Consider the following 72,089-nt stretch of genomic DNA (forward strand, 5'->3'; position numbering starts at 1 on the left):
TCGACAGTGAAGATGATGAAAACTGTATTGCACCACCGAATTCACAAGTCTATGAAGATATGGGCTTTCAGGAGGACCCTGATCCAGAGGCAGTCGTCGCACAGCCGGCAGGTGTAAACTCTGAAGCCGCTTATACACCAATGGACCTACGCGACTCGCAAGATTTCAGAGCAGCCGCTGAGTGTAGCAAAAATGCTGAGCAGTAAGCTTATCAGAGGGTCGTGTTAAGCATTTGTTGTACACACACCGGCAATTAATGAGGAACACACACTCAAAGACTTACTCCAGGCCAATAGGTTTTTATATTGGAAAAATATATTTTCTTAGTTTATTTTAAGAACCACAGGTTCAAGATTTACATTAAACACTTTAAATGCAAGGTACTTCACTTAGATACTTTAGGAACTTTGAATGAAAACAATATCATGTACAGCCTTTGTAAAAATTGCAATAAGCTATTTTCAAAGTAGACACAGTGCAAAAATCAACATTTCCTGGGGGAGGTAAGTAAACGTTAGATTAGGAGGTAAGTAAAACACTTACAAGTCTCAGTCCTGGGGCATAGGCAGCTCACCGATGGGGGTTCAAGGCAACCCCAAAGTTACCACACCAGCAGCTCAGGGCTAAAAGCTCATTTATGGTCGGCCTTTGGTGCGAATCATATGGCAAAAGGTGGTTTGTTAAGATGAGAGCACTCATATCGTGCTAGGCAAAATATACAGGGGAGGCACTCATTTTTGTGTCAGGTGTATGTAGAGATGAGACAGCGACTTTTATGCACTAATGAGCCACGCAATTGTGTTACATCTTGGGGTTCAGTCCAAGCCATATTGAGCAGACGAGAGCGGTCATGGTGGCGGGCGCCTGGCTGTCGGGCAGGGTGTAAGGCTCAATAGTGTACAGTGAGACTCTGTAGGGCTTTGTAGGAAAGTACCATCTTGCCTGGCATGTTACCCCCATTTTTCACTGTATATATGTTGTTTTAGTTGTATGTGTCACTGGGACCCTGGTAACCCAGGGCCCCAGTGCTCATAAGTGTGCCTGAATGTGTTTCCTGTGTAGTGACTAACTGTCTCACTGAGGCTCTGCTAATCAGAACCTCAGTGGTTATGCTCTCTCATTTCTTTCCAAATTGTCACTGACAGGCTAGTGACCATTTTTACCAATTTACATTGGCTTACTGGAACACCCTTATAATTCCCTAGTATATGGTACTGAAGTACCCAGGGTATTGGGGTTCCAGGAGATCCCTATGGGCTGCAGCATTTCTTTTGCCACCCATAGGGAGCTCTGACAATTCTTACACAGGCCTGCCACTGCAGCCTGAGTGAAATAACGTCCACGTAATTTCACAGCCATTTTACACTGCACTTAAGTAACTTATAAGTCACCTATATGTCTAACCTTTACCTGGTAAAGGTTAGGTGCAAAGTTACTTAGTGTGAGGGCACCCTGGCACTAGCCAAGGTGCCCCCACATTGTTCAGAGCCAATTCACTGAACTTTGTGAGTGCGGGGACACCATTACACGCGTGCACTACATATAGGTCACTACCTATATGTAGCTTCACCATGGTAACTCCGAATATGGCCATGTAACATGTCTATGATCATGGAATTGCCCCCTCTATGCCATCCTGGCATTGTTGGTACAATTCCATGATCCCAGTGGTCTGTAGCACAGACCCTGGTACTGCCAGACTGCCCTTCCTGGGGTTTCTCTGCAGCTGCTGCTGCTGCCAACCCCTCAGACAGGCAGCTGCCCTCCTGGGGTCCAGCCAGGCCTGGCCCAGGATGGCAGAACAAAGAACTTCCTCTGAGAGAGGGTGTGACACCCTCTCCCTTTGGAAAATGGTGTGAAGGCAGGGGAGGAGTAGCCTCCCCCAGCCTCTGGAAATGCTTTGTTGGGCACAGATGTGCCCAATTCTGCATAAGCCAGTCTACACCGGTTCAGGGACCCCTTAGCCCCTGCTCTGGCGCGAAACTGGACAAAGGAAAGGGGAGTGACCACTCCCCTGACCTGCACCTCCCCTGGGAGGTGTCCAGAGCTCCTCCAGTGTGCTCCAGACCTCTGCCATCTTGGAAACAGAGGTGCTGCTGGCACACTGGACTGCTCTGAGTGGCCAGTGCCACCAGGTGACGTCAGAGACTCCTGCTGATAGGCTCCTTCAGGTGTTAGTAGCCTTTCCTCTCTCCTAGGTAGCCAAACCCTCTTTTCTGGCTATTTAGGGTCTCTGTCTCTGGGGAAACTTTAGATAACGAATGCATGAGCTCAGCCGAGTTCCTCTGCATCTCTCTCTTCACCTTCTGATAAGGAAACGACCGCTGACTGCGCTGGAAGCCTGCAAACCTGCAACATAGTAGCAAAGACGACTACTGCAACTCTGTAACGCTGATCCTGCCGCCTTCTCGACTGTTTTCCTGCTTGTGCATGCTGTGGGGGTAGCCTGCCTCCTCTCTGCACCAGAAGCTCCGAAGAAATCTCCCGTGGGTCGACGGAATCTTCCCCCTGCAACCGCAGGCACCAAAAAGCTGCATTACCGGTCCCTTGGGTCTCCTCTCAGCACGACGAGCGAGGTCCCTCGAATCCAGCGACGCTGTCCAAGTGACCCCCACAGTCAAGTGACTCTTCAGCCCAAGTTTGGTGGAGGTAAGTCCTTGCCTCACCTCGCTGGGCTGCATTGCTGGGAACCGGGACTTTGCAGCTATTCCGGCCCCTGTGCACTTCCGGCGGAAATCCTTTGTGCACAGCCAAGCCTGGGTCCACGGCACTCTAACCTGCATTGCACGACTTTCTAAGTTGGTCTCCGGCGACGTGGGACTCCTTTGTGCAACTTCGGTGAGCATTGTTTCACGCATCCTCGTAGTGCCTCTTTCTGGCACTTCTCCGGGTGCTACCTGCTTCAGTGAGGGCTCTTTGTCTTGCTCGACGTCCCCTGTCTCTGCAGGTCCAATTTGCGACCTCCTGGTCCCTCCTGGGCCCCAGCAGCGTCCAAAAACGCCAAACGCACGATTTGCGTGTAGCAAGGCTTGTTGGCGTCCTTCCGGCGGGAAAACACTTCTGCACGACTCTACAAGGCAAGACGGGTTCCGTCCAGCAAAGGGGAAGTCTCTAGCCCTTTTCGTTCCTGCAGAAACCTCAGCTTCTTCTGTCCAGTCGAAGCTTCTTTGCACCCGCAGCTGGCATTTCCTGGGCATCTGCCCATCTCCGACTTGCTTGTGACTTTTGGACTTGGTCCCCTTGTTCCACAGGTACCCTAGATTGGAAATCCACAGTTGTTGCATTGCTGGTTTGTGTCTTTCCTGCATTATTCCTCTAACACGACTCTTTTGTCCTTAGGGGAACTTTAGTGCACTTTGCACTCACTTTTCAGGGTCTTGGGGAGGGTTATTTTTCTAACTCTCACTATTTTCTAATAGTCCCAGCGACCCTCTACAAGGTCACATAGGTTTGGGGTCCATTCGTGGTTCGCATTCCACTTTTGGAGTATATGGTTTGTGTTGCCCCTATCCCTATGTTTCCCCATTGCATCCTATTGTAACTATACATTGTTTGCACTGTTTTCTAAGACTATACTGCATATTTTTGCTATTGTGTATATATATCTTGTGTATATTTCCTATCCTCTCACTGAGGGTACACTCTAAGATACTTTGGCATATTGTCATAAAAATAAAGTACCTTTATTTTTAGTATAACTGTGTATTGTGTTTTCTTATGATATTGTGCATATGACACTAAGTGGTACTGTAGTAGCTTCACACGTCTCCTAGTTCAGCCTAAGCTGCTCTGCTAAGCTACCATTATCTATCAGCCTAAGCTGCTAGACACCCTATACACTAATAAGGGATAACTGGGCCTGGTGCAAGGTGCAAGTACCCCTTGGTACTCACTACAAGCCAGTCCAGCCTCCTACATTGGTTGTGCAGTGGTGGGATAAGTGCTTGAGACTACTTACCACTCTTGTCATTGTCCTTTTCATAAGAGAAAAATATACAAAACAAGGTCAGTGTATATACACATAGCCAAAAAGTTTTGCATTTCCTCTTTTCACTCTTTTCTAAGTGCTGAAAAGTACTTCTAAACTTTCAAAAAGTTCTTAAAAGTTTTAAAAGTTTTTTTCTGTCTTTCCAAAAAGTTCTGAAAACTTTTTACTCTTTTTCTATCACTTTAACTCTCTCTAAAAAATGTCTGGCACAGGAAAAAATGTTGAACTGTCCAAACTTGCATATGATCACCTTAGCTGGAAAGGAGCAAGGAGTCTCTGCATAGAGAGAGGTTTGAGTGTAGGGAAGAATCCTTCCTTAGAACTGTTAATTAATATGCTTAGAGTACAGGATAAGGCCATAAGTGCCCAATCTGTAGAAAAAGTAGCTAATGGTTCTCAATCTGATCCAGGGACTCCCCCAGGAAAAGGTTCAGGAAAGAAACTTCTCAGCCTGCCCATTACTAGACAGTCTAGCATAGTTGGTACAGAGGTTGAATCACACCATACTAATGGTGTGCTCTCACATTATACTGGTAGCCAAGCTGTTAGGGTGCCCTCTGTAAGGGACAGGTCTCCTTCTGTTCATTCCCATCATACCTCTGTATCTAGAAATGTCCCTCCCACCCACCCTGATGACAGATTGTTAGAAAGGGAGCTCAATAGATTGAGAGTGGAACAAACCAGACTGAAGCTCAAGAAGCAACAGCTGGATTTGGATAGACAGTCTTTAGAAGTAGAGAGGGAAAGACAGAAGTTGGGTTTAGAAACCCATGGTGGCAGCAGCAGTATTCCCCATAGTCATCCTGCAAAAGAGCATGATTCCAGGAATCTGCACAACATAGTTCCCCCTTATAAGGAGGGGGATGACATTAACAAGTGGTTTGCTGCACGAGAGGGCCTGTGCTGTACAGGATGTCCCTCAAAAGCAGTGGGCTGCTATCCTATGGCTATCATTTAGTGGAAAAGGTAGGGATAGGCTCCTTACAGTGAAAGAAAATGATGCCAATAATTTCCAAGTTCTTAAGAATGCACTCCTGGATGGTTATGGCTTAACCACTGAACAGTACAGGATAAAGTTCAGAGAGACCAAAAAGGAGTCTTCACAAGACTGGGTTGATTTCATTGACCAGGCAGTGAAGGCCTTGGAGGGGTGGTTACATGGCAGTAAAGTTACTGATTATGACAGCCTGTATAACTTAATCCTGAGAGAGCATATTCTTAATAATTGTGTGTCTGATTTGTTGCACCAGTACTTGGTGGACTCTGATCTGACCTCTCCCCAAGAATTGGGAAAGAAGGCAGACAAATGGGTCAGAACAAGAGTGAACAGAAAAGTTCATACAGGGGGTGACAAAGATGGCAACAAAAAGAAGGATGGTAAGTCTTCTGACAAGGGTGGGGACAAATCTAAAAATGAATCTTCATCAGGCCCACAAAAACACTCTGGTGGGGGTGGTGGGTCCAAATCCTCCTTTAATCAGAACAAGGAAAAGAAACCATGGTGCTATTTATGTAAAATAAAAGGCCATTGGACAACAGATCCCAGTTGTCCAAAGAAAGGCACCACAGCTCCTACCACTACAACCCCTACTGCTACACCTAGTGTCCCTACTAATAGCAGTGGTGGTGGGAGCAAACCTACTAATAGCCAATCCAAGGGAGTAGCTGGGCTCACTTTTGGTAATTTAGTTGGGGTTGGTCTGATTAGGGAGACCACAGAGGCTACTTTAGTCTCTGAAGGGGCTATTGATTTAGCCACTTTGGTTGCTTGCCCCCATAACTTGGAGAAGTACAAGCAACTAACCCTAATAAATGGTGTTGAGGTCCAGGCCTACAGGGACACAGGTGCCAGTGTCACAATGGTGATTGAGAAACTGGTGCACCCTGAACAACACATACTTGGACACCAGTACCAAGTAACCGATGCTCACAACATAACACAAAGCCACCCCATGGCTGTTGTAAATCTCAACTGGGGGGGGGGTAACTGGTCCAAAGAAAGTTGTGGTAGCTTCAGATTTACCTGTAGACTGTCTATTAGGGAATGATTTGGAGACATCAGCTTGGTCAGATGTGGAGTTGGAGGCCCATGCAGCAATGCTGGGCATCCCAGGGCATATTTTTGCTTTGACAAGGGCTCAGGCCAAAAAGCAAAAAGGACAGGGAAGCTTGGATCCTGGAACAATGGACCAAGTGCTCCCTAAAGCTAGGTCTAGTAGAAGCAAACCACTTCCTACTATCCCTCCCTCTACAGTGGATTCAACTTCTGAGGAAGAAGAATTCCCTCCCTGTGCAGAACCTACACCAGAGGAGCTGGAAGCAGACACTGCTGAGCTTTTGGGTGAAGGGGGGCCTGCCAGGGAGGAGCTGAGTGTGGCACAGCAAACCTGTCCCACATTAGAGGGTCTCAGACAGCAAGCTGTCAATCAAGCTAATGGGGATGTCAGTGACTCTCACAGAGTTTACTGGGAGGACAACCTCTTGTACACTGAGCATAGAGATCCTAAACCTGGAGCTGCCAGGAGATTAGTGATTCCTCAGGAGTACAGAAAGTTCCTCCTAACACTGGCACATGACATTCCCTTAGCTGGGCACCTGGGTCAAATGAAAACTTGGGACAGATTGGTACCATTGTTTCATTGGCCTAGGATGTCTGAGGACACAAAGGAATTTTGCATGTCCTGTGAAACCTGTCAAGCCAGTGGCAAGACAGGTGGCACCCCAAAGGCACCCCTTATCCCACTGCCTGTGGTTGGGGTTCCCTTTGAAAGGGTAGGGGTTGACATAGTTGGCCCCCTTGTCCCTCCTACTGCTTCAGGCAATAGGTTTATCTTGGTGGTAGTGGACCATGCCACAAGATATCCTGAAGCAATTCCTTTAAGGACCACTACAGCTCCTGCAGTGGCAAAGGCCCTCCTGGGAATATTTTCCAGGGTGGGCTTCCCAAAGGAAGTAGTATCAGACAGAGGAAGCAATTTCATGTCTGCATACTTAAAGGCCATGTGGAAGGAGTGTGGTGTAACTTACAAGTTCACAACACCCTATCATCCACAAACAAATGGACTGGTGGAGAGATTTAATAAAACTCTCAAAGGCATGATTATGGGACTCCCTGAAAAACTCCGCAGGAGATGGGATATCCTTCTACCATGCCTCCTTTTTGCCTACAGGGAGGTACCCCAGAAAGGAGTGGGCTTCAGCCCCTTTGAACTTCTTTTTGGACACCCTGTTAGGGGTCCACTCACACTTGTAAAGGAGGGTTGGGAACAACCTTTAAAAGCTCCTAAGCAGGATATTGTGGATTATGTACTTGGTCTCAGATCAAGGATGGCTGAGTACATGAAAAAGGCCAGTAAAAACCTTCAGGCCAGCCAAGAGCTCCAGAAGCAATGGCATGATCAGAAGGCTGTTTTGGTTCAGTACCAACCAGGGCAGAAAGTGTGGGTCTTGGAGCCTGTGGCCCCAAGAGCACTCCAAGATAAATGGAGTGGACCCTACACAATTGTTGAAAAGAAGGGTGAAGTCACCTACTTGGTTGACTTAGGCACTGCCAGGAGTCCCCTTAGGGTGCTCCATGTCAACCGCCTGAAACCCTACTATGACAGGGCTGATCTCACCCTGCTCATGGCAACAGATGAGGGACAGGAAGAAGACAGTGATCCTCTACCTGATCTCTTCTCTTCCACAGAACAAGATGCTCTTGTGGAAGGTGTAGTTTTGGCGGATTGTCTTACTGCTGAGCAGAAAGATAATTGCATAAATCTCCTAGGACAATTTTCAAAACTCTTCTCCATTGTGCCAGGCACCACTTCTTGGTGTGAGCACACTATAGATACTGGAGACAGTTTACCTGTCAAAAGTAAGATCTATAGGCAGCCTGACCATGTCAGGGACTGCATAAAGCAAGAAGTTCAGAAAATGTTGGAACTAGGAGTGGTTGAGCACTCTGACAGTCCATGGGCTTCTCCTGTGGTACTGGTACCAAAACCCAATTCTAAAGATGGAAAGAAGGAAATGAGGTTTTGTGTAGACTATAGAGGTCTCAACTTGGTAACCAAAACTGATGCTCACCCTATACCCAGGGCAGATGAGCTCATAGATACACTGGCATCTGCCAAGTATCTAAGCACTTTTGATTTGACTGCAGGGTATTGGCAGATCAAATTGTCAGAAGATGTTAAACCTAAGACTACATTTTCTACCATTGGAGGACATTACCAGTTTACTGTAATGCCTTTTGGTTTGAAAAATGCACCTGCCACTTTTCAGAGGTTGGTGAACACAGTCCTGCAAGGGCTGGAAGCTTTCAGTGCAGCATATTTGGATGATATAGCTGTCTTTAGCTCCAGCTGGGATGATCACCTGGTCCACCTTTGGAAAGTTTTGGAGGCTCTGCAAAAGGCAGGCCTCACTATCAAGGCTTCAAAGTGCCAGATAGGGCAGGGTAAGGTGGTTTATCTGGGACACCTTGTTGGTGGGGAACAGATTGCACCACTTCAGGGGAAAATCCAAACTATTATTGATTGGGTTCCCCCTACCACTCAGACTCAGGTGAGAGCCTTCCTAGGCCTCACTGGGTATTACAGGAGGTTCATTAAGAACTATGGCTCCATTGCAGCCCCTCTTAATGACCTCACATCCAAGAAAATGCCTAAAAAGGTATTATGGACAGCAAACTGTCAGAAAGCTTTTGAGGAGCTGAAGCAGGCCATGTGCTCTGCACCTGTCCTGAAAAGCCCTTGTTACTCTAAAAAATTCTATGTCCAAACTGATGCATCTGAATTAGGAGTAGGGGCAGTCCTATCACAACTTAATTCTGAGGGCCAGGATCAACCTGTTGCTTTTATTAGTAGAAGGTTGACCCCTAGAGAAAAGTGTTGGTCTGCCATTGAGAGGGAGGCCTTTGCTGTGGTCTGGGCTCTGAAGAAGTTGAGGCCATACCTGTTTGGCACTCACTTCATTGTTCAGACAGACCACAAACCTCTACTTTGGCTAAAACAAATGAAAGGTGAAAATCCTAAATTGTTGAGGTGGTCCATATCCCTACAGGGAATGGACTATACAGTGGAACATAGACCTGGGAGTAGCCACTCCAATGCATATGGACTCTCCAGATATTTCCACTTAGACAATGAAGACTCATCAGGTAATGGCTAGTCTTATTGTCCTTCGTTTGGGGGGGGGGGTTGTGTAGGAAAGTACCATCTTGCCTGGCATGTTACCCCCATTTTTCACTGTATATATGTTGTTTTAGTTGTATGTGTCACTGGGACCCTGGTAACCCAGGGCCCCAGTGCTCATAAGTGTGCCTGAATGTGGTACCTGTGTAGTGACTAACTGTCTCACTGAGGCTCTGCTAATCAGAACCTCAGTGGTTATGCTCTCTCATTTCTTTCCAAATTGTCACTGACAGGCTAGTGACCATTTTTACCAATTTACATTGGCTTACTGGAACACCCTTATAATTCCCTAGTATATGGTACTGAAGTACCCAGGGTATTGGGGTTCCAGGAGATCCCTATGGGCTGCAGCATTTCTTTTGCCACCCATAGGGAGCTCTGACAATTCTTACACAGGCCTGCCACTGCAGCCTGAGTGAAATAACGTCCACGTAATTTCACAGCCATTTTACACTGCACTTAAGTAACTTATAAGTCACCTATATGTCTAACCTTTACCTGGTAAAGGTTAGGTGCAAAGTTACTTAGTGTGAGGGCACCCTGGCACTAGCCAAGGTGCCCCCACATTGTTCAGAGCCAATTCACTGAACTTTGTGAGTGCGGGGACACCATTACACGCGTGCACTACATATAGGTCACTACCTATATGTAGCTTCACCATGGTAACTCCGAATATGGCCATGTAACATGTCTATGATCATGGAATTGCCCCCTCTATGCCATCCTGGCATTGTTGGTACAATTCCATGATCCCAGTGGTCTGTAGCACAGACCCTGGTACTGCCAGACTGCCCTTCCTGGGGTTTCTCTGCAGCTGCTGCTGCTGCCAACCCCTCAGACAGGCAGCTGCCCTCCTGGGGTCCAGCCAGGCCTGGCCCAGGATGGCAGAACAAAGAACTTCCTCTGAGAGAGGGTGTGACACCCTCTCCCTTTGGAAAATGGTGTGAAGGCAGGGGAGGAGTAGCCTCCCCCAGCCTCTGGAAATGCTTTGTTGGGCACAGATGTGCCCAATTCTGCATAAGCCAGTCTACACCGGTTCAGGGACCCCTTAGCCCCTGCTCTGGCGCGAAACTGGACAAAGGAAAGGGGAGTGACCACTCCCCTGACCTGCACCTCCCCTGGGAGGTGTCCAGAGCTCCTCCAGTGTGCTCCAGACCTCTGCCATCTTGGAAACAGAGGTGCTGCTGGCACACTGGACTGCTCTGAGTGGCCAGTGCCACCAGGTGACGTCAGAGACTCCTGCTGATAGGCTCCTTCAGGTGTTAGTAGCCTTTCCTCTCTCCTAGGTAGCCAAACCCTCTTTTCTGGCTATTTAGGGTCTCTGTCTCTGGGGAAACTTTAGATAACGAATGCATGAGCTCAGCCGAGTTCCTCTGCATCTCTCTCTTCACCTTCTGATAAGGAAACGACCGCTGACTGCGCTGGAAGCCTGCAAACCTGCAACATAGTAGCAAAGACGACTACTGCAACTCTGTAACGCTGATCCTGCCGCCTTCTCGACTGTTTTCCTGCTTGTGCATGCTGTGGGGGTAGCCTGCCTCCTCTCTGCACCAGAAGCTCCGAAGAAATCTCCCGTGGGTCGACGGAATCTTCCCCCTGCAACCGCAGGCACCAAAAAGCTGCATTACCAGTCCCTTGGGTCTCCTCTCAGCACGACGAGCGAGGTCCCTCGAATCCAGCGACGCTGTCCAAGTGACCCCCACAGTCCAGTGACTCTTCAGCCCAAGTTTGGTGGAGGTAAGTCCTTGCCTCACCTCGCTGGGCTGCATTGCTGGGAACCGGGACTTTGCAGCTATTCCGGCCCCTGTGCACTTCCGGCGGAAATCCTTTGTGCACAGCCAAGCCTGGGTCCACGGCACTCTAACCTGCATTGCACGACTTTCTAAGTTGGTCTCCGGCGACGTGGGACTCCTTTGTGCAACTTCGGTGAGCACTGTTTCACGCATCCTCGTAGTGCCTGTTTCTGGCACTTCTCCGGGTGCTACCTGCATCAGTGAGGGCTCTTTGTCTTGCTCGACGTCCCCTGTCTCTGCAGGTCTAATTTGCGACCTCCTGGTCCCTCCTGGGCCCCAGCAGCGTCCAAAAACGCCAAACGCACGATTTGCGTGTAGCAAGGCTTGTTGGCGTCCTTCCGGTGGGAAAACACTTCTGCACGACTCTACAAGGCAAGACGGGTTCCGTCCACCAAAGGGGAAGTCTCTAGCCCTTTTCGTTCCTGCAGAAACCTCAGCTTCTTCTGTCCAGTCGAAGCTTCTTTGCACCCGCAGCTGGCATTTCCTGGGCATCTGCCCATCTCCGACTTGCTTGTGACTTTTGGACTTGGTCCCCTTGTTCCACAGGTACCCTAGATTGGAAATCCACAGTTGTTGCATTGCTGGTTTGTGTCTTTCCTGCATTATTCCTCTAACACGACTCTTTTGTCCTTAGGGGAACTTTAGTGCACTTTGCACTCACTTTTCAGGGTCTTGGGGAGGGGTATTTTTCTAACTCTCACTATTTTCTAATAGTCCCAGCGACCCTCTACAAGGTCACATAGGTTTGGGGTCCATTCGTGGTTCGCATTCCACTTTTGGAGTATATGGTTTGTGTTGCCCCTATCCCTATGTTTCCCCATTGCATCCTATTGTAACTATACATTGTTTGCACTGTTTTCTAAGACTATACTGCATATTTTTGCTATTGTGTATATATATCTTGTGTATATTTCCTATCCTCTCACTGAGGGTACACTCTAAGATACTTTGGCATATTGTCATAAAAATAAAGTACCTTTATTTTTAGTATAACTGTGTATTGTGTTTTCTTATGATATTGTGCATATGACACTAAGTGGTACTGTAGTAGCTTCACACGTCTCCTAGTTCAGCCTAAGCTGCTCTGCTAAGCTACCATTATCTATCAGCCTAAGCTGCTAGACACCCTATACACTAATAAGGGATAACTGGGCCTGGTGCAAGGTGCAAGTACCCCTTGGTACTCACTACAAGCCAGTCCAGCCTCCTACAGGCTTCAGTTTTTGCTTCTACACGATCTGAAGGCTTATCCTCATGCTTTGGGCCTCAGTGGGGAATCTCAGCTCTGAAGAACTGAAGGGTTTATGGCATCAGGGAGACGGCACACCAGGACCAGGCTTAGCTGCCACATTCTTCTGCGTCAGGCCACCCCCCTTTTTTTGCCATTTTTGTGCCATTTTTTGGTCGAGCGTAAGCCATCGGCCTCGTGTCCACTTTTAGAATACTTCTTATGGCTTAAAGCAATTTCATTTGTTGGTTGCAGTGTCCTTTAAAAATCGCTAGTGGTCAGTTCTGCCTTTTTCTCACTCCTTGTACTGTTTCAGAGCAGTGACCAACTACTGTACTGATCCACTTTGGTTTCTTTATCTGTTGCTGGGACTGACTATTTTTGTTATTTCTTTGGTACTCCCTTTTCACTGTGGGCGTTTTAGGCTGGTAGCGACCTGCGTTTTGTTGCAGCATTTCATTCCTCCCACCTCCTCCCATTTCGCTGACATTTGTTTTGGCTTTATTCCAGTGCTGTCCTCGTTTACCTCCGGGTCCTAAAATACGCTTATTTTAAAAAAGAAACACACCATTGTTTAGCTCACTGTTCACGAAAGCCACAATATGCCCTTTCTGGTACAATGTAGCTAAACCTAGAAGCAATAATGTGAATCTTGCTTAGCCTCACATGCATCTTGAGTCTCTTTCTCAAGGACCCCTCCCTGCCAGCTCTCACGACATAGCACATAGGGCATTTCTTACCTCCTTTATTGGGGGAAAAAAAATCTTCTCAGGCTGCTCTGCTATTGTTAACTTCATTCGAGCTTTGTTGAAATGGAAGGCAATTAGGCTTTCAGGATGTTTCATTCTGTTAAAACAAAAAGAAAATACTTTTCCAGCCTGATTTCCCAATTTCTGTTCAGACGTTTAGGCAAGGAAAGTCCAGTTATGAATTTACAATGCCAATAGCTCAAACTCAAGAAAATGCAAGACCTATAGAATTGCAAATGCTTGTTCTGATTAATAGTTTGCAGTTGGTGGTTCATGGTGTTTCGTGGTGGTTCACAGTGGGGGTTTGAAAGAGCACAAAATGTGCAATAGCTCCAAAATTCCACTAAATCCAACAAGTGGAATACAGTCGTGAAAAGTGGCAAGTTCAATCTGCCAGTGATTTTTTTTCTATAGATTTCTGTTTCACATTTTTCTCCCACTAGTCATAGTCATCTAACTTATTTTTATTAATTGTGATATCATCTATCAAAATCTAGGTCATGTGCACTCCTTCCTTGCCTGACTTAAACATTAGTACAAACCTTTGCAATGGATATCTTGGCCAGTGGTGCAGTGAGGGTACATGGTGCCCTCATGCAAGCAAGGGAAATGCATCCATGTCCTCTGGTTAAGTAGCAAAAAGCCTAATTGGGATGTAGTGGTCCGCTCAAATTCAACAACCTCAGTGCCACTGCACCTGCTGCACTGTTGATAGATACCATTGTGATGTTCCTGGGGCCACACCCTTCAAAGGATAGAAAATACTTGAAATTAACTGAAAAGTTAAGGAGGAGAATTTCCTAGCGCGAGTAGCAACTTCAACAAGGTATCCCTGTGCAAGGATATTTCGGGGCGGGCAGCATTTTCTGTCGCTATTTGAGTATTCTCCGTGACACACTTGAGTGATGTCCACTGGCACAGTTCACTCCAAAATCATCTCTCCACTTGGACTCATGCGTGACTCTCCCATTCACCCAGTAACAGTGCGCCCACCAAAGCAAAGCTACTAACAATTGTGGCCAAGGAGGCAGAGTTCTGACTCTGTGCCCTCGAGGAGAGTGGCATATTAACAAAAAACTCTGTTTGCTGAGTTTATGGGATCTCGGCTGACTTGTGTTACAAATGTCTGATCTTTCGCTGCTGATGATACAAGAAATGTGTTTTTCATAGTCTATGTCACACTTGACAGGACTATAAATTAGCAGCGCCAGCAACAAAGCAAGTACAAGGGTGTCATGAAAATGTAGTAATACATATCGCATGGATGGTCTGTGTTATTGAATGGACTGTAAATGTTTACTTTAGAGTGACCTAGTGCCAGGCCTGTAGAATAGCTTCATGTACTTTAATCTCGTTAATTACTCTGGAAAGTTTGACGAGCAAGAAATCATTTTGCTTACTTTTCAGTCATCCTGTTGAACAGAACAGTAGACCTCGTGGCGCAACGGTAGCGCGTCTGACTCCAGATCAGAAGGTTGCGTGTTCAAATCACGTCGGGGTCAAAAAGTTGTTCTTTTAAACTCCAAAATTGACTCCCATGAATTTACCCTAATTTCTCAATTAAAAAAATAATTGCATTTAAAAACTCTTGTTTTATATAAACATAAATGTGGACCAAGCTCTCATAGATTACCTGGAAACCTGCTTCTAATGTGTACTTAGAAGCTTCGCATCATTTATAATGTACCCTTTGGGAAAAATGCAAGTGTTTTAGCTGCATTGAGCAACAAAAATAATGCTATGCCACAATTCTGTATTACATTAACAGGAAGTAGCAGCCTTACCTCACCCCACATTGCTAGTTATTATCTAAACAATGCGTTGGATACTTCAATTGATAGACAGTAGATGGCGCTGTCGTATAAGTCTATAGCCGCATATGATGCATCATTCTTTCCACTTGTGGAGTGGAAAATAAAATATTACGTTTTCCTTCAGCGGAAGATAATACAGAACTAATCATGAACTGTTAAATGAAAATATGGTGCTGGAAGTCAAAATGACTAGCAGAGGACGACTTCGAACCTTGGACCACAGAGTTACAGGCCTACTACTTTTCCACTGGGATCTCTACTGTTTCACACGGAAAAGAGTCCTTAATCCTTTTTATTTAGTGAAATTCTACAGCCCTGTCATTATTGATAAAATATGTGATTCAGCAGAAATATTTCTGCGGTAATGCACACATTATGCGATGCATTTATGTGAGACCAGAGAACCTATTTTTACCAAGAAGGGTTCAAACCAAACATTATGGATCTCTGTACATAAACACAGTGCGTGGTACTTCATGAGATGTATATATGTATTTTGCATTTTGGCCTTTTCCTTTCTGCAGATTTCTTAGAATGTCCCTCAGATTTATTTTCGCATATAATACTGGTGCGTTGAGTTAGTTCACGTGACTGACCACAAACACTCAAGCGACTAAACAATGACTGACCACAAACACGTATACAACGCTCTTCACCCTTAAGACTGGAGGAGTGAGACCATCTGGAGAGGACCCTTTGGGTGCAATAACATTTTCATTTGAGGCTCTGTTTCTCCCTGTCTTTTTACATTGCATGCCTCGCTCTGCATTACTCTCCTTCCTGACACATTCTGCTCAGCCCCCTCCAGGATCTTCGCATATACAGAGCAGATGGTTTTAACTTGTCACCTCTGAACATTTAAGACAAAAAATAAAGCGTTGGGATCAAGACCCAGAGGTACTCAGATACCCAGGGGGGTGGAAGTGAACAATTGTATATTGTATATTCAAAGGCACTTTTAACATGCTTATGATCTAAACCTACTTAAGCATTTAAGTGAACCAACATATCTGTTATCATATGTTGTTATGTTACCTTCTGTTGCTTTGTGTTGTGTGTGCTGTGTATGTGTGGTGTGGTGTTACAATATTATAACACACATCTGTCACCTAACAGATCTAGAATATCAAGGTACGTTCAGCTCATGGGGCATCGTCCTGCAAAAATTAGAACCGCCCGGACATACTAATCTTTTAATACCGCAACAAAAGAAGGGCAGATCAATTTTAAAAGGGGCCGTGGAAGTAGAAACCTCCCCAAGTAATCGGGAACATTTGACAATATTAGAACATTGGAATGCTGGGGGCTCCATTGAAAACAATGGAGTGCTGCAGGCTTTTACTGGCCGGTAAAAGCCCGCAGCGCCAACATTCCAATGTTTGCTTTGTTCACAGCAACAGCTGTGAACAAAGCCTCATGGAGCCAGAGGGGATATTAATCCCCTCTGGCTCCGTGAACATTTTTTTTTTTTTTAATGGAACATTCTGCCCTGTGTGGCAGAATGTTCTAATAGCCTTAGAACCCGCCGTAGCGGGCTCTACCGGCTATTAAAGTCCCTCTCCCTTGTTAAATGCCCGAGCCGAGCGGGCCTTTAATAGCCGGTAGAGCCCGCTACGGCGGGATCTAAGGCTATAGTAAAGCATCATAGCATGCTTCATAACGGCACGCACCAACAGTTCTTCATCGGTATGCCCTCGACAGTCAAACAGGCTGGAAGGCAAATTTTAAACGACAACAATCATAACTGGTCCTGATGAAAACTCAGAAAAAATCTGTAAGGAAATGCCTCCTTGGCATGGTTACCCCCTGACTTTTTGCCTTTGCTGATGCCAAGTTATGATTTGAAAGTGTGCTGAGGCCTGCTAACCAGGCCCCAGCACCACTGTTCTTTCCCTAACCTGTACCTTTGTTTCCACAATTGGCACACCCTGGCATCCAGGTAAGTCCCTTGTAACTGGTACCCCTGGTACCAAGGGCCCTGATGCCAGGGAAGGTCTCTAAGGGCTGCAGCATGTCTTATGCCACCCTGGAGGCCCCTCACTCAGCACAGACACACTGCTTGCCAGCTTGTGTGTGCTGGTGGGGAGAAAATGACTCAGGGTGCCATGCCAACCTCACACTATCTATGGCATAGGTAAGTCACCCCTCTGGCAAGCCTTACAGCCCTAAGGCAGGGTGCACTATACCATAGGTGAGGGCATAGGTGCATGAGCACTATGCCCCTACAGTGTCTAAGCAAAACCTTGGACATTGTAAGTGCAGGGTAGCCATAAGAGTATATGGTCTGGGAGTCTGTCATACACGAACACCCCAGCACCATAATGGCTACACTGGAAACTGGGAAGTTTGGTATCAAACTTCTCAGCATAATAAATGCACACTGATGCCAGTGTACATTTTATTGTGAAATACACCCCAGAGGGCATCTTAGAGATGCCCCCTGAAAACATACCCGACTTCCAGTGTGGGCTGACTAGTTTTACCAGCCTGCCACACACCAGACATGTTGCTGGCCACATGGGGAGAGTGCCTTTGTCACTCTGTGGCTAGTAACAAAGCCTGTACTGGGTGGAGGTGCTTCTCACCTCCCCCTGCAGGAACTGTAACACCTGGCGGTGAGCCTCAAAGGCTCACCCCCTTTGTTACAGCACCCCAGGGCACTCCAGCTAGTGGAGTTGCCAGCCCCCTCCGGCCACGGCCCCACTTTTGGCAGCAAGGCCGGAGGAGATAATGAGAAAAACAAGGAGTCGTCACTGGCCAGTCAGGGCAGCCCCTAAGGTGTCCTGAGCTGAGGTGACTCTGACTTTTAGAAATCCTCCATCTTGCAGATGGAGGATTCCCCCAATAGGATTAGGGATGTGCCCCCCTCCCCTCAGGGAGGAGGCACAAAGAGGGTGTAGCCACCCTCAGGGCTAGTAGCCATTGGCTACTAACCCCCCAGACCTAAACACACCCCTAAATTGAGTATTTAGGGGCTCCCAGAACCTAGCAAGATAGATTCCTGCAACCTGAAGACGAAGAAGGACTGCTGGCCTGAAAGCCCTGCAGAGAAGACGGAGACACCAACTGCTTTGGCCCCAGCCCTACCGGCCTGTCTCCCCGCTTCAAGAAAAACTGCAACAGCGACGCGTTCCACAGGGTCCAGCGACCTCTGGACCCTCAGAGGACTACCCTGCATCTAAAAGGACCAAGAACTCCCTAGGACAGCGGCTCTGCTCCAAAGAAGAAACATCTTTGCAATAAAGACAACACTTTTCTCGCCGGAAGCATGAGACTTTGCAGTCTGCACCCGAGACCCCCGGCTCGACCTGCGGAGAAACAACACTACAGGGAGGACTCCCCGGCGACTACGACCCTGTGAGTAGCCAGAGTTGACCCCCCTCAGCCCCCCCAGCGACGCCTGCAGAGGGAATCCAGAGGCTCCCCCTGACCGCAACTGCCTGCTTCTAAGAACCCGACGCCTGGTAAAGACCCTGCACCCGCAGCCCCCAGGACCTGAAGGATCCGACCTCCAGTGCAGAAGCGTTCCCCAGGTGGCCCTCTCCCTTGCCCAGGTGGCGGCTACCCCGAGGAGCCCCCCCCTTGCCTGCCTGCATCGCTGAAGAGACCCCTTGGTCTCCCATTGAACTCCATTACAAACCGACGCCTGTTTGCACTCTGCACCCGGCCGCCCCCGTGCCGCTGAGGGTGCACTTTCTGTGCTGACTTGTGTGTCCCCCAGTGCCCTACAAAACCCCCTGGACTGCCCTCCGAAGTCGCGGGTACTTACCTGCTGGCAGACTGGAACCGGGGCTTCCCCTTCTCCATTGAAGCCTATGCGTTTTGGGCACCACTTTGACCTCTGCACCTGACCGGCCCTGAGCTGCTGGTGTAGTAACTTTGGGGTTGCTCTGAACCCCCAACGGTGGGCTACCTTGGACCCAACTTTGAACCCTGCAGGTGGTTTACTAACCTGCAAAACTAACAAATACTTACCTCCCCCAGGAACTGTTGAAAATTGCAGTGTCTAGTTTAAAAAAAGCTTATTGCCATTTTTGTGAAAACTGTACATGCTATTTTTCTGATTCAAAGTTCTTAAGTTACCTAAGTGAAATACTTTAAATGAAAGGTATTACTTGTAAATCTTGAACCTGTGGTTCTTAAAATAAACTAAGAAAATATATTTTTCTATACAAAAACCTGTTGGCCTGGAATTGTCTTTGAGTGTGTGTTCCTCTTATATTGCCTGTGTGTGCACAACAAATGCTTAACACTACCCTCTGATAAGCCTACTTCTCGACCACACTACCACAAAATAGAGCATTAGAATTATCTCTTTTGCCACTATCTTACCTCTAAGGGGAACCCTTGGACTCTGTGCATGCTATTTCTTACTTTGAAATAGTACATACAGAGCCAACTTCCTACAATATCCCCATATGCTCCTGGAACACTTGTGCTCTAAAAAACCTGGTTACCAATAAGCTGGCACTGGGTTTCCTAAAGCAGTTTGAAATCTTCATGTTGCAGGAAACATGGTGCATGGAGCCAATACACATTTCTGGACATTCAGGGATAGACGTCTCTGCAAAACAACCTCAAAGTCACAGACACCCCAAGGGGGGCCTTACAACATACTGCTCCACGAAAATCAACTGGGTGATCAAACAGATCGACCTGGGCATTGACTGGCTGCTACCAACTATGTTGGAACACTGGGCTCCATTAGGCAACAACAGAACCCTACTACTGATCAATGTATATAATCATCCTAATAAAATGCAAAACAGAGAAAATATGGAAACGTTGATCAGCATTGTAAAAATGCTGCAGAAGCAAAATAAGGACGCAATCCTCATTCTGTCTGGCGATTTCAACCTTGATTTGAGAAAGTGCAGCACAAAACCTCTAAATGGAACATACACTAACTCAAAGCTTGAAACCCTGTGTTTGCGTTGCCTGATTCCTCTTCCTGAGGATGCTTCATCCGCACAAGTAACCTTCTTAAGTGGCACAAAAAAATCTAACATCGACTTTACATTTATCAATGAAACTGCACTGCCATTGGTTTTAGCATATAGGATCCAAGAACGCACTGAGAGCGATCACTTCCCACAACTCATTAAGATCCAGAATGAATGGAACCGGCTACCCTCTGCCAATATCATAATTTCAGCCCCAGTGACTTATGACACAAAAAAATTTAAATGGAAGGGGCCAGGCCTCGGTATAGTAATGGAAGAAGTGTACCGCAGTGCTGGCACAATTAATGAGCTTAAAGAAACACTAAGAATGCAGGAACAAGAAAATCATCCTCTAGGAGAACGAGTGACCGATAGGACGCACTTGTGTGATTCCTTAATGAATACATTTTCCATCAAAAAAAGTCTCCCAATTTAGGTCATAGAAACAAAAAACAAAGTTAAGAGCGGCAGAGCAGAAAAGCCATGGTTTAACAAAACACTGCATAATCAGAAAAATCAAGTCTCTAGAGAATTAAAAGAAGTCCTAAAGGACACACGCTGGGGAAGGAAATCTGACAACACAAGGCTCTCTGAGCTAAGAGCCAAATACAAGAAAAATTGCTGGATGGCAAAACGGAGCTATCATGAGGATTTGTGGACCAAGCTGCTCATGTCCAACAAACAGAAAAATAATGAAAAGTTCTGGGAACTGATAAATGTACTAAATCAGGGGAAAAAAATCGACATATGAACACCGGAATTGATGCGGCCACATGGGAAGCCCACATACAAACAATGTTCTCACGCCCAGTACACCATATGAAGGAGGAGGCCACTCAGTCAGCCAATGACCCAAGTAAGATAACTTTGGTTTCAGAGAGACAACGCAAACAGATTTACTTATAAACCAAAATGAACAAAAGTACACACTAAAGAGCATCGACATCGAAAAGGTGATAAGCCTTATAAAGAAATTAAAACTGGAAGGCTCAGCTGGCCGGAACGGAATGCCAAATGCCCTATTTAGAGGAGACCCTTCATTCTGGGCACAATATATGATGCTGCTTTTTGATGACCCCCAGGGCACCACGGGTCTACCAGACGCATGGAAAGGCAGTATCATCCATCCAATATATAAAGCATGCAACCCCGCTAGCCCTTCAAACTACAGGCTAATAGCATTGATAGATGTGGAAATAAAACTCTACTCAGCATGTTTACTGCAACTACTAGCAGAATGGATTCATGACAGACATCTAATTCCACAATGCCAGACACGTTTCAGAACTGGTATGGGAGCCTCCACTAACCTGGCAACCCTGGCTCTGTTGGGAAACAAAGCCAGGCTTAAGAAGAAAAGGCTATTCACATGTTTTATTGATCTAAAGGCAGGGTTTGATTTCGTACCAAGAACCCACCTATGGGACAAACTGAAAGGTTGGGGCTTACCCTGTAGCCTTCTCAATGCAATGATGGACTTGTACATAGGCACTTGGGCGCAAGTAAAAATCGAAGAAGGTGGCTACCTCACCAACAGAATATTGATGGCAAAAGGACTAAAACAAGAATGTATTAGCTCCTACGCTGTTCAACTTATATCTTGCCGACCTAGCTGAGGCTCTAGCATCGGTAAACAGCCATCCGCCAATATTGCCCAAGAAAGGAATAGCATGGCTACAGTATGCAGACGACAGTCATACTCAGCCAAACACAAGTCGGCCTACAGCATAGCATCAACGCATTTCATACATACATAACAATGCAAGGTCTGGAATTGAATTTGAGTAAAACTAAGGTTGGCCGCCTAGTAGACATAAAGTACAAATCTTCTTCATGGTTCATAAAGGGAACCCGGGTGGAGGCTGCCCCCACATACAAATATTTGGGATTCACCATGGACCGCCTCTTGACCTTCAAGCCACAGCTTGCTGTTGCTCAAGCTAAAGCCCTTTCATTGACCTATGGCTTCAAAATACTAAAACAAAAACTGAGCTGCCCGTCATATTCACACCTCCTTTCAGTCACGGCAGCACGACTAATGCCGACTGTCACTTATGGCGCCGAAATCATGCTGGGGAAGGAGGCAGTTTTTTTCAATCAAGTCCAGACAAAGGCCTACAAAATGGTTTTTCGGATACCCCGACCAGCATCTCCAGTCCAGGTCTGCCTAGAATTGGGTCTGAAAAACTACGAATTTCAGAGTAAATGTGCTTTCACCAAATTATGCTGGAGGATGCGTACAGCAGAGATTGGTACCTTAAATAACCTATGTTGGATGGAAATCGAGGAGCAACAGGGTCACAACAATAAAGGCACCTGTGGTCAGCATTTAAACAACTGTTTTAAAGTGCTAGGTCTGCCAGAAGCCTGGGAGCAGAACCTGGGCAAAAAGGAGATTTACCGGAAGGCAAATGCTGTCACTAAGATAAAATCTTTAAATTCTGACAAACAAAAATTGGGAAGAAGAAGACAGCACACCAGGATTGTAACAACATCTTACAAAACCTTACGGGTACAGGAATATTTAGCAGCATCCTTCAACCAGTTGCTGGAACACTAGTTCATGCTCTTTCGATTTGGGTTGATGGAAATGAAAGATATGGGGACATATGTACAAACACTTTTTCCCATAGACACAGAATGGGTAAAAACCTTTGATACATCTGGCCCATGGTCCCTTCATGGAGACAACAAGATCCAACGCATTCCTGTTGACTGTGTGGATACAGACAGGAGTCATTAGAACACATTTTCTGTGTGTGCCCGGTGTTGCTAGGTTACAGGATATTGTATCTGAAAAATATTTTTAGGATATTGAACATGCAGTCCAGCCGTCATCAGTTGGCTCAGCGGACTCTCAATACTCTTTTCTTGTCGGGGGACCAAATTTATGGTACAGGCCCAGAAAGAACTAGAGAATAAAGTCTAAGCCGAGTGCGCACGGGTTATCATTTTATGTTAGTAAAGCACCCAACAGGTTAGCTGCAGCCAGAAAACAGTCTCAGGTATAACTTAGTGTTCGTCATTTTTAGTATTCCCTGAGCCCTACTCATCTACAATCACAGTTTTGCACGGGAGTAAGAAAGTCCTAAATTTAAGACCAAGAGTAAGGTTGGAATCAGTAGAGAACATTTTAGTCATGCACAAATTGATCATTATGATAAGTTTTAGTTTAAACAAGCATTTTATGTTTTTATGAGTCTCTATTTAATACAGTGAGTATGCTAAGTATTTCTACAAATATGTATGTTTGAATTGCAATGGTTTTAACTAACTGTGCCAATAAATTTAAACTTGAAACTATAACACACATCTGTCACCTTCTTGGCCTCTCATTCTTCTTGACAAAGAGCAGAGTGTTGCTGCAAGTTTTTTGGAAGCGACAAACACATTCAGTGTGCGCCCGGCTGAGGCTGTCGATCGTTTCACTGGTTCTTCTAATTGTGAGGTTGTGTGCTGGTGTTTAGGGATTGGACCGGTGTAGTCCGGTATTGAAATTGTGAACACTTTAGAATATGCGCCACCGGGTCAGTGAGTCCACCTCTGAATGCAGGGTTACCACATGGTGCTCTGTTAGTCAGTAGGACAGGGGGGGAGGTGTGTGGTGCAGTGTAGGTGCAGGTCCTCAGTCTGAGACTCTTCACAGGTTTGATGCCTTTGTGGACACCCACAATCCGGCTGATGTGCTTAAGACGAGTCCTGCTGTACTATGTGGGGCTTGTTTGTCTCAGGAAGTGTAAGCCACTGTGAGGAAGAGTAGATCACTGATTCATGGGAGGCAGGAGGGGGTTGTAGAAGGTCTAAACACAGTTGTGTGCCTCTGCAGCTGTGCATGTGTTTTCACTAGGTTTTAAGGGGCAGCGACCATTGGAGGGTGTTGTCAGTTACTACAGATATCAGTGCACCCACAGGGGTGGGCTGGTCAGGGCTTGCTTCAGGTGAGGTTGTGTCAATGAGCTGGGGTTGCTTCGCATGAGGTTGTGTTAGTGAGTTGGGGTTGCTTTGCATGAGGTTGTGTTAGTGAGTTGGGGTTGCTTCGCATGAGGTTGTGTTAGTGAGTTGGGGTTGCTTTGCGTGAAGTTGTGTTAGTGAGTTGGGCTTGCTTCTCGTGAGGTTGTGTCAGTGAGTTTGGCTTCCTTCAGGTGAGGTTGTGTCAGAGAGTTGAGCTTCGGGTGAGGTTGTGTCAGTGAGTTGGGCTTCGGTGAGGTTGTGTTAGTGAGTTGGGGTTGCTTCGCTTGAAGTTGTGTCAGTGAGTTGGGCTTGCTTCAGGTGAGGTTGTGTCAGTAAGTTGGGCTTCGGGTGAGGTGTGTTAGTGAGTTGGGGTTGCTTTGCGTGAGGTTGTGTCAGTGAGTTGGGCTTCAGGTGAGGTTTTGTCAGTGGGTTAACCTTGCTTCAGATGAAGTTGTGTCAGTGAGCTGGGCGCTGTGGGCGGGGGGGGGTTCGGTTGGATACCATGGTGAATCATGGCATGCGGAGCTTGCAGGGTTCAGCAATTGTCGTTTGACTACCTTGCTTCGATGCATTGATGCGGCGTTTCGTTTTTGTTGCTGTGATTGGTCCCCTTATTGATTTCTTTTTAAGAATAACATTTACACGTTTCCAGACATGAAGAGAAACACTCTGTCTCTCCCGTTCCCCACTTTAATGTGTTTTCTCAAAAACTGACCCGTTCGTGATGGTGAAACCGGAAGGACTGAAGCTCAGCAGCGCCTTTCCCTGTAGTCCATCTCTCCTTCCTGCCCCAGGCTGCAGTAGTACCACTCGTGTGCTCTTGGGCATGTAAGGCCCGTGTGGTCTTTTGTAAACTAACGTCAGGAGCAGGGCCCCCACCAGTGGGATACGGCATCCGGACCCGTATCAGAATGTGTGAGGTTTTCCACCCCTAGAACATGCCACACTCTGTGGTACCAACCCTCCAGGGTGGCACCAGCATAGCTGCCAAGTTTCCCAGGTCCATTCTTTATGTGTTGCTCCAATCCGAGTTTTTTTTACTTTGAATTCTGGACTTGTAGTCCTGTTTTATAATGGAATAAATAAAACTAAAACTCCCAGAATTCAAACTAAAAACTTGGACTGGAGCAGCACATCACGCACTGACCCGGGAAAACCTGGAATGGATGCCCCGGTCAGCAGCCAGCTAGTAGGGTCTGACCGGCCAGTGATAAGAGCGCATTTTCCCGCAAGTTTCCCCGCGTGTTTATTCAGCATTCAGACAAGATATGGGGGGGTCTCTGGGATGATGTTCCATCACCCCAGGAACCCCTGGCCAGACGGGGTGTATTAAAGGATGCCCCATAGAATGAGGTGGTTCTCCCCCGCCTGTAGCCCCCCAGCACAGGTCCCATCTTGTTCTTTCCAGCGCGTGAAGTCGATGTGCGGACCCCAGGGACCTCGGGTGGATTCTTGGTACATTCTACCTCCGAGAGGCCCGTGAGGTCCCTTTAATGCAGCGGTGAGTCTGGTGGACTATTCGGCTTCTGTAAACTGAAGGTTCAACCCTCTCCCGGCAGCTCTGAAAGCTTCTCTTCTGTGCCGGGCTTCTTTCTAGTGACAATGTAGAGATTCTTGAAATAATGGTGAGGTTGGGTGGCGTGTGTGGGTGGGGAAATGGGGAGGGGGCACCATCGCTTTCCTTAAAACAGATTGTCTGGAGCTGGATAACCCTTGATTGACACCACGGATCTCCCCCTGCAGGTTGGTTTACCGCCCCTCGACAGGTCGAATTCACTGTTCTAGGCCACAGGGCGTGCAGCAGGTAGAGTGGCACCGAGGACCAGTGGTTTCTGGGGCTCATGTCCATTCTGACCCTGGCGCCCATAATACTAAGGCTAACCTACTGCTAGGACCGGAGGGAAGTCAGCATACGATTAAATTGCGGAGTTTGGGTGATGCTGCTGGTTTCTGTCTGAGTAGAATTGATGGCTTCAGTTATTGGTGCTCAGTCCCGCGGAGGGGCTGTTAAAACTGGACTATCTGGGGGCTCTTAGACGGGTGAGTGGAGTGAAAAGTCTGTGCGGGAATGCTCGCCTTAGCTGCAGAATAACTCTTCTGTGAAGATATCGGCGGGCTTGTGTTATTTCTCAGAGGGAAAGCAGCTCCTACAATAGTAGCAAGCGTTGGTGGTATAGTGGTGAGCATAGCTGCCTTCCAAGCAGTTGACCCGGGTTCGATTCCCGGCCAACGCAGTATATATTTTTGTGCAATAATATAATTTCATTATTACTGTGTGAGTTTCACTTTGATAGTAAATCATTTAGTCTGTCTCACGACTGACATTGACTCACAAGGATACAGAACTAAGGAAACCACGAGGAATGATATCACGGAGAGGCCGGAGCGACTCGGACGCATTTCCACCCACAGGTTTATGTTCTGGATCTCCTCCTGCAGGGCTGCACCGGCAGCTGACACACCGGGTGAACGTATGTGCAGCCACTTCTGAAAAGAATCGTGAATTACTCCAGTACTTCGAGATCTGGCTCCATAGCAAGAACTAGTACGTGTTTGCAGCTGCACATCCTGTACATGATGACGTGGGAACTGTAAGTCAGTGCCTCAGTTCTGTTTTGCTGTTCGGTAGGACAGTGAATCCCTCAGTCCTTTCAGCGCTAGTAGCATCTCCAGACCCTCAACCCACTGGGGATTTTCCGGGGTCTGCAGCGGCCAATCCTGCACTTTCTACTTGTTAAGAAATCATTCACAAAACGGGAGATTAACCCTTTCTGAAAGAGGCCCTGGTTTATTGCCCCGAATGTTAGACCAAGGTCGGTTCTTTGCAGTAGTCCGGACAGTTGGCTCAGCTGGTAAAAACTACAACTGTGTGAAACAGAAAAACATTGTTTCACAGAAATGTGTTATAATGCTGTGAGGTATAGTGGATTTATTGTGCTTAAACGACTGTGAGATTAGCGAGGGGAGTAGTTTGCTGTCTCTCATTTGTAAAAAAAAAAAAAAAAATGTGAGAAATTAATTTCTCACTGATGAAATTCATGAAGTTCTGTGAGTATTGCATGGTGTGAAATTCGCAGATCTTGCTGGTGTAATAAAACTTCGCTCAGGCTTGGTGAGAAAATGCTGTTAACAAAAATATAAATTTAATTGTTCGACTTACCTTGAAAGCTTATGTCAGGTGACCCTCAATGACTAAAGACTTTAGGGGTGACAGTGCAAACCTTGTGGCTGGTATCACCGGTGCCATTGAAACATAACAGTGCTGCAAAGATACTGATAGCTAAAACCCTGTCCTTTCAGTCTTCGTTGTCAGAGGGCAGCAAAGCTGAACGGATTAATCTTCTTATTTAAGGTGAAATTGCTTTAGAAACTCAGAGAATCTGACACATGAATAACACAAAAGACCGGTTGTCAAATCAGAGCTCTGGCCGCTTTCTTTAGTAGAGGTGGTTGGATTATTAAATATGAAACTTCTATAGTTCACTACATTTCTACCGAATGCGAGGACAATCTGACTGTCTCAGGAAGTTGCCCCTCAGTTGTATAAGGGGATACCTTCCATCAAACTTTTTGACAGGTGCCCGCCCCGTGATCACGTAGGCAATGACGTGGGTACCCTGCCCCGTGATGACGTAAGTAATGACGTAGGTGAGTCACGTGGGTTGTGACATGATGTGATGCTGTGTTAGTCACGTGCCCTGATGCTGTCCCTTGTGTGTAGGTCTATGGACTGTGTGAAATGGCGGCTGTGCAGGTGTGCGGCATGCTTCATGGCCTAAGAGGACAAGTGTGGACATGTCAGACATTCAGGACCGAGTGGCTGCCTGGGGGGCCACCTCGCAGGGCAGAGCATTGGGGTTGTAATGACAAACCTCCACCCTACCAACTAATCCAAAAAGAGGGGCTGGGCAAATGCTGCAAAGGTCATGACATATGGTTACTGTTACGTGTAACCCCTCAACGTATCAGAGCCGTCAAGGTGAGCATGTGACCGCTATGTTGTAGAGGCGTACGCCCTTTTTGAACCATTGAATACATATAAGGAGCCGGCCAGAGCAGCACGCCAAACCGAGAACCATTTCTGAAATAGGTTGTCAAGGCATTATGAAGAGATACAGTCCGCTCACCAGAAAAGCCGCCTCCTCAGGTGCCCAGAACACTATCAATAGATATTATCGGTCCCTAACACCTCTGGTGTGGATGAGAATGCACAGCTGGCTGCCCCTACAGATGGGGGTTCCAACGTTACCGATTTTCAAAAGGAAGTTTGCGAGCGGCTTGAAAAGCTCAGCCTCTAGGATTTGCCGCAACTGAAATCCCCTATTAAGGTTGAAGGCGACGGCCGCGAAGCCTCGAAAGACTAATTAAATGATTCAATCAACTTCATCGACAGTGAAGATGATGAAAACTGTATTGCACCACCGAATTCACAAGTCTATGAAGATATGGGCTTTCAGGAGGACCCTGATCCAGAGGCAGTCGTCGCACAGCCGGCAGGTGTAAACTCTGAAGCCGCTTATACACCAATGGACCTACGCGACTCGCAAGATTTCAGAGCAGCCGCTGAGTGTAGCAAAAATGCTGAGCAGTAAGCTTATCAGAGGGTCGTGTTAAGCATTTGTTGTACACACACCGGCAATTAATGAGGAACACACACTCAAAGACTTACTCCAGGCCAATAGGTTTTTATATTGGAAAAATATATTTTCTTAGTTTATTTTAAGAACCACAGGTTCAAGATTTACATTAAACACTTTAAATGCAAGGTACTTCACTTAGATACTTTAGGAACTTTGAATGAAAACAATATCATGTACAGCCTTTGTAAAAATTGCAATAAGCTATTTTCAAAGTAGACACAGTGCAAAAATCAACATTTCCTGGGGGAGGTAAGTAAACGTTAGATTAGGAGGTAAGTAAAACACTTACAAGTCTCAGTCCTGGGGCATAGGCAGCTCACCGATGGGGGTTCAAGGCAACCCCAAAGTTACCACACCAGCAGCTCAGGGCTAAAAGCTCATTTATGGTCGGCCTTTGGTGCGAATCATATGGCAAAAGGTGGTTTGTTAAGATGAGAGCACTCATATCGTGCTAGGCAAAATATACAGTGGAGGCACTCATTTTTGTGTCAGGTGTATGTAGAGATGAGACAGCGACTTTTATGCACTAATGAGCCACGCAATTGTGTTACATCTTGGGGTTCAGTCCAAGCCATATTGAGCAGACGAGAGCGGTCATGGTGGCGGGCGCCTGGCTGTCGGGCAGGGTGTAAGGCTCAATAGTGTACAGTGAGACTCTGTAGGGCTTTGTAGGAAAGTACCATCTTGCCTGGCATGTTACCCCCATTTTTCACTGTATATATGTTGTTTTAGTTGTATGTGTCACTGGGACCCTGGTAACCCAGGGCCCCAGTGCTCATAAGTGTGCCTGAATGTGTTTCCTGTGTAGTGACTAACTGTCTCACTGAGGCTCTGCTAATCAGAACCTCAGTGGTTATGCACTCTCATTTCTTTCCAAATTGTCACTGACAGGCTAGTGACCATTTTTACCAATTTACATTGGCTTACTGGAACACCCTTATAATTCCCTAGTATATGGTACTGAAGTACCCAGGGTATTGGGGTTCCAGGAGATCCCTATGGGCTGCAGCATTTCTTTTGCCACCCATAGGGAGCTCTGACAATTCTTACACAGGCCTGGCACTGCAGCCTGAGTGAAATAACGTCCACGTAATTTCACAGCCATTTTACACTGCACTTAAGTAACTTATAAGTCACCTATATGTCTAACCTTTACCTGGTAAAGGTTAGGTGCAAAGTTACTTAGTGTGAGGGCACCCTGGCACTAGCCAAGGTGCCCCCACATTGTTCAGAGCCAATTCACTGAACTTTGTGAGTGCGGGGACACCATTACACGCGTGCACTACATATAGGTCACTACCTATATGTAGCTTCACCATGGTAACTCCGAATATGGCCATGTAACATGTCTATGATCATGGAATTGCCCCCTCTATGCCATCCTGGCATTGTTGGTACAATTCCATGATCCCAGTGGTCTGTAGCACAGACCCTGGTACTGCCAGACTGCCCTTCCTGGGGTTTCTCTGCAGCTGCTGCTGCTGCCAACCCCTCAGACAGGCAGCTGCCCTCCTGGGGTCCAGCCAGGCCTGGCCCAGGATGGCAGAACAAAGAACTTCCTCTGAGAGAGGGTGTGACACCCTCTCCCTTTGGAAAATGGTGTGAAGGCAGGGGAGGAGTAGCCTCCCCCAGCCTCTGGAAATGCTTTGTTGGGCACAGATGTGCCCAATTCTGCATAAGCCAGTCTACACCGGTTCAGGGACCCCTTAGCCCCTGCTCTGGCGCGAAACTGGACAAAGGAAAGGGGAGTGACCACTCCCCTGACCTGCACCTCCCCTGGGAGGTGTCCAGAGCTCCTCCAGTGTGCTCCAGACCTCTGCCATCTTGGAAACAGAGGTGCTGCTGGCACACTGGACTGCTCTGAGTGGCCAGTGCCACCAGGTGACGTCAGAGACTCCTGCTGATAGGCTCCTTCAGGTGTTAGTAGCCTTTCCTCTCTCCTAGGTAGCCAAACCCTCTTTTCTGGCTATTTAGGGTCTCTGTCTCTGGGGAAACTTTAGATAACGAATGCATGAGCTCAGCCGAGTTCCTCTGCATCTCTCTCTTCACCTTCTGATAAGGAAACGACCGCTGACTGCGCTGGAAGCCTGCAAACCTGCAACATAGTAGCAAAGACGACTACTGCAACTCTGTAACGCTGATCCTGCCGCCTTCTCGACTGTTTTCCTGCTTGTGCATGCTGTGGGGGTAGCCTGCCTCCTCTCTGCACCAGAAGCTCCGAAGAAATCTCCCGTGGGTCGACGGAATCTTCCCCCTGCAACCGCAGGCACCAAAAAGCTGCATTACCAGTCCCTTGGGTCTCCTCTCAGCACGACGAGCGAGGTCCCTCGAATCCAGCGACGCTGTCCAAGTGACCCCCACAGTCCAGTGACTCTTCAGCCCAAGTTTGGTGGAGGTAAGTCCTTGCCTCACCTCGCTGGGCTGCATTGCTGGGAACCGGGACTTTGCAGCTATTCCGGCCCCTGTGCACTTCCGGCGGAAATCCTTTGTGCACAGCCAAGCCTGGGTCCACGGCACTCTAACCTGCATTGCACGGCTTTCTAAGTTGGTCTCCGGCGACGTGGGACTCCTTTGTGCAACTTCGGTGAGCACTGTTTCACGCATCCTCGTAGTGCCTGTTTCTGGCACTTCTCCGGGTGCTACCTGCTTCAGTGAGGGCTCTTTGTCTTGCTCGACGTCCCCTGTCTCTGCAGGTCCAATTTGCGACCTCCTGGTCCCTCCTGGGCCCCAGCAGCGTCCAAAAACGCCAAACGCACGATTTGCGTGTAGCAAGGCTTGTTGGCGTCCTTCCGGCGGGAAAACACTTCTGCACGACTCTACAAGGCAAGACGGGTTCCGTCCACTAAAGGGGAAGTCTCTAGCCCTTTTCGTTCCTGCAGAAACCTCAGCTTCTTCTGTCCAGTCGAAGCTTCTTTGCACCCGCAGCTGGCATTTCCTGGGCATCTGCCCATCTCCGACTTGCTTGTGACTTTTGGACTTGGTCCCCTTGTTCCACAGGTACCCTAGATTGGAAATCCACAGTTGTTGCATTGCTGGTTTGTGTCTTTCCTGCATTATTCCTCTAACACGACTCTTTTGTCCTTAGGGGAACTTTAGTGCACTTTGCACTCACTTTTCAGGGTCTTGGGGAGGGTTATTTTTCTAACTCTCACTATTTTCTAATAGTCCCAGCGACCCTCTACAAGGTCACATAGGTTTGGGGTCCATTCGTGGTTCGCATTCCACTTTTGGAGTATATGGTTTGTGTTGCCCCTATCCCTATGTTTCCCCATTGCATCCTATTGTAACTATACATTGTTTGCACTGTTTTCTAAGACTATACTGCATATTTTTGCTATTGTGTATATATATCTTGTGTATATTTCCTATCCTCTCACTGAGGGTACACTCTAAGATACTTTGGCATATTGTCATAAAAATAAAGTACCTTTATTTTTAGTATAACTGTGTATTGTGTTTTCTTATGATATTGTGCATATGACACTAAGTGGTACTGTAGTAGCTTCACACGTCTCCTAGTTCAGCCTAAGCTGCTCTGCTAAGCTACCATTATCTATCAGCCTAAGCTGCTAGACACCCTATACACTAATAAGGGATAACTGGGCCTGGTGCAAGGTGCAAGTACCCCTTGGTACTCACTACAAGCCAGTCCAGCCTCCTACAGGCTTCAGTTTTTGCTTCTACACGATCTGAAGGCTTATCCTCATGCTTTGGGCCTCAGTGGGGAATCTCAGCTCTGAAGAACTGAAGGGTTTATGGCATCAGGGAGACGGCACACCAGGACCAGGCTTAGCTGCCACATTCTTCTGCGTCAGGCCACCCCCCCTTTTTTTGCCATTTTTGTGCCATTTTTTGGTCGAGCGTAAGCCATCGGCCTCGTGTCCACTTTTAGAATACTTCTTATGGCTTAAAGCAATTTCATTTGTTGGTTGCAGTGTCCTTTAAAAATCGCTAGTGGTCAGTTCTGCCTTTTTCTCACTCCTTGTACTGTTTCAGAGCAGTGACCAACTACTGTACTGATCCACTTTGGTTTCTTTATCTGTTGCTGGGACTGACTATTTTTGTTATTTCTTTGGTACTCCCTTTTCACTGTGGGCGTTTTAGGCTGGTAGCGACCTGCGTTTTGTTGCAGCATTTCATTCCTCCCACCTCCTCCCATTTCGCTGACATTTGTTTTGGCTTTATTCCAGTGCTGTCCTCGTTTACCTCCGGGTCCTAAAATACGCTTATTTTAAAAAAGAAACACACCATTGTTTAGCTCACTGTTCACGAAAGCCACAATATGCCCTTTCTGGTACAATGTAGCTAAACCTAGAAGCAATAATGTGAATCTTGCTTAGCCTCACATGCATCTTGAGTCTCTTTCTCAAGGACCCCTCCCTGCCAGCTCTCACGACATAGCACATAGGGCATTTCTTACCTCCTTTATTGGGGGAAAAAAAATCTTCTCAGGCTGCTCTGCTATTGTTAACTTCATTCGAGCTTTGTTGAAATGGAAGGCAATTAGGCTTTCAAGATGTTTCATTCTGTTAAAACAAAAAGAAAATACTTTTCCAGCCTGATTTCCCAATTTCTGTTCAGACGTTTAGGCAAGGAAAGTCCAGTTATGAATTTACAATGCCAATAGCTCAAACTCAAGAAAATGCAAGACCTATAGAATTGCAAATGCTTGTTCTGATTAATAGTTTGCAGTTGGTGGTTCATGGTGTTTCGTGGTGGTTCACAGTGGGGGTTTGAAAGAGCACAAAATGTGCAATAGCTCCAAAATTCCACTAAATCCAACAAGTGGAATACAGTCGTGAAAAGTGGCAAGTTCAATCTGCCAGTGATTTTTTTTCTATAGATTTCTGTTTCACATTTTTCTCCCACTAGTCATAGTCATCTAACTTATTTTTATTAATTGTGATATCATCTATCAAAATCTAGGTCATGTGCACTCCTTCCTTGCCTGACTTAAACATTAGTACAAACCTTTGCAATGGATATCTTGGCCAGTGGTGCAGTGAGGGTACATGGTGCCCTCATGCAAGCAAGGGAAATGCATCCATGTCCTCTGGTTAAGTAGCAAAAAGCCTAATTGGGATGTAGTGGTCCGCTCAAATTCAACAACCTCAGTGCCACTGCACCTGCTGCACTGTTGATAGATACCATTGTGATGTTCCTGGGGCCACACCCTTCAAAGGATAGAAAATACTTGAAATTAACTGAAAAGTTAAGGAGGAGAATTTCCTAGCGCGAGTAACAACTTCAACAAGGTATCCCTGTGCAAGGATATTTCGGGGCGGGCAGCATTTTCTGTCGCTATTTGAGTATTCTCCGTGACACACTTGAGTGATGTCCACTGGCACAGTTCACTCCAAAATCATCTCTCCACTTGGACTCATGCGTGACTCTCCCATTCACCCAGTAACAGTGCGCCCACCAAAGCAAAGCTACTAACAATTGTGGCCAAGGAGGCAGAGTTCTGACTCTGTGCCCTCGAGGAGAGTGGCATATTAACAAAAAACTCTGTTTGCTGAGTTTATGGGATCTCGGCTGACTTGTGTTACAAATGTCTGATCTTTCGCTCCTGATGATACAAGAAATGTGTTTTTCATAGTCTATGTCACACTTGACAGGACTATAAATTAGCAGCGCCAGCAACAAAGCAAGTACAAGGGTGTCATGAAAATGTAGTAATACATATCGCATGGATGGTCGGTGTTATTGAATGGACTGTAAATGTTTACTTTAGAGTGACCTAGTGCCAGGCCTGTAGAATAGCTTCATGTACTTTAATCTCGTTAATTACTCTGGAAAGTTTGACGAGCAAGAAATCATTTTGCTTACTTGTAAGTCATCCTGTTGAACAGAACAGTAGACCTCGTGGCGCAACGGTAGCGCGTCTGACTCCAGATCAGAAGGTTGCGTGTTCAAATCACGTCGGGGTCAAAAAGTTGTTCTTTTAAACTCCAAAATTGACTCCCATGAATTTACCCTAATTTCTCAATTAAAAAAATAATTGCATTTAAAAACTCTTGTTTTATATAAACATAAATGTGGACCAAGCTCTCATAGATTACCTGGAAACCTGCTTCTAATGTGTACTTAGAAGCTTCGCATCATTTATAATGTACCCTTTGGGAAAAATGCAAGTGTTTTAGCTGCATTGAGCAACAAAAATAATGCTATGCCACAATTCTGTATTACATTAACAGGAAGTAGCAGCCTTACCTCACCCCACATTGCTAGTTATTATCTAAACAATGCGTTGGATACTTCAATTGATAGACAGTAGATGGCGCTGTCGTATAAGTCTATAGCCGCATATGATGCATCATTCTTTCCACTTGTGGAGTGGAAAATAAAATATTACGTTTTCCTTCAGCGGAAGATAATACAGAACAAATCATGAACTGTTAAATGAAAATATGGTGCTGGAAGTCAAAATGACTAGCAGAGGACGACTTCGAACCTTGGACCACAGAGTTACAGGCCTACTACTTTTCCACTGGGATCTCTACTGTTTCACACGGAAAAGAGTCCTTAATCCTTTTTATTTAGTGAAATTCTACAGCCCTGTCATTATTGATAAAATATGTGATTCAGCAGAAATATTTCTGCGGTAATGCACACATTATGCGAAGCATTTATGTGAGACCAGAGAACCTATTTTTACCAAGAAGGGTTCAAACCAAACATTATGGATCTCTGTACATAAACACAGTGCGTGGTACTTCATGAGATGTATATATGTATTTTGCATTTTGGCCTTTTCCTTTCTGCAGATTTCTTAGAATGTCCCTCAGATTTATTTTCGCATATAATACTGGTGCGTTGAGTTAGTTCACGTGACTGACCACAAACACTCAAGCGACTAAACAATGACTGACCACAAACACGTATACAACGCTCTTCACCCTTAAGACTGGAGGAGTGAGACCATCTGGAGAGGACCCTTTGGGTGCAATAACATTTTCATTTGAGGCTCTGTTTCTCCCTGTCTTTTTACATTGCATGCCTCGCTCTGCATTACTCTCCTTCCTGACACATTCTGCTCAGCCCCCTCCAGGATCTTCGCATATACAGAGCAGATGGTTTTAACTTGTCACCTCTGAACATTTAAGACAAAAAATCAAGCGTTGGGATCAAGACCCAGAGGTACTCAGATACCCAGGGGGGTGGAAGTGAACAATTGTATATTGTATATTCAAAGGCACTTTTAACATGCTTATGATCTAAACCTACTTAAGCATTTAAGTGAACCAACATATCTGTTATCATATGTTGTTATGTTACCTTCTGTTGCTTTGTGTTGTGTGTGCTGTGTATGTGTGGTGTGGTGTTACAATATTATAACACACATCTGTCACCTAACAGATCTAGAATATCAAGGTACGTTCAGCTCATGGGGCATCGTCCTGCAAAAATTAGAACCGCCCGGACATACTAATCTTTTAATACCGCAACAAAAGAAGGGCAGATCAATTTTAAAAGGGGCCGTGGAAGTAGAAACCTCCCCAAGTAATCGGGAACATTTGACAATATTAGAACATTGGAATGCTGGGGGCTCCATTGAAAACAATGGAGTGCTGCAGGCTTTTACTGGCCGGTAAAAGCCCGCAGCGCCAACATTCCAATGTTTGCTTTGTTCACAGCAACAGCTGTGAACAAAGCCTCATGGAGCCAGAAGGGATATTAATCCCCTCTGGCTCCGTGAACATTTTTTTTTTTTTTAATGGAACATTCTGCCCTGTGTGGCAGAATGTTCTAATAGCCTTAGAACCCGCCGTAGCGGGCTCTACCGGCTATTAAAGTCCCTCTCCCTTGTTAAATGCCCGAGCCGAGCGGGCCTTTAATAGCCGGTAGAGCCCGCTACGGCGGGATCTAAGGCTATAGTAAAGCATCATAGCATGCTTCATAACGGCACGCACCAACAGTTCTTCATCGGTATGCCCTCGACAGTCAAACAGGCTGGAAGGCAAATTTTAAACGACAACAATCATAACTGGTCCTGATGAAAACTCAGAAAAAATCTGTAAGGAAATGCCTCCTTGGCATGGTTACCCCCTGACTTTTTGCCTTTGCTGATGCCAAGTTATGATTTGAAAGTGTGCTGAGGCCTGCTAACCAGGCCCCAGCACCACTGTTCTTTCCCTAACCTGTACCTTTGTTTCCACAATTGGCACACCCTGGCATCCAGGTAAGTCCCTTGTAACTGGTACCCCTGGTACCAAGGGCCCTGGTGCCAGGGAAGGTCTCTAAGGGCTGCAGCATGTCTTATGCCACCCTGGAGGCCCCTCACTCAGCACAGACACACTGCTTGCCAGCTTGTGTGTGCTGGTGGGGAGAAAATGACTCAGGGTGCCATGATAACCTCACACTATCTATGGCATAGGTAAGTCACCCCTCTGGCAAGCCTTACAGCCCTAAGGCAGGGTGCACTATACCATAGGTGAGGGCATAGGTGCATGAGCACTATGCCCCTACAGTGTCTAAGCAAAACCTTGGACATTGTAAGTGCAGGGTAGCCATAAGAGTATATGGTCTGGGAGTCTGTCATACACGAACACCCCAGCACCATAATGGCTACACTGGAAACTGGGAAGTTTGGTATCAAACTTCTCAGCATAATAAATGCACACTGATGCCAGTGTACATTTTATTGTGAAATACACCCCAGAGGGCATCTTAGAGATGCCCCCTGAAAACATACCCGACTTCCAGTGTGGGCTGACTAGTTTTACCAGCCTGCCACACACCAGACATGTTGCTGGCCACATGGGGAGAGTGCCTTTGTCACTCTGTGGCTAGTAACAAAGCCTGTACTGGGTGGAGGTGCTTCTCACCTCCCCCTGCAGGAACTGTAACACCTGGCGGTGAGCCTCAAAGGCTCACCCCCTTTGTTACAGCACCCCAGGGCACTCCAGCTAGTGGAGTTGCCAGCCCCCTCCGGCCACGGCCCCACTTTTGGCAGCAAGGCCGGAGGAGATAATGAGAAAAACAAGGAGGAGTCACTGGCCAGTCAGGGCAGCCCCTAAGGTGTCCTGAGCTGAGGTGACTCTGACTTTTAGAAATCCTCCATCTTGCAGATGGAGGATTCCCCCAATAGGATTAGGGATGTGCCCCCCTCCCCTCAGGGAGGAGGCACAAAGAGGGTGTAGCCACCCTCAGGGCTAGTAGCCATTGGCTACTAACCCCCCAGACCTAAACACACCCCTAAATTGAGTATTTAGGGGCTCCCAGAACCTAGCAAGATAGATTCCTGCAACCTGAAGACGAAGAAGGACTGCTGGCCTGAAAGCCCTGCAGAGAAGACGGAGACACCAACTGCTTTGGCCCCAGCCCTACCGGCCTGTCTCCCCACTTCAAGAAAAACTGCAACAGCGACGCGTTCCACAGGGTCCAGCGACCTCTGGACCCTCAGAGGACTACCCTGCATCTAAAAGGACCAAGAACTCCCTAGGACAGCGGCTCTGCTCCAAAGAAGAAACATCTTTGCAATAAAGACAACACTTTTCTCGCCGGAAGCATGAGACTTTGCAGTCTGCACCCGAGACCCCCGGCTCGACCTGCGGAGAAACAACACTACAGGGAGGACTCCCCGGCGACTACGACCCTGTGAGTAGCCAGAGTTGACCCCCCTCAGCCCCCCCAGCGACGCCTGCAGAGGGAATCCAGAGGCTCCCCCTGACCGCAACTGCCTGCTTCTAAGAACCCGACGCCTGGTAAAGACACTGCACCCGCAGCCCCCAGGACCTGAAGGATCCGACCTCCAGTGCAGAAGCGTTCCCCAGGTGGCCCTCTCCCTTGCCCAGGTGGCGGCTACCCCGAGGAGCCCCCCCCTTGCCTGCCTGCATCGCTGAAGAGACCCCTTGGTCTCCCATTGAACTCCATTACAAACCGACGCCTGTTTGCACTCTGCACCCGGCCGCCCCCGTGCCGCTGAGGGTGCACTTTCTGTGCTGACTTGTGTGTCCCCCAGTGCCCTACAAAACCCCCCTGGACTGCCCTCCGAAGTCGCGGGTACTTACCTGCTGGCAGACTGGAACCGGGGCTTCCCCTTCTCCATTGAAGCCTATGCGTTTTGGGCACCACTTTGACCTCTGCACCTGACCGGCCCTGAGCTGCTGGTGTAGTAACTTTGGGGTTGCTCTGAACCCCCAACGGTGGGCTACCTTGGACCCAACTTTGAACCCTGCAGGTGGTTTACTAACCTGCAAAACTAACAAATACTTACCTCCCCCAGGAACTGTTGAAAATTGCAGTGTCTAGTTTAAAAAAAGCTTATTGCCATTTTTGTGAAAACTGTACATGCTATTTTTCTGATTCAAGTTCTTAAGTTACCTAAGTGAAATACTTTAAATGAAAGGTATTACTTGTAAATCTTGAACCTGTGGTTCTTAAAATAAACTAAGAAAATATATTTTTCTATACAAAAACCTGTTGGCCTGGAATTGTCTTTGAGTGTGTGTTCCTCTTATATTGCCTGTGTGTGCACAACAAATGCTTAACACTACCCTCTGATAAGCCTACTTCTCGACCACACTACCACAAAATAGAGCATTAGAATTATCTCTTTTGCCACTATCTTACCTCTAAGGGGAACCCTTGGACTCTGTGCATGCTATTTCTTACTTTGAAATAGTACATACAGAGCCAACTTCCTACAATATCCCCATATGCTCCTGGAACACTTGTGCTCTAAAAAACCTGGTTACCAATAAGCTGGCACTGAGTTTCCTAAAGCAGTTTGAAATCTTCATGTTGCAGGAAACATGGTGCATGGAGCCAATACACATTTCTGGACATTCAGGGATAGACGTCTCTGCAAAACAACCTCAAAGTCACGGACACCCCAAGGGGGGCCTTACAACATACTGCTCCACGAAAATCAACTGGGTGATCAAACAGATCGACCTGGGCATTGACTGGCTGCTACCAACTATGTTGGAACACTGGGCTCCATTAGGCAACAACAGAACCCTACTACTGATCAATGTATATAATCATCCTAATAAAATGCAAAACAGAGAAAATATGGAAACGTTGATCAGCATTGTAAAAATGCTGCAGAAGCAAAATAAGGACGCAATCCTCATTCTGTCTGGCGATTTCAACCTTGATTTGAGAAAGTGCAGCACAAAACCTCTAAATGGAACATACACTAACTCAAAGCTTGAAACCCTGTGTTTGCGTTGCCTGATTCCTCTTCCTGAGGATGCTTCATCCGCACAAGTAACCTTCTTAAGTTGCACAAAAAAATCTAACATCGACTTTACATTTATCAATGAAACTGCACTGCCATTGGTTTTAGCATATAGGATCCAAGAACGCACTGAGAGCGATCACTTCCCACAACTCATTAAGATCCAGAATGAATGGAACCGGCTACCCTCTGCCAATATCATAATTTCAGCCCCAGTGACTTATGACACAAAAAAATTTAAATGGAAGGGGCCAGGCCTCGGTATAGTAATGGAAGAAGTGTACCGCAGTGCTGGCACAATTAATGAGCTTAAAGAAACACTAAGAATGCAGGAACAAGAAAATCATCCTCTAGGAGAACGAGTGACCGATAGGACGCACTTGTGTGATTCCTTAATGAATACATTTTCCATCAAAAAAAGTCTCCCAATTTAGGTCATAGAAACAAAAAACAAAGTTAAGAGCGGCAGAGCAGAAAAGCCATGGTTTAACAAAACACTGCATAATCAGAAAAATCAAGTCTCTAGAGAATTAAAAGAAGTCCTAAAGGACACACGCTGGGGAAGGAAATCTGACAACACAAGGCTCTCTGAGCTAAGAGCCAAATACAAGAAAAATTGCTGGATGGCAAAACGGAGGTATCATGAGGATTTGTGGACCAAGCTGCTCATGTCCAACAAACAGAAAAATAATGAAAAGTTCTGGGAACTGATAAATGTACTAAATCAGGGGAAAAAAATCGACATATGAACACCGGAATTGATGCGGCCACATGGGAAGCCCACATACAAACAATGTTCTCACGCCCAGTACACCATATGAAGGAGGAGGCCACTCAGTCAGCCAATGACCCAAGTAAGATAACTTTGGTTTCAGAGAGACAACGCAAACAGATTTACTTATAAACCAAAATGAACAAAAGTACACACTAAAGAGCATCGACATCGAAAAGGTGATAAGCCTTATAAAGAAATTAAAACTGGAAGGCTCAGCTGGCCGGAACGGAATGCCAAATGCCCTATTTAGAGGAGACCCTTCATTCTGGGCACAATATATGATGCTGCTTTTTGATGACCCCCAGGGCACCACGGGTCTACCAGACGCATGGAAAGGCAGTATCATCCATCCAATATATAAAGCAGGCAACCCCGCTAGCCCTTCAAACTACAGGCTAATAGCATTGATAGATGTGGAAATAAAACTCTACTCAGCATGTTTACTGCAACTACTAGCAGAATGGATTCATGACAGACATCTAATTCCACAATGCCAGACACGTTTCAGAACTGGTATGGGAGCCTCCACTAACCTGACAACCCTGGCTCTGTTGGGAAACAAAGCCAGGCTTAAGAAGAAAAGGCTATTCACATGTTTTATTGATCTAAAGGCAGGGTTTGATTTCGTACCAAGAACCCACCTATGGGACAAACTGAAAGGTTGGGGCTTACCCTGTAGCCTTCTCAATGCAATGATGGACTTGTACATAGGCACTTGGGCGCAAGTAAAAATCGAAGAAGGTGGCTACCTCACCAACAGAATATTGATGGCAAAAGGACTAAAACAAGAATGTATTAGCTCCTACGCTGTTCAACTTATATCTTGCCGACCTAGCTGAGGCTCTAGCATCGGTAAACAGCCATCCGCCAATATTGCCCAAGAAAGGAATAGCATGGCTACAGTATGCAGACGACAGTCATACTCAGCCAAACACAAGTCGGCCTACAGCATAGCATCAACGCATTTCATACATACATAACAATGCAAGGTCTGGAATTGAATTTGAGTAAAACTAAGGTTGGCCGCCTAGTAGACATAAAGTACAAATCTTCTTCATGGTTCATAAAGGGAACCCGGGTGGAGGCTGCCCCCACATACAAATATTTGGGATTCACCATGGACCGCCTCTTGACCTTCAAGCCACAGCTTGCTGTTGCTCAAGCTAAAGCCCTTTCATTGACCTATGGCTTCAAAATACTAAAACAAAAACTGAGCTGCCCGTCATATTCACACCTCCTTTCAGTCACGGCAGCACGACTAATGCCGACTGTCACTTATGGCGCCGAAATCATGCTGGGGAAGGAGGCAGTTTTTTTCAATCAAGTCCAGACAAAGGCCTACAAAATGGTTTTTCGGTTCCCCCGACCAGCATCTCCAGTCCAGGTCTGCCAAGAATTGGGTCTGAAAAACTACGAATTTCAGAGTAAATGTGCTTTCACCAAATTATGCTGGAGGATGCGTACAGCAGAGATTGGTACCTTAAATAACCTATGTTGGATGGAAATCGAGGAGCAACAGGGTCACAACAATAAAGGCACCTGTGGTCAGCATTTAAACAACTGTTTTAAAGTGCTAGGTCTGCCAGAAGCCTGGGAGCAGAACCTGGGCAAAAAGGAGATTTACCGGAAGGCAAATGCTGTCACTAAGATAAAATCTTTAAATTCTGACAAACAAAAATTGGGAAGAAGAAGACAGCACACCAGGATTGTAACAACATCTTACAAAACCTTACGGGTACAGGAATATTTAGCAGCATCCTTCAACCAGTTGCTGGAACACTAGTTCATGCTCTTTCGATTTGGGTTGATGGAAATGAAAGATATGGGGACATATGTACAAACACTTTTTCCCATAGACACAGAATGGGTAAAAACCTTTGATACATCTGGCCCATGGTCCCTTCATGGAGACAACAAGATCCAACGCATTCCTGTTGACTGTGTGGATACAGACAGGAGTCATTAGAACACATTTTCTGTGTGTGCCCGGTGTTGCTAGGTTACAGGATATTGTATCTGAAAAATATTTTTAGGATATTGAACATGCAGTCCAGCCGTCATCAGTTGGCTCAGCGGACTCTCAATACTCTTTTCTTGTCGGGGGACCAAATTTATGGTACAGGCCCAGAAAGAACTAGAGAATAAAATCTAAGCCGAGTGCGCACGGGTTATCATTTTATGTTAGTAAAGCACCCAACAGGTTAGCTGCAGCCAGAAAACAGTCTCAGGTATAACTTAGTGTTCGTCATTTTTAGTATTCCCTGAGCCCTACTCATCTACAATCACAGTTTTGCACGGGAGTAAGAAAGTCCTAAATTTAAGACCAAGAGTAAGGTTGGAATCAGTAGAGAACATTTTAGTCATGCACAAATTGATCATTATGATAAGTTTTAGTTTAAACAAGCATTTTATGTTTTTATGAGTCTCTATTTAATACAGTGAGTATGCTAAGTATTTCTACAAATATGTATGTTTGAATTGCAATGGTTTTAACTAACTGTGCCAATAAATTTAAACTTGAAACTATAACACACATCTGTCACCTTCTTGGCCTCTCATTCTTCTTGACAAAGAGCAGAGTGTTGCTGCAAGTTTTTTGGAAGCGACAAACACATTCAGTGTGCGCCCGGCTGAGGCTGTCGATCGTTTCACTGGTTCTTCTAATTGTGAGGTTGTGTGCTGCTGTTTAGGGATTGGACCGGTGTAGTCCGGTATTGAAATTGTGAACACTTTAGAATATGCGCCACCGGGTCAGTGAGTCCACCTCTGAATGCAGGGTTACCACATGGTGCTCTGTTAGTCAGTAGGACAGGGGGGGAGGTGTGTGGTGCAGTGTAGGTGCAGGTCCTCAGTCTGAGACTCTTCACAGGTTTGATGCCTTTGTGGACACCCACAATCCGGCTGATGTGCTTAAGACGAGTCCTGCTGTACTATGTGGGGCTTGTTTGTCTCAGGAAGTGTAAGCCACTGTGAGGAAGAGTAGATCACTGATTCATGGGAGGCAGGAGGGGGTTGTAGAAGGTCTAAACACAGTTGTGTGCCTCTGCAGCTGTGCATGTGTTTTCACTAGGTTTTAAGGGGCAGCGACCATTGGAGGGTGTTGTCAGTTACTACAGATATCAGTGCACCCACAGGGGTGGGCTGGTCAGGGCTTGCTTCAGGTGAGGTTGTGTCAATGAGCTGGGGTTGCTTCGCATGAGGTTGTGTTAGTGAGTTGGGGTTGCTTTGCATGAGGTTGTGTTAGTGAGTTGGGGTTGCTTCGCATGAGGTTGTGTTAGTGAGTTGGGGTTGCTTTGCGTGAAGTTGTGTTAGTGAGTTGGGCTTGCTTCTCGTGAGGTTGTGTCAGTGAGTTTGGCTTCCTTCAGGTGAGGTTGTGTCAGAGAGTTGAGCTTCGGGTGAGGTTGTGTCAGTGAGTTGGGCTTCGGTGAGGTTGTGTTAGTGAGTTGGGGTTGCTTCGCTTGAAGTTGTGTCAGTGAGTTGGGCTTGCTTCAGGTGAGGTTGTGTCAGTAAGTTGGGCTTCGGGTGAGGTGTGTTAGTGAGTTGGGGTTGCTTTGCGTGAGGTTGTGTCAGTGAGTTGGGCTTCGGGTGAGGTTGTGTCAGTGAGTTGGGCTTCAGGTGAGGTTTTGTCAGTGGGTTAACCTTGCTTCAGATGAGGTTGTGTCAGTGAGCTGGGCGCTGTGGGCGGGGGGGGGTTCGGTTGGATACCATGGTGAATCATGGCATGCGGAGCTTGCAGGGTTCAGCAATTGTCGTTTGACTACCTTGCTTCGATGCATTGATGCGGCGTTTCGTTTTTGTTGCTGTGATTGGTCCCCTTATTGATTTCTTTTTAAGAATAACATTTACACGTTTCCAGACATGAAGAGAAACACTCTGTCTCTCCCGTTCCCCACTTTAATGTGTTTTCTCAGAAACTGACCCGTTCGTGATGGTGAAACCGGAAGGACTGAAGCTCAGCAGCGCCTTTCCCTGTAGTCCATCTCTCCTTCCTGCCCCAGGCTGCAGTAGTACCACTCGTGTGCTCTTGGGCATGTAAGGCCCGTGTGGTCTTTTGTAAACTAACGTCAGGAGCAGGGCCCCCACCAGTGGGATACGGCATCCGGACCCGTATCAGAATGTGTGAGGTTTTCCACCCCTAGAACATGCCACACTCTGTGGTACCAACCCTCCAGGGTGGCACCAGCATAGCTGCCAAGTTTCCCAGGTCCATTCTTTATGTGTTGCTCCAATCCGAGTTTTTTTTACTTTGAATTCTGGACTTGTAGTCCTGTTTTATAATGGAATAAGTAAAACTAAAACTCCCAGAATTCAAAGTAAAAACTTGGACTGGAGCAGCACATCACGCATTGACCCGGGGAAACCTGGAATGGATGCCCCGGTCAGCAGCCAGCTAGTAGGGTCTGACCGGCCAGTGATAAGAGCGCATTTATCACCCTCCGCAAGTTTCCCCGCGTGTTTATTCAGCATTCAGACAAGATATGGGGGGGTCTCTGGGATGATGTTCCATCACCCCAGGAACCCCTGGCCAGACGGGGTGTATTAAAGGATGCCCCATAGAATGAGGTGGTTCTCCCCCGCCTGTAGCCCCCCAGCATCGGTCCCATCTTGTTCTTTCCAGTGCGTGAAGTCGATGTGCGGACCCCCTTGACCTCAGATGGATTCTTGCTACATTCTGCCTCCGAGAGGCCGTGGGATCCCTTTAATGCAGCGGTGAGTCTGGTGGACTATTCGGCTTCTGTAAACTGAAGGTTCAACCCTCTCCCGGCAGCTCTGAAAGCTTCTCTTCTGTGCCGGGCTTCTTTCTAGTGACAATGTAGAGATTCTTGAAATAAGGGTGAGGTTGGGTGGCGGGTGGGGAAATGGGGAGGGGGCACCATCGCTTTCCTTAAAACAGATTGTCTGGAGCTGGATAACCCTTGATTGACACCACGGATCTCCCCCTGCAGGTTGGTTTACCGCCCCTCGACAGGTCGAATTCACTGTTGTAGGCCACAGGGCGTGTAGCAGGTAGAGTGGCACCGAGGACCAGAGGTTTCTGGGGCTCATGTCCATTCTGACCCTGGCGCCCATAATACTAAGGCTAACCTACTGCTAGGACCGGAGGGAAGTCAGCATACGATTAAATTGCGGAGTTTGGGTGATGCTGCTGGTTTCTGTCTGAGTAGAATTGATGGCTTCAGTTATTGGTGCTCAGTCCCGCGGAGGGGCTGTTAAAACTGGACTATCTGGGGGCTCTTAGACGGGTGAGTGGAGTGAAAAGTCTGTGCGGGAATGCTCGCCTTAGCTGCAGAATAACTCTTCTGTGAAGATATCGGCGGGCTTGTGTTATTTCTCAAAGCCAATGCAGCTCCAACAATAGTAGCAGGCGTTGGTGGTATAGTGGTGAGCATAGCTGCCTTCCAAGCAGTTGACCCGGGTTCGATTCCCGGCCAACGCAGTATATATTTTTGTGCAATAATCTAATTTCATTATTACTGTGTGAGTTTCACTTTGATAGTAAATCATTTAGTCTGTCTCACGACTGACATTGACTCACAAGGATACAGAACTAAGGAAACCACGAGGAATGAATATCACGGAGAGGCCGGAGCGACTCGGACGCATTTCCACCCACAGGTTTATGTTCTGGATCTCCTCCTGCAGGGCTGCACCGGCAGCTGACACACCGGGTGAACGTATGTGCAGCCACTTCTGAACAGAATCGTGAATTACTCCAGTACTTCGAGCTCTGGCTCCATAGCAAGAACTAGTACGTGTTTGCAGCTGCACATCCTGTACATGATGACGTGGGAACTGTAAGTCAGTGCCTCAGTTCTGTTTTGCTGTTCTGTAGGACAGTGAATCCCTCAGTCCTTTCAGCGCTAGTAGCATCTCCAGACCCTCAACCCACTGGGGATTTTCCGGGGTCTGCTGCGGCCAGTCCTGCACTTTCTACTTGTTAAGAAATCATTCACAAAACGGGAGATTAACCCTTTCTGAAAGAGGCGCTGGTTTATTGCCCCGAATGTTAGACCAAGGTCGGTTCTTTGCAGTAGTCCGGACAGTTGGCTCAGCTGGTAAAAACTACAACTGTGTGAAACAGAAAAACATTGTTTCACAGAAATGTGTTATAATGCTGTGAGGTTTAGTGGATTTATTGTGCTTAAACGACTGTGAGATTAGCGAGGGGAGTAGTTTGCTGTCTCTCATTTGTAAAAAAAAAAAAAAAAAAAATGTGAGAAATTAATTTCTCACTGATGAAATTCATGAAGTTCTGTGAGTATTGCATGGTGTGAAATTCGCAGATCTTGCTGGTGTAATAAAACTTCGCTCAGGCTTGGTGAGAAAATGCTGTTAACAAAAATATACATTTAATTGTTCGACTTACCTTGAAAGCTTATGTCAGGTGACCCTCAATGACTAAAGACTTTAGGGGTGACAGTGCAAACCTTGTGGCTGGTATCACCGGTGCCATTGAAACATAACAGTGCTGCAAAGTTACTGATAGCTAAAACCCTGTCCTTTCAGTCTTCGTTGTCAGAGGGCAGCAAAGCTGAACGGATTAATCTTCTTATTTAAGGTGAAATTGCTTTAGAAACTCAGAGAATCTGACACATGAATAACACAAAAGACCGGTTGTCAAATCAGAGCTCTGGCCGCTTTCTTTAGTAGAGGTGGTTGGATTATTAAATATGAAACTTCTATAGTTCACTACATTTCTACCGAATGCGAGGACAATCTGACTGTCTCAGGAAGTTGCCCCTCAGTTGTATAAGGGGATACCTTCCATCAAACTTTTTGACAGGTGCCCGCCCCGTGATCACGTAGGCAATGACGTGGGTACCCTGCCCCGTGATGACGTAAGTAATGACGTAGGTGAGTCACGTGGGTTGTGACATGATGTGATGCTGTGTTAGTCACGTGCCCTGATGCTGTCCCTTGTGTGTAGGTCTATGGACTGTGTGAAATGGCGGCTGTGCAGGTGTGCGGCATGCTTCATGGCCTAAGAGGACAAGTGTGGACATGTCAGACATTCAGGACCGAGTGGCTGCCTGGGGGGCCACCTCGCAGGGCAGAGCATTGGGGTTGTAATGACAAACCTCCACCCTACCAACTAATCCAAAAAGAGGGGCTGGGCAAATGCTGCAAAGGTCATGACATATGGTTACTGTTACGTGTAACCCCTCAACGTATCAGAGCCGTCAAGGTGAGCATGTGACCGCTATGTTGTAGAGGCGTACGCCCTTTTTGAACCATTGAATACATATAAGGAGCCGGCCAGAGCAGCACGCCAAACCGAGAACCATTTCTGAAATAGGTTGTCAAGGCATTATGAAGAGATACAGTCCGCTCACCAGAAAAGCCGCCTCCTCAGGTGCCCAGAACACTATCAATAGATATTATCGGTCCCTAACACCTCCGGTGTGGATGAGAATGCACAGCTGGCTGCCCCTACAGAGGGGGGTTCCAACGTTACCGATTTTCAAAAGGAAGTTTGCGAGCGGCTTGAAAAGCTCAGCCTCTAGGATTTGCCGCAACTGAAATCCCCTATTAAGGTTGAAGGCGACGGCCGCAAAGCCTCGAAAGACTAATTAAATGATTCAATCAACTTCATCGACAGTGAAGATGATGAAAACTGTATTGCACCACCGAATTCACAAGTCTATGAAGATATGGGCTTTCAGGAGGACCCTGATCCAGAGGCAGTCGTCGCACAGCCGGCAGGTGTAAACTCTGAAGCCGCTTATACACCAATGGACCTACGCGACTCGCAAGATTTCAGAGCAGCCGCTGAGTGTAGCAAAAATGCTGAGCAGTAAGCTTATCAGAGGGTCGTGTTAAGCATTTGTTGTACACACACCGGCAATTAATGAGGAACACACACTCAAAGACTTACTCCAGGCCAATAGGTTTTTATATTGGAAAAATATATTTTCTTAGTTTATTTTAAGAACCACAGGTTCAAGATTTACATTAAACACTTTAAATGCAAGGTACTTCACTTAGATACTTTAGGAACTTTGAATGAAAACAATATCATGTACAGCCTTTGTAAAAATTGCAATAAGCTATTTTCAAAGTAGACACAGTGCAAAAATCAACATTTCCTGGGGGAGGTAAGTAAACGTTAGATTAGGAGGTAAGTAAAACACTTACAAGTCTCAGTCCTGGGGCATAGGCAGCTCACCGATGGGGGTTCAAGGCAACCCCAAAGTTACCACACCAGCAGCTCAGGGCTAAAAGCTCATTTATGGTCGGCCTTTGGTGCGAATCATATGGCAAAAGGTGGTTTGTTAAGATGAGAGCACTCATATCGTGCTAGGCAAAATATACAGTGGAGGCACTCATTTTTGTGTCAGGTGTATGTAGAGATGAGACAGCGACTTTTATGCACTAATGAGCCACGCAATTGTGTTACATCTTGGGGTTCAGTCCAAGCCATATTGAGCAGACGAGGGCGGTCATGGTGGCGGGCGCCTGGCTGTCGGGCAGGGTGTAAGGCTCAATAGTGTACAGTGAGACTCTGTAGGGCTTTGTAGGAAAGTACCATCTTGCCTGGCATGTTACCCCCATTTTTCACTGTATATATGTTGTTTTAGTTGTATGTGTCACTGGGACCCTGGTAACCCAGGGCCCCAGTGCTCATAAGTGTGCCTGAATGTGTTTCCTGTGTAGTGACTAACTGTCTCACTGAGGCTCTGCTAATCAGAACCTCAGTGGTTATGCTCTCTCATTTCTTTCCAAATTGTCACTGACAGGCTAGTGACCATTTTTACCAATTTACATTGGCTTACTGGAACACCCTTATAATTCCCTAGTATATGGTACTGAAGTACCCAGGGTATTGGGGTTCCAGGAGATCCCTATGGGCTGCAGCATTTCTTTTGCCACCCATAGGGAGCTCTGACAATTCTTACACAGGCCTGCCACTGCAGCCTGAGTGAAATAACGTCCACGTAATTTCACAGCCATTTTACACTGCACTTAAGTAACTTATAAGTCACCTATATGTCTAACCTTTACCTGGTAAAGGTTAGGTGCAAAGTTACTTAGTGTGAGGGCACCCTGGCACTAGCCAAGGTGCCCCCACATTGTTCAGAGCCAATTCACTGAACTTTGTGAGTGCGGGGACACCATTACACGCGTGCACTACATATAGGTCACTACCTATATGTAGCTTCACCATGGTAACTCCGAATATGGCCATGTAACATGTCTATGATCATGGAATTGCCCCCTCTATGCCATCCTGGCATTGTTGGTACAATTCCATGATCCCAGTGGTCTGTAGCACAGACCCTCGTACTGCCAGACTGCCCTTCCTGGGGTTTCTCTGCAGCTGCTGCTGCTGCCAACCCCTCAGACAGGCAGCTGCCCTCCTGGGGTCCAGCCAGGCCTGGCCCAGGATGGCAGAACAAAGAACTTCCTCTGAGAGAGGGTGTGACACCCTCTCCCTTTGGAAAATGGTGTGAAGGCAGGGGAGGAGTAGCCTCCCCCAGCCTCTGGAAATGCTTTGTTGGGCACAGATGTGCCCAATTCTGCATAAGCCAGTCTACACCGGTTCAGGGACCCCTTAGCCCCTGCTCTGGCGTGAAACTGGACAAAGGAAAGGGGAGTGACCACTCCCCTGACCTGCACCTCCCCTGGGAGGTGTCCAGAGCTCCTCCAGTGTGCTCCAGACCTCTGCCATCTTGGAAACAGAGGTGCTGCTGGCACACTGGACTGCTCTGAGTGGCCAGTGCCACCAGGTGACGTCAGAGACTCCTGCTGATAGGCTCCTTCAGGTGTTAGTAGCCTTTCCTCTCTCCTAGGTAGCCAAACCCTCTTTTCTGGCTATTTAGGGTCTCTGTCTCTGGGGAAACTTTAGATAACGAATGCATGAGCTCAGCCGAGTTCCTCTGCATCTCTCTCTTCACCTTCTGATAAGGAAACGACCGCTGACTGCGCTGGAAGCCTGCAAACCTGCAACATAGTAGCAAAGACGACTACTGCAACTCTGTAACGCTGATCCTGCCGCCTTCTCGACTGTTTTCCTGCTTGTGCATGCTGTGGGGGTAGCCTGCCTCCTCTCTGCACCAGAAGCTCCGAAGAAATCTCCCGTGGGTCGACGGAATCTTCCCCCTGCAACCGCAGGCACCAAAAAGCTGCATTACCGGTCCCTTGGGTCTCCTCTCAGCACGACGAGCGAGGTCCCTCGAATCCAGCGACACTGTCCAAGTGACCCCCACAGTCCAGTGACTCTTCAGCCCAAGTTTGGTGGAGGTAAGTCCTTGCCTCACCTCGCTGGGCTGCATTGCTGGGAACCGGGACTTTGCAGCTACTCCGGCCCCTATGCACTTCCGGCGGAAATCCTTTGTGCACAGCCAAGCCTGGGTCCACGGCACTCTAACCTGCATTGCACGACTTTCTAAGTTGGTCTCCGGCGACGTGGGACTCCTTTGTGCAACTTCGGTGAGCACCGTTTCACGCATCCTTGTAGTGCCTGTTTCTGGCACTTCTCCGGGTGCTACCTGCTTCAGTGAGGGCTCTTTGTCTTGCTCGACGTCCCCTCTCTCTGCAGCTCCAATTTGCGACCTCCTGGTCCCTCCTGGGCCCCAGCAGCGTCCAAAAACGCCAAACGCACGATTTGCGTGTAGCAAGGCTTGTTGGCATCCTTCCGGCGGAAAAACACTTCTGCACGACTCACCAAGGCGAGTGGGATCCGTCCACCAAAGGGGAAGTCTCTATCCCTTTTCGTTCCTGCAGAAACCTCAGCTTCTTCTGTCCAGTCGAAGCTTCTTTGCACCCGCAGCTGGCATTTCCTGGGCATCTGCCCATCTCCGACTTGCTTGTGACTTTTGGACTTGGTCCCCTTGTTCCACAGGTACCCTAGATTGGAAATCCACAGTTGTTGCATTGCTGGTTTGTGTCTTTCCTGCATTATTCCTCTAACACGACTCTTTTGTCCTTAGGGGAACTTTAGTGCACTTTGCACTCACTTTTCAGGGTCTTGGGGAGGGTTATTTTTCTAACTCTCACTATTTTCTAATAGTCCCAGCGACCCTCTACAAGTTCACATAGGTTTGGGGTCCATTCGTGGTTCGCATTCCACTTTTGGAGTATATGGTTTGTGTTGCCCCTATCCCTATGTTTCCCCATTGCATCCTATTGTAACTATACATTGTTTGCACTGTTTTCTAAGACTATACTGCATATTTTTGCTATTGTGTATATATATCTTGTGTATATTTCCTATCCTCTCACTGAGGGTACACTCTAAGATACTTTGGCATATTGTCATAAAAATAAAGTACCTTTATTTTTAGTATAACTGTGTATTGTGTTTTCTTATGATATTGTGCATATGACACTAAGTGGTACTGTAGTAGCTTCACACGTCTCCTAGTTGAGCCTAAGCTGCTCTGCTAAGCTACCATTATCTATCAGCCTAAGCTGCTAGACACCCTATACACTAATAAGGGATAACTGGGCCTGGTGCAAGGTGCAAGTACCCCTTGGTACTCACTACAAGCCAGTCCAGCCTCCTACATTGGTTGTGCAGTGGTGGGATAAGTGCTTGAGACTACTTACCACTCTTGTCATTGTACTTTTCATAAGAGAAAAATATACAAAACAAGGTCAGTGTATATACACATAGCCAAAAAGTTTTGCATTTCCTCTTTTCACTCTTTTCTAAGTGCTGAAAAGTACTTCTAAACTTTCAAAAAGTTCTTAAAAGTTTAAAAAGTTTTTTTCTGTCTTTCCAAAAAGTTCTGAAAACTTTTTACTCTTTTTCTATCACTTTAACTCTCTCTAAAAAATGTCTGGCACAGGAAAAAATGTTGAACTGTCCAAACTTGCATATGATCACCTTAGCTGGAAAGGAGCAAGGAGTCTCTGCATAGAGAGAGGTTTGAGTGTAGGGAAGAATCCTTCCTTAGAACTGTTAATTAATATGCTTAGAGTACAGGATAAGGCCATAAGTGCCCAATCTGTAGAAAAAGTAGCTAATGGTTCTCAATCTGATCCAGGGACTCCCCCAGGAAAAGGTTCAGGAAAGAAACTTCTCAGCCTGCCCATTACTAGACAGTCTAGCATAGTTGGTACAGAGGTTGAATCACACCATACTAATGGTGTGCTCTCACATTATACTGGTAGCCAAGCTGTTAGGGTGCCCTCTGTAAGGGACAGGTCTCCTTCTGTTCATTCCCATCATACCTCTGTATCTAGAAATGTCCCTCCCACCCACCCTGATGACAGATTGTTAGAAAGGGAGCTCAATAGATTGAGAGTGGGACAAACCAGACTGAAGCTCAAGAAGCAACAGCTGGATTTGGATAGACAGTCTTTAGAAGTAGAGAGGGAAAGACAGAAGTTGGGTTTAGAAACCCATGGTGGCAGCAGCAGTATTCCCCATAGTCATCCTGCAAAAGAGCATGATTCCAGGAATCTGCACAAGATAGTTCCCCCTTATAAGGAGGGGGATGACATTAACAAGTGGTTTGCTGCACTTGAGAGGGCCTGTGCTGTACAGGATGTCCCTCAAAAGCAGTGGGCTGCTATCCTATGGCTATCATTTAGTGGAAAAGGTAGGGATAGGCTCCTTACAGTGAAAGAAAATGATGCCAATAATTTCCAAGTTCTTAAGAATGCACTCCTGGATGGTTATGGCTTAACCACTGAACAGTACAGGATAAAGTTCAGAGAGACCAAAAAGGAGTCTTCACAAGACTGGGTTGATTTCATTGACCAGGCAGTGAAGGCCTTGGAGGGGTGGTTACATGGCAGTAAAGTTACTGATTATGACAGCCTGTATAACTTAATCCTGAGAGAGCATATTCTTAATAATTGTGTGTCTGATTTGTTGCACCAGTACTTGGTGGACTCTGATCTGACCTCTCCCCAAGAATTGGGAAAGAAGGCAGACAAATGGGTCAGAACAAGAGTGAACAGAAAAGTTCATACAGGGGGTGACAAAGATGGCAACAAAAAGAAGGATGGTAAGTCTTCTGACAAGGGTGGGGACAAATCTAAAAATGAATCTTCATCAGGCCCACAAAAACACTCTGGTGGGGGTGGTGGGTCCAAATCCTCCTTTAATCAGAACAAGGAAAAGAAACCATGGTGCTATTTATGTAAAATAAAAGGCCATTGGACAACAGATCCCAGTTGTCCAAAGAAAGGCACCACAGCTCCTACCACTACAACCCCTACTGCTACACCTAGTGTCCCTACTAATAGCAGTGGTGGTGGGAGCAAACCTACTAATAGCCAATCCAAGGGAGTAGCTGGGCTCACTTTTGGTAATTTAGTTGGGGTTGGTCTGATTAGGGAGACCACAGAGGCTACTTTAGTCTCTGAAGGGGCTATTGATTTAGCCACTTTGGTTGCTTGCCCCCATAACTTGGAGAAGTACAAGCAACTAACCCTAATAAATGGTGTTGAGGTCCAGGCCTACAGGGACACAGGTGCCAGTGTCACAATGGTGATTGAGAAACTGGTGCATCCTGAACAACACATACTTGGACACCAGTACCAAGTAACCGATGCTCACAACATAACACAAAGCCACCCCATGGCTGTTGTAAATCTCAACTGGGGGGGGGGTAACTGGTCCAAAGAAAGTTGTGGTAGCTTCAGATTTACCTGTAGACTGTCTATTAGGGAATGATTTGGAGACATCAGCTTGGTCAGATGTGGAGTTGGAGGCCCATGCAGCAATGCTGGGCATCCCAGGGCATATTTTTGCTTTGACAAGGGCTCAGGCCAAAAAGCAAAAAGGACAGGGAAGCTTGGATCCTGGAACAATGGACCAAGTGCTCCCTAAAGCTAGGTCTAGTAGAAGCAAACCACTTCCTACTATCCCTCCCTCTACAGTGGATTCAACTTCTGAGGAAGAAGAATTCCCTCCCTGTGCAGAACCTACACCAGAGGAGCTGGAAGCAGACACTGCTGAGCTTTTGGGTGAAGGGGGGCCTGCCAGGGAGGAGCTGAGTGTGGCACAGCAAACCTGTCCCACATTAGAGGGTCTCAGACAGCAAGCTGTCAATCAAGCTAATGGGGATGTCAGTGACTCTCACAGAGTTTACTGGGAGGACAACCTCTTGTACACTGAGCATAGAGATCCTAAACCTGGAGCTGCCAGGAGATTAGTGATTCCTCAGGAGTACAGAAAGTTCCTCCTAACACTGGCACATGACATTCCCTTAGCTGGGCACCTGGGTCAAATGAAAACTTGGGACAGATTGGTACCATTGTTTCATTGGCCTAGGATGTCTGAGGACACAAAGGAATTTTGCAAGTCCTGTGAAACCTGTCAAGCCAGTGGCAAGACAGGTGGCACCCCAAAGGCACCCCTTATCCCACTGCCTGTGGTTGGGGTTCCCTTTGAAAGGGTAGGGGTTGACATAGTTGGCCCCCTTGACCCTCCTACTGCTTCAGGCAATAGGTTTATCTTGGTGGTAGTGGACCATGCCACAAGATATCCTGAAGCAATTCCTTTAAGGACCACTACAGCTCCTGCAGTGGCAAAGGCCCTCCTGGGAATATTTTCCAGGGTGGGCTTCCCAAAGGAAGTAGTATCAGACAGAGGAAGCAATTTCATGTCTGCATACTTAAAGGCCATGTGGAAGGAGTGTGGTGTAACTTACAAGTTCACAACACCCTATCATCCACAAACAAATGGACTGGTGGAGAGATTTAATAAAACTCTCAAAGGCATGATTATGGGACTCCCTGAAAAACTCCGCAGGAGATGGGATATCCTTCTACCATGCCTCCTTTTTGCCTACAGGGAGGTACCCCAGAAAGGAGTGGGCTTCAGCCCCTTTGAACTTCTTTTTGGACACCCTGTTAGGGGTCCACTCACACTTGTAAAGGAGGGTTGGGAACAACCTTTAAAAGCTCCTAAGCAGGATATTGTGGATTATGTACTTGGTCTCAGATCAAGGATGGCTGAGTACATGAAAAAGGCCAGTAAAAACCTTCAGGCCAGCCAAGAGCTCCAGAAGCAATGGCATGATCAGAAGGCTGTTTTGGTTCAGTACCAACCAGGGCAGAAAGTGTGGGTCTTGGAGCCTGTGGCCCCAAGAGCACTCCAAGATAAATGGAGTGGACCTTACACAATTGTTGAAAAGAAGGGTGAAGTCACCTACTTGGTTGACTTAGGCACTGCCAGGAGTCCCCTTAGGGTGCTCCATGTCAACCGCCTGAAACCCTACTATGACAGGGCTGATCTCACCCTGCTCATGGCAACAGATGAGGGACAGGAAGAAGACAGTGATCCTCTACCTGATCTCTTCTCTTCCACAGAACAAGATGCTCTTGTGGAAGGTGTAGTTTTGGCGGATTGTCTTACTGCTGAGCAGAAAGATAATTGCATAAATCTCCTAGGACAATTTTCAAAACTCTTCTCCATTGTGCCAGGCACCACTTCTTGGTGTGAGCACACTATAGATACTGGAGACAGTTTACCTGTCAAAAGTAAGATCTATAGGCAGCCTGACCATGTCAGGGACTGCATAAAGCAAGAAGTTCAGAAAATGTTGGAACTAGGAGTGGTTGAGCACTCTGACAGTCCATGGGCTTCTCCTGTGGTACTGGTACCAAAACCCAATTCTAAAGATGGAAAGAAGGAAATGAGGTTTTGTGTAGACTATAGAGGTCTCAACTTGGTAACCAAAACTGATGCTCACCCTATACCCAGGGCAGATGAGCTCATAGATACACTGGCATCTGCCAAGTATCTAAGCACTTTTGATTTGACTGCAGGGTATTGGCAGATCAAATTGTCAGAAGATGCTAAACCTAAGACTGCATTTTCTACCATTGGAGGACATTACCAGTTTACTGTAATGCCTTTTGGTTTGAAAAATGCACCTGCCACTTTTCAGAGGTTGGTGAACACAGCCCTGCAAGGGCTGGAAGCTTTCAGTGCAGCATATTTGGATGATATAGCTGTCTTTAGCTCCAGCTGGGATGATCACCTGGTCCACCTTTGGAAAGTTTTGGAGGCTCTGCAAAAGGCAGGCCTCACTATCAAGGCTTCAAAGTGCCAGATAGGGCAGGGTAAGGTGGTTTATCTGGGACACCTTGTTGGTGGGGAACAGATTGCACCACTTCAGGGGAAAATCCAAACTATTATTGATTGGGTTCCCCCTACCACTCAGACTCAGGTGAGAGCCTTCCTAGGCCTCACTGGGTATTACAGGAGGTTCATTAAGAACTATGGCTCCATTGCAGCCCCTCTTAATGACCTCACATCCAAGAAAATGCCTAAAAAGGTATTATGGACAGCAAACTGTCAGAAAGCTTTTGAGGAGCTGAAGCAGGCCATGTGCTCTGCACCTGTCCTGAAAAGCCCTTGTTACTCTAAAAAATTCTATGTCCAAACTGATGCATCTGAATTAGGAGTAGGGGCAGTCCTATCACAACTTAATTCTGAGGGCCAGGATCAACCTGTTGCTTTTATTAGTAGAAGGTTGACCCCTAGAGAAAAGTGTTGGTCTGCCATTGAGAGGGAGGCCTTTGCTGTGGTCTGGGCTCTGAAGAAGTTGAGGCCATACCTGTTTGGCACTCACTTCATTGTTCAGACAGACCACAAACCTCTACTTTGGCTAAAACAAATGAAAGGTGAAAATCCTAAATTGTTGAGGTGGTCCATATCCCTACAGGGAATGGACTATACAGTGGAACATAGACCTGGGAGTAGCCACTCCAATGCAGATGGACTCTCCAGATATTTCCACTTAGACAATGAAGACTCATCAGGTAATGGCTAGTCTTATTGTCCTTCGTTTGGGGGGGGGGTTGTGTAGGAAAGTACCATCTTGCCTGGCATGTTACCCCCATTTTTCACTGTATATATGTTGTTTTAGTTGTATGTGTCACTGGGACCCTGGTAACCCAGGGCCCCAGTGCTCATAAGTGTGCCTGAATGTGGTACCTGTGTAGTGACTAACTGTCTCACTGAGGCTCTGCTAATCAGAACCTCAGTGGTTATGCTCTCTCATTTCTTTCCAAATTGTCACTGACAGGCTAGTGACCATTTTTACCAATTTACATTGGCTTACTGGAACACCCTTATAATTCCCTAGTATATGGTACTGAAGTACCCAGGGTATTGGGGTTCCAGGAGATCCCTATGGGCTGCAGCATTTCTTTTGCCACCCATAGGGAGCTCTGACAATTCTTACACAGGCCTGCCACTGCAGCCTGAGTGAAATAACGTCCACGTAATTTCACAGCCATTTTACACTGCACTTAAGTAACTTATAAGTCACCTATTTGTCTAACCTTTACCTGGTAAAGGTTAGGTGCAAAGTTACTTAGTGTGAGGGCACCCTGGCACTAGCCAAGGTGCCCCCACATTGTTCAGAGCCAATTCACTGAACTTTGTGAGTGCGGGGACACCATTACACGCGTGCACTACATATAGGTCACTACCTATATGTAGCTTCACCATGGTAACTCCGAATATGGCCATGTAACATGTCTATGATCATGGAATTGCCCCCTCTATGCCATCCTGGCATTGTTGGTACAATTCCATGATCCCAGTGGTCTGTAGCACAGACCCTGGTACTGCCAGACTGCCCTTCCTGGGGTTTCTCTGCAGCTGCTGCTGCTGCCAACCCCTCAGACAGGCAGCTGCCCTCCTGGGGTCCAGCCAGGCCTGGCCCAGGATGGCAGAACAAAGAACTTCCTCTGAGAGAGGGTGTGACACCCTCTCCCTTTGGAAAATGGTGTGAAGGCAGGGGAGGAGTAGCCTCCCCCAGCCTCTGGAAATGCTTTGTTGGGCACAGATGTGCCCAATTCTGCATAAGCCAGTCTACACCGGTTCAGGGACCCCTTAGCCCCTGCTCTGGCGCGAAACTGGACAAAGGAAAGGGGAGTGACCACTCCCCTGACCTGCACCTCCCCTGGGAGGTGTCCAGAGCTCCTCCAGTGTGCTCCAGACCTCTGCCATCTTGGAAACAGAGGTGCTGCTGGCACACTGGACTGCTCTGAGTGGCCAGTGCCACCAGGTGACGTCAGAGACTCCTGCTGATAGGCTCCTTCAGGTGTTAGTAGCCTTTCCTCTCTCCTAGGTAGCCAAACCCTCTTTTCTGGCTATTTAGGGTCTCTGTCTCTGGGGAAACTTTAGATAACGAATGCATGAGCTCAGCCGAGTTCCTCTGCATCTCTCTCTTCACCTTCTGATAAGGAAACGACCGCTGACTGCGCTGGAAGCCTGCAAACCTGCAACATAGTAGCAAAGACGACTACTGCAACTCTGTAACGCTGATCCTGCCGCCTTCTCGACTGTTTTCCTGCTTGTGCATGCTGTGGGGGTAGCCTGCCTCCTCTCTGCACCAGAAGCTCCGAAGAAATCTCCCGTGGGTCGACGGAATCTTCCCCCTGCAACCGCAGGCACCAAAAAGCTGCATTACCGGTCCCTTGGGTCTCCTCTCAGCACGACGAGCGAGGTCCCTTGAATCCAGCGACGCTGTCCAAGTGACCCCCACAGTCCAGTGACTCTTCAGCCCAAGTTTGGTGCCTCACCTCACCTCGCTGGGCTGCATTGCTGGGAACCGGGACTTTGCAGCTACTCCGGCCCCTGTGCACTTCCGGCGGAAATCCTTTGTGCACAGCCAAGCCTGGGTCCACGGCACTCTAACCTGCATTGCACGACTTTCTAAGTTGGTCTCCGGCGATGTGGGACTCCTTTGTGCAACTTCGGTGAGCACTGTTTCACGCATCCTTGTAGTGCCTGTTTCTGGCACTTCTCCGGGTGCTACCTGCTTCAGTGAGGGCTCTTTGTCTTGCTCGACGTCCCCTCTCTCTGCAGGTCCAATTTGAGACCTCCTGGTCCCTCCTGGGCCCCAGCAGCGTCCAAAAACGCCAAACGCACGATTTGCGTGTAGCAAGGCTTGTTGGCGTCCTTCCGGCGGGAAAACACTTCTGCACGACTCTACAAGGCAAGACGGGTTCCGTCCACCAAAGGGGAAGTCTCTAGCCCTTTTCGTTCCTGCAGAAACCTCAGCTTCTTCTGTCCAGTCGAAGCTTCTTTGCACCCGCAGCTGGCATTTCCTGGGCATCTGCCCATCTCCGACTTGCTTGTGACTTTTGGACTTGGTCCCCTTGTTCCACAGGTACCCTAGATTGGAAATCCACAGTTGTTGCATTGCTGGTTTGTGTCTTTCCTGCATTATTCCTCTAACACGACTCTTTTGTCCTTAGGGGAACTTTAGTGCACTTTGCACTCACTTTTCAGGGTCTTGGGGAGGGTTATTTTTCTAACTCTCACTATTTTCTAATAGTCCCAGCGACCCTCTACAAGGTCACATAGCTTTGGGGTCCATTCGTGGTTCGCATTCCACTTTTGGAGTATATGGTTTGTGTTGCCCCTATCCCTATGTTTCCCCATTGCATCCTATTGTAACTATACATTGTTTGCACTGTTTTCTAAGACTATACTGCATATTTTTGCTATTGTGTATATATATCTTGTGTATATTTCCTATCCTCTCACTGAGGGTACACTCTAAGATACTTTGGCATATTGTCATAAAAATAAAGTACCTTTATTTTTAGTATAACTGTGTATTGTGTTTTCTTATGATATTGTGCATATGACACTAAGTGGTACTGTAGTAGCTTCACACGTCTCCTAGTTCAGCCTAAGCTGCTCTGCTAAGCTACCATTATCTATCAGCCTAAGCTGCTAGACACCCTATACACTAATAAGGGATAACTGGGCCTGGTGCAAGGTGCAAGTACCCCTTGGTACTCACTACAAGCCAGTCCAGCCTCCTACAGGCTTCAGTTTTTGCTTCTACACGATCTGAAGGCTTATCCTCATGCTTTGGGCCTCAGTGGGGAATCTCAGCTCTGAAGAACTGAAGGGTTTATGGCATCAGGGAGACGGCACACCAGGACCAGGCTTAGCTGCCACATTCTTCTGCGTCAGGCCACCCCCCCTTTTTTTGCCATTTTTGTGCCATTTTTTGGTCGAGCGTAAGCCATCGGCCTCGTGTACACTTTTAGAATACTTCTTATGGCTTAAAGCAATTTCATTTGTTGGTTGCAGTGTCCTTTAAAAATCGCTAGTGGTCAGTTCTGCCTTTTTCTCACTCCTTGTACTGTTTCAGAGCAGTGACCAACTACTGTACTGATCCACTTTGGTTTCTTTATCTGTTGCTGGGACTGACTATTTTTGTTATTTCTTTGGTACTCCCTTTTCACTGTGGGCGTTTTAGGCTGGTAGCGACCTGCGTTTTGTTGCAGCATTTCATTCCTCCCACCTCCTCCCATTTCGCTGACATTTGTTTTGGCTTTATTCCAGTGCTGTCCTCGTTTACCTCCGGGTCCTAAAATACGCTTATTTTAAAAAAGAAACACACCATTGTTTAGCTCACTGTTCACGAAAGCCACAATATGCCCTTTCTGGTACAATGTAGCTAAACCTAGAAGCAATAATGTGAATCTTGCTTAGCCTCACATGCATCTTGAGTCTCTTTCTCAAGGACCCCTCCCTGCCAGCTCTCACGACATAGCACATAGGGCATTTCTTACCTCCTTTATTGGGGGAAAAAAAATCTTCTCAGGCTGCTCTGCTATTGTTAACTTCATTCGAGCTTTGTTGAAATGGAAGGCAATTAGGCTTTCAAGATGTTTCATTCTGTTAAAACAAAAAGAAAATACTTTTCCAGCCTGATTTCCCAATTTCTGTTCAGACGTTTAGGCAAGGAAAGTCCAGTTATGAATTTACAATGCCAATAGCTCAAACTCAAGAAAATGCAAGACCTATAGAATTGCAAATGCTTGTTCTGATTAATAGTTTGCAGTTGGTGGTTCATGGTGTTTCGTGGTGGTTCACAGTGGGGGTTTGAAAGAGCACAAAATGTGCAATAGATCCAAAATTCCACTAAATCCAACAAGTGGAATACAGTCGTGAAAAGTGGCAAGTTCAATCTGCCAGTGATTTTTTTTCTATAGATTTCTGTTTCACATTTTTCTCCCACTAGTCATAGTCATCTAACTTATTTTTATTAATTGTGATATCATCTATCAAAATCTAGGTCATGTGCACTCCTTCCTTGCCTGACTTAAACATTAGTACAAACCTTTGCAATGGATATCTTGGCCAGTGGTGCAGTGAGGGTACATGGTGCCCTCATGCAAGCAAGGGAAATGCATCCATGTCCTCTGGTTAAGTAGCAAAAAGCCTAATTGGGATGTAGTGGTCCGCTCAAATTCAACAACCTCAGTGCCACTGCACCTGCTGCACTGTTGATAGATACCATTGTGATGTTCCTGGGGCCACACCCTTCAAAGGATAGAAAATACTTGAAATTAACTGAAAAGTTAAGGAGGAGAATTTCCTAGCGCGAGTAGCAACTTCAACAAGGTATCCCTGTGCAAGGATATTTCGGGGCGGGCAGCATTTTCTGTCGCTATTTGAGTATTCTCCGTGACACACTTGAGTGATGTCCACTGGCACAGTTCACTCCAAAATCATCTCTCCACTTGGACTCATGCGTGACTCTCCCATTCACCCAGTAACAGTGCGCCCACCAAAGCAAAGCTACTAACAATTGTGGCCAAGGAGGCAGAGTTCTGACTCTGTGCCCTCGAGGAGAGTGGCATATTAACAAAAAACTCTGTTTGCTGAGTTTATGGGATCTCGGCTGACTTGTGTTACAAATGTCTGATCTTTCGCTGCTGATGATACAAGAAATGTGTTTTTCATAGTCTATGTCACACTTGACAGGACTATAAATTAGCAGCGCCAGCAACAAAGCAAGTACAAGGGTGTCATGAAAATGTAGTAATACATATCGCATGGATGGTCTGTGTTATTGAATGGACTGTAAATGTTTACTTTAGAGTGACCTAGTGCCAGGCCTGTAGAATAGCTTCATGTACTTTAATCTCGTTAATTACTCTGGAAAGTTTGACGAGCACGAAATCATTTTGCTCACTTTTAAGTCATCCTGTTGAACAGAACAGTAGACCTCGTGGCGCAACGGTAGCGCGTCTGACTCCAGATCAGAAGGTTGCGTGTTCAAATCACGTCGGGGTCAAAAAGTTGTTCTTTTAAACTCCAAAATTGACTCCCATGAATTTACCCTAATTTCTCAATTAAAAAAATAATTGCATTTAAAAACTCTTGTTTTATATAAACATAAATGTGGACCAAGCTCTCATAGATTACCTGGAAACCTGCTTCTAATGTGTACTTAGAAGCTTCGCATCATTTATAATGTACCCTTTGGGAAAAATGCAAGTGTTTTAGCTGCATTGAGCAACAAAAATAATGCTATGCCACAATTCTGTATTACATTAACAGGAAGTAGCAGCCTTACCTCACCCCACATTGCTAGTTATTATCTAAACAATGCGTTGGATACTTCAATTGATAGACAGTAGATGGCGCTGTCGTATAAGTCTATAGCCGCATATGATGAATCATTCTTTCCACTTGTGGAGTGGAAAATAAAATATTACGTTTCCCTTCAGCGGAAGATAATACAGAACGAATCATGAACTGTTAAATGAAAATATGGTGCTGGAAGTCAAAATGACTAGCAGAGGACGACTTCGAACCTTGGACCACAGAGTTACAGGCCTACTAATTTTCCACTGGGATCTCTACTGTTTCACACGGAAAAGAGTCCTTAATCCTTTTTATTTAGTGAAATTCTACAGCCCTGTCATTATTGATAAAATATGTGATTCAGCAGAAATATTTCTGCGGTAATGCACACATTATGCGATGCATTTATGTGAGACCAGAGAACCTATTTTTACCAAGAAGGGTTCAAACCAAACATTATGGATCTCTGTACATAAACACAGTGCGTGGTACTTCATGAGATGTATATATGTATTTTGCATTTTGGCCTTTTCCTTTCTGCAGATTTCTTAGAATGTCCCTCAGATTTATTTTCGCATATTATACTGGTGCGTTGAGTTAGTTCACGTGACTGACCACAAACACTCAAGCGACTAAACAATGACTGACCACAAACACGTATACAACGCTCTTCACCCTTAAGACTGGAGGAGTGAGACCATCTGGAGAGGACCCTTTGGGTGCAATAACATTTTCATTTGAGGCTCTGTTTCTCCCTGTCTTTTTACATTGCATGCCTCGCTCTGCATTACTCTCCTTCCTGACACATTCTGCTCAGCCCCCTCCAGGATCTTCGCATATACAGAGCAGATGGTTTTAACTTGTCACCTCTGAACATTTAAGACAAAAAATCAAGCGTTGGGATCAAGACCCAGAGGTACTCAGATACCCAGGGGGGTGGAAGTGAACAATTGTATATTGTATATTCAAAGGCACTTTTAACATGCTTATGATCTAAACCTACTTAAGCATTTAAGTGAACCAACATATCTGTTATCATATGTTGTTATGTTACCTTCTGTTGCTTTGTGTTGTGTGTGCTGTGTATGTGTGGTGTGGTGTTACAATATTATAACACACATCTGTCACCTAACAGATCTAGAATATCAAGGTACGTTCAGCGCATGGGGCATCGTCCTGCAAAAATTAGAACCGCCCGGACATACTAATCTTTTAATACCGCAACAAAAGAAGGGCAGATCAATTTTAAAAGGGGCCGTGGAAGTAGAAACCTCCCCAAGTAATCGGGAACATTTGACAATATTAGAACATTGGAATGCTGGGGGCTCCATTGAAAACAATGGAGTGCTGCAGGCTTTTACTGGCCGGTAAAAGCCCGCAGCGCCAACATTCCAATGTTTGCTTTGTTCACAGCAACAGCTGTGAACAAAGCCTCATGGAGCCAGAGGGGATATTAATCCCCTCTGGGTCCGTGAACATTTTTTTTTTTTTTAATGGAACATTCTGCCCTGTGTGGCAGAATGTTCTAATAGCCTTAGAACCCGCCGTAGCGGGCTCTACCGGCTATTAAAGTCCCTCTCCCTTGTTAAATGCCCGAGCCGAGCGGGCCTTTAATAGCCGGTAGAGCCCGCTACGGCGGGTTCTAAGGCTATAGTAAAGCATCATAGCATGCTTCATAACGGCACGCACCAACAGTTCTTCATCGGTATGCCCTCGACAGTCAAACAGGCTGGAAGGCAAATTTTAAACGACAACAATCATAACTGGTCCTGATGAAAACTCAGAAAAAATCTGTAAGGAAATGCCTCCTTGGCATGGTTACCCCCTGACTTTTTGCCTTTGCTGATGCCAAGTTATGATTTGAAAGTGTGCTGAGGCCTGCTAACCAGGCCCCAGCACCACTGTTCTTTCCCTAACCTGTACCTTTGTTTCCACAATTGGCACACCCTGGCATCCAGGTAAGTCCCTTGTAACTGGTACCCCTGGTACCCAGGGCCCTGATGCCAGGGAAGGTCTCTAAGGGCTGCAGCATGTCTTATGCCACCCTGGAGGCCCCTCACTCAGCACAGACACACTGCTTGCCAGCTTGTGTGTGCTGGTGGGGAGAAAATGACTCAGGGTGCCATGCCAACCTCACACTACCTATGGCATAGGTAAGTCACCCCTCTGGCAAGCCTTACAGCCCTAAGGCAGGGTGCACTATACCATAGGTGAGGGCATAGGTGCATGAGCACTATGCCCCTACAGTGTCTAAGCAAAACCTTGGACATTGTAAGTGCAGGGTAGCCATAAGAGTATATGGTCTGGGAGTCTGTCATACACGAACACCCCAGCACCATAATGGCTACACTGGAAACTGGGAAGTTTGGTATCAAACTTCTCAGCATAATAAATGCACACTGATGCCAGTGTACATTTTATTGTGAAATACACCCCAGAGGGCATCTTAGAGATGCCCCCTGAAAACATACCCGACTTCCAGTGTGGGCTGTCTAGTTTTACCAGCCTGCCACACACCAGACATGTTGCTGGCCACACGGGGAGAGTGCCCTTGTCACTCTGTGGCTAGTAACAAAGCCTGTACTGGGTGGAGGTGCTTCTCACCTCCCCCTGCAGGAACTGTAACACCTGGCGGTGAGCCTCAAAGGCTCACCCCCTTTGTTACAGCACCCCAGGGCACTCCAGCTAGTGGAGTTGCCAGCCCCCTCCGGCCACGGCCCCACTTTTGGCAGCAAGGCCGGAGGAGATAATGAGAACAACAAGGAGGAGTCACTGGCCAGTCAGGGCAGCCCCTAAGGTGTCCTGAGCTGAGGTGACTCTGACTTTTAGAAATCCTCCATCTTGCAGATGGAGGATTCCCCCAATAGGATTAGGGATGTGCCCCCCTCCCCTCAGGGAGGAGGCACAAAGAGGGTGTAGCCACCCTCAGGGCTAGTAGCCATTGGCTACTAACCCCCCAGACCTAAACACACCCCTAAATTGAGTATTTAGGGGCTCCCAGAACCTAGCAAGATAGATTCCTGCAACCTGAAGACGAAGAAGGACTGCTGGCCTGAAAGCCCTGCAGAGAAGACGGAGACACCAACTGCTTTGGCCCCAGCCCTACCGGCCTGTCTCCCCACTTCAAGAAAAACTGCAACAGCGACGCGTTCCACAGGGTCCAGCGACCTCTGGACCCTCAGAGGACTACCCTGCATCTAAAAGGACCAAGAACTCCCTAGGACGGCGGCTCTGCTCCAAAGAAGAAACATCTTTGCAATAAAGACAACACTTTTCTCGCCGGAAGCATGAGACTTTGCAGTCTGCACCCGAGACCCCCGGCTCGACCTGCGGAGAAACAACACTACAGGGAGGACTCCCCGGCGACTACGACCCTGTGAGTAGCCAGAGTTGACCCCCCTCAGCCCCCCCAGCGACGCCTGCAGAGGGAATCCAGAGGCTCCCCCTGACCGCAACTGCCTGCCTCTAAGAACCCGACGCCTGGTAAAGACACTGCACCCGCAGCCCCCAGGACCTGAAGGATCCGACCTCCAGTGCAGAAGCGTTCCCCAGGTGGCCCTCTCCCTTGCCCAGGTGGCGGCTACCCCGAGGAGCCCCCCCCTTGCCTGCCTGCATCGCTGAAGAGACCCCTTGGTCTCCCATTGAACTCCATTACAAACCGACGCCTGTTTGCACTCTGCACCCGGCCGCCCCCGTGCCGCTGAGGGTGCACTTTCTGTGCTGACTTGTGTCCCCCCCAGTGCCCTACAAAACCCCCCTGGACTGCCCTCCGAAGTCGCGGGTACTTACCTGCTGGCAGACTGGAACCGGGGGGTTCCCCTTCTCCATTGAAGCCTATGCGTTTTGGGCACCACTTTGACCTCTGCACCTGACCGGCCCTGAGCTGCTGGTGTAGTAACTTTGGGGTTGCTCTGAACCCCCAACGGTGGGCTACCTTGGACCCAACTTTGAACCCTGCAGGTGGTTTACTAACCTGCAAAACTAACAAATACTTACCTCCCCCAGGAACTGTTGAAAATTGCAGTGTCTAGTTTAAAAAAAGCTTATTGCCATTTTTGTGAAAACTGTACATGCTATTTTGCTGATTCAAAGTTCTTAAGTTACCTAAGTGAAATACCTTTCATTTAAAGTATTACTTGTAAATCTTGAACCTGTGGTTCTTAAAATAAACTAAGAAAATATATTTTTCTATACAAAAACCTGTTGGCCTGGAATTGTCTTTGAGTGTGTGTTCCTCTTATATTGCCTGTGTGTGCACAACAAATGCTTAACACTACCCTCTGATAAGCCTACTTCTCGACCACACTACCACAAAATAGAGCATTAGAATTATCTCTTTTGCCACTATCTTACCTCTAAGGGGAACCCTTGGACACTGTGCATGCTATTTCTTACTTTGAAATAGTACATACAGAGCCAACTCCCTACAATATCCCCATATGCTCCTGGAACACTTGTGGTCTAAAAAACCTGGTTACCAATAAGCTGGCACTGAGTTTCCTAAAGCAGTTTGAAATCTTCATGTTGCAGGAAACATGGTGCATGGAGCCAATACACATTTCTGGACATTCAGGGATAGACGTCTCTGCAAAACAACCTCAAAGTCACGGACACCCCAAGGGGGGCCTTACAACATACTGCTCCACGAAAATCAACTGGGTGATCAAACAGATCGACCTGGGCATTGACTGGCTGCTACCAACTATGTTGGAACACTGGGCTCCATTAGGCAACAACAGAACCCTACTACTGATCAATGTATATAATCATCCTAATAAAATGCAAAACAGAGAAAATATGGAAACGTTGATCAGCATTGTAAAAATGCTGCAGAAGCAAAATAAGGACGCAATCCTCATTCTGTCTGGCGATTTCAACCTTGATTTGAGAAAGTGCAGCACAAAACCTCTAAATGGAACATACATTAACTCAAAGCTTGAAACCCTGTGTTTGCGTTGCCTGATTCCTCTTCCTGAGGATGCTTCATCCGCACAAGTAACCTTCTTAAGTGGCACAAAAAAATCTAACATCGACTTTACATTTATCAATGAAACTGCACTGCCATTGGTTTTAGCATATAGGATCCAAGAACGCACTGAGAGCGATCACTTCCCACAACTCATTAAGATCCGGAATGAATGGAACCGGCTACCCTCTGCCAATATCATAATTTCAGCCCCAGTGACTTATGACACAAAACAATTTAAATGGAAGGGGCCAGGCCTCGGTATAGTAATGGAAGAAGTGTACCGCAGTGCTGGCACAATTAATGAGCTTAAAGAAACACTAAGAATGCAGGAACAAGAAAATCATCCTCTAGGAGAACGAGTGACCGATAGGACGCACTTGTGTGATTCCTTAATGAATACATTTTCCATCAAAAAAAGTCTCCCAATTTAGGTCATAGAAACAAAAAACAAAGTTAAGAGCGGCAGAGCAGAAAAGCCATGGTTTAACAAAACACTGCATAATCAGAAAAATCAAGTCTCTAGAGAATTAAAAGAAGTCCTAAAGGACACACGCTGGGGAAGGAAATCTGACAACACAAGGCTCTCTGAGCTAAGAGCCAAATACAAGAAAAATAGCTGGATGGCAAAACGGAGGTATCATGAGGATTTGTGGACCAAGCTGCTCATGTCCAACAAACAGAAAAATAATGAAAAGTTCTGGGAACTGATAAATGTACTAAATCAGGGGAAAAAATCGACATATGAACACCGGAATTGATGCGGCCACATGGGAAGCCCACATACAAACAATGTTCTCACGCCCAGTACACCATATGAAGGAGGAGGCCACTCAGGCAGCCAATGACCCAAGTAAGATAACTTTGGTTTCAGAGAGACAACGCAAACAGATTTACTTATAAACCAAAATGAACAAAAGTACACACTAAAGAGCATCGACATCGAAAAGGTGATAAGCCTTATAAAGAAATTAAAACTGGAAGGCTCAGCTGGCCGGAACGGAATGCCAAATGCCCTATTTAGAGGAGACCCTTCATTCTGGGCACAATATATGATGCTGCTTTTTGATGACCCCCAGGGCACCACGGGTCTACCAGACGCATGGAAAGGCAGTATCATCCATCCAATATATAAAGCAGGCAACCCCGCTAGCCCTTCAAACTACAGGCTAATAGCATTGATAGATGTGGAAATAAAACTCTACTCAGCATGTTTACTGCAACTACTAGCAGAATGGATTCATGACAGACATCTAATTCCACAATGCCAGACACGTTTCAGAACTGGTATGGGAGCCTCCACTAACCTGACAACCCTGGCTCTGTTGGGAAACAAAGCCAGGCTTAAGAAGAAAAGGCTATTCACATGTTTTATTGATCTAAAGGCAGGGTTTGATTTCGTACCAAGAACCCACCTATGGGACAAACTGAAAGGTTGGGGCTTACCCTGTAGCCTTCTCAATGCAATGATGGACTTGTACATAGGCACTTGGGCGCAAGTAAAAATCGAAGAAGGTGGCTACCTCACCAACAGAATATTGATGGCAAAAGGACTAAAACAAGAATGTATTAGCTCCTACGCTGTTCAACTTATATCTTGCCGACCTAGCTGAGGCTCTAGCATCGGTAAACAGCCATCCGCCAATATTGCCCAAGAAAGGAATAGCATGGCTACAGTATGCAGACGACAGTCATACTCAGCCAAACACAAGTCGGCCTACAGCATAGCATCAACGCATTTCATACATACATAACAATGCAAGGTCTGGAATTGAATTTGAGTAAAACTAAGGTTGGCCGCCTAGTAGACATAAAGTACAAATCTTCTTCATGGTTCATAAAGGGAACCCGGGTGGAGGCTGCCCCCACATACAAATATTTGGGATTCACCATGGACCGCCTCTTGACCTTCAAGCCACAGCTTGCTGTTGCTCAAGCTAAAGCCCTTTCATTGACCTATGGCTTCAAAATACTAAAACAAAAACTGAGCTGCCCGTCATATTCACACCTCCTTTCAGTCATGGCAGCACGACTAATGCCGACTGTCACTTATGGCGCCGAAATCATGCTGGGGAAGGAGGCAGTTTTTTTCAATCAAGTCCAGACAAAGGCCTACAAAATGGTTTTTCGGATACCCCGACCAGCATGTCCAGTCCAGGTCTGCCTAGAATTGGGTCTGAAAAACTACGAATTTCAGAGTAAATGTGCTTTCACCAAATTATGCTGGAGGATGCGTACAGCAGAGATTGGTACCTTAAATAACCTATGTTGGATGGAAATCGAGGAGCAACAGGGTCACAACAATAAAGGCACCTGTGGTCAGCATTTAAACAACTGTTTTAAAGTGCTAGGTCTGCCAGAAGCCTGGGAGCAGAACCTGGGCAAAAAGGAGATTTACCGGAAGGCAAATGCTGTCACTAAGATAAAATCTTTAAATTCTGACAAACAAAAATTGGGAAGAAGAAGACAGCACGCCAGGATTGTAACAACATCTTACAAAACCTTACGGGTACAGGAATATTTAGCAGCATCCTTCAACCAGTTGCTGGAACACTAGTTCATGCTCTTTCGATTTGGGTTGATGGAAACGAAAGATATGGTCCCTTCATGGAGACAACAAGATCCGACACATTCCTGTCGACTGTGTGGATACAGACAGGAGTCCTTAGAACACATTTTCTGTGTGTGCCCGGCGTTGCTAGGTTACAGGATATTGTATCTGAAAAATATTTTTAGGATATTGAACATGCAGGCCAGCCGTCATCAGTTGGCTCAGCGGACTCTCAATTCTCTTTTCTTGTCGGGGGACCAAATTTATGGTACAGGCCCAGAAAGAACTAGAGAATAAAGTCTAAGCCGAGTGCGCACGGGTTATCATTTTATGTTAGTAAAGCACCCAACAGGTTAGCTGCAGCCAGAAAACATTCTCAGGTATAACTTAGTGTTCGTCATTTTTAGTATTCCCTGAGCCCTACTCATCTACAATCACAGTTTTGCACGGGAGTAAGAAAGTCCTAAATTTAAGACCAAGAGTAAGGTTGGAATCAGTAGAGAACATTTTAGTCATGCACAAATTGATCATTATGATAAGTTTTAGTTTAAACAAGCATTTTATGTTTTTATGAGTCTCTATTTAATACAGTGAGTATGCTAAGTATTTCTACAAATATGTATGTTTGAATTGCAATGGTTTTAACTAACTGTGCCAATAAATTTAAACTTGAAACTATAACACACATCTGTCACCTTCTTGGCCTCTCATTCTTCTTGACAAAGAGCAGAGTGTTGCTGCAAGTTTTTTGGAAGCGACAAACACATTCAGTGTGCGCCCGGCTGAGGCTGTCGATCGTTTCACTGGTTCTTCTAATTGTGAGGTTGTGTGCTGGTGTTTAGGGATTGGACCGGTGTATTTCAGGTATTGAAATTGTGAACACTTTAGAATATGCGCCACCGGGTGAGTGAGTCCACCTCTGGATGCAGGGTTACCACATGGTGCTCTGTTAGTCAGTAGGACAGGGGGGGAGGTGTGTGGTGCAGTGTAGGTGCAGGTCCTCAGTCTGAGACTCTTCACAGGTTTGATGCCTTTGTGGACACCCACAATCCGGCTGATGTGCTTAAGACGAGTCCTGCTGTACTATGTGGGGCTTGTTTGTCTCAGGAAGTGTAAGCCACTGTGAGGAAGAGTAGATCACTGATTCATGGGAGGCAGGAGGGGGTTGTAGAAGGTCTAAACACAGTTGTGTGCCTCTGCAGCTGTGCATGTGTTTTCACTAGGTTTTAAGGGGCAGCGACCATTGGAGGGTGTTGTCAGTTACTACAGATATCAGTGCACCCACAGGGGTGGGCTGGTCAGGGCTTGCTTCGGGTGAGGTTGTGTCAATGAGCTGGGGTTGCTTCGCATGAGGTTGTGTTAGTGAGTTGGGGTTGCTTTGCATGAGGTTGTGTTAGTGAGTTGGGGTTGCTTCGCATGAGGTTGTGTTAGTGAGTTGGGGTTGCTTTGCGTGAAGTTGTGTTAGTGAGTTGGGCTTGCTTCTCGTGAGGTTGTGTCAGTGAGTTTGGCTTCCTTCAGGTGAGGTTGTGTCAGAGAGTTGAGCTTCGGGTGAGGTTGTGTCAGTGAGTTGGGCTTCAGTGAGGTTGTGTTAGTGAGTTGGGGTTGCTTCGCTTGAAGTTGTGTCAGTGAGTTGGGCTTGCTTCAGGTAAGGTTGTGTCAGTAAGTTGGGCTTCGGGTGAGGTGTGTTAGTGAGTTGGGGTTGCTTTGCGTGAGGTTGTGTCAGTGAGTTGGGCTTCGGGTGAGGTTGTGTCAGTGAGTTGGGCTTCAGGTGAGGTTTTGTCAGTGGGTTAACCTTGCTTCAGATGAGGTTGTGTCAGTGAGCTGGGCGCTGTGGGCGGGGGGGGTTCGGTTGGATACCATGGTGAATCATGGCATGCGGAGCTTGCAGGGTTCAGCAATTGTCGTTTGACTACCTTGCTTCGATGCATTGATGCGGCGTTTCGTTTTTGTTGCTGTGATTGGTCCCCTTATTGATTTCTTTTTAAGAATAACATTTACACGTTTC

At 46.7% G+C, this 72,089-nt stretch overlaps 5 non-coding genes across 5 annotated transcripts; all 5 read left to right on the plus strand.

Annotated features, from left to right (window-relative positions):
• Positions 1-14,368: 14,368 nt before the first annotated feature.
• Positions 14,369-14,440, plus strand: TRNAW-CCA (transfer RNA tryptophan (anticodon CCA)). Its single transcript has one exon. It is a non-coding gene; the product is annotated as a tRNA-Trp (tRNA).
• Positions 14,441-25,808: 11,368 nt separating this feature from the next.
• Positions 25,809-25,880, plus strand: TRNAG-UCC (transfer RNA glycine (anticodon UCC)). Its single transcript has one exon. It is a non-coding gene; the product is annotated as a tRNA-Gly (tRNA).
• Positions 25,881-34,145: 8,265 nt separating this feature from the next.
• Positions 34,146-34,217, plus strand: TRNAW-CCA (transfer RNA tryptophan (anticodon CCA)). The gene has a single exon. It is a non-coding gene; the product is annotated as a tRNA-Trp (tRNA).
• An 11,397-nt stretch (positions 34,218-45,614) lies between these two features.
• TRNAG-UCC (transfer RNA glycine (anticodon UCC)) lies at positions 45,615-45,686 on the plus strand. The gene has a single exon. It is a non-coding gene; the product is annotated as a tRNA-Gly (tRNA).
• Positions 45,687-62,202: 16,516 nt separating this feature from the next.
• Positions 62,203-62,274, plus strand: TRNAW-CCA (transfer RNA tryptophan (anticodon CCA)). The gene has a single exon. It is a non-coding gene; the product is annotated as a tRNA-Trp (tRNA).
• The last annotated feature ends 9,815 nt before the right edge of the window (positions 62,275-72,089 follow it).

Source organism: Pleurodeles waltl, chromosome 12 (assembly GCF_031143425.1).
Source record: "Pleurodeles waltl isolate 20211129_DDA chromosome 12, aPleWal1.hap1.20221129, whole genome shotgun sequence".
Classification (NCBI taxonomy): Eukaryota; Metazoa; Chordata; class Amphibia; order Caudata; family Salamandridae; genus Pleurodeles; species Pleurodeles waltl.